The sequence below is a fragment of the Coptis chinensis genome, chromosome 4 (genome assembly GCF_015680905.1).
Source record: "Coptis chinensis isolate HL-2020 chromosome 4, ASM1568090v1, whole genome shotgun sequence".
NCBI lineage: Eukaryota > Viridiplantae > Streptophyta > Magnoliopsida > Ranunculales > Ranunculaceae > Coptis > Coptis chinensis.
This window is the reverse complement of record NC_141459.1, coordinates 23,032,835-23,093,782: the sequence shown is the minus strand read 5'-3', so window position 1 is coordinate 23,093,782 and position 60,948 is coordinate 23,032,835. Positions and strand designations below refer to the sequence as shown.

Here is a 60,948-nt window from a genome sequence, read left to right as displayed (position 1 = left end):
GGAGTGGCTCTATCCCTCCCCTATATATATACTAGATTGATATACGCACATTGTGCGTTTTGCTTGAAACATAGAAGGGTAATATTAAATGAGACTGGAGATGGTGAAGGAGAAGCTAAATCAGAGTCGGTGAGATAAGGACAGAGAATGAGAAGCTAAATCGGAGTCAGTGAAATAGGAAGATGATTATATCCGTAAAAGAGTTTATAAACAGGGTTAATTTATAAAACGGAAGGTTTATAAACAGGATTAATTTACGCAAATAAACGAAAATTACAGGGGGCAAAAACATCATAAAAAATGACAGAGAGAGAGATTTAGAAGTACATAAAAAAAATTATTATTCTACTCTTGCAGGACTGTAGATGGGGGGTAGCGATTTTTAAGATAGTTTAGATAACAATCAAACACAATGTGACAACAAATAATATTCTGCTCGAGGAAAAGTTTGACACTCATTCATTTGCTTCTATGAGATACATTGATTTGCTACAAACAAATGGTATACAAGATACAAGGCTTCAAGTCTGTATCAACTCGTAAGAACCATCTAGAGTACAAAAAATAAGCTTAAAAGTCAGTCACAACAAAACTTCGCTGCAGTTCCCAGCTGTATTCCTTTCTTCTCAAGGAAGCCTTGAGATAAATAATTGGCTTACTGAACTTTGGTGACTTCACTCAATCTCATAAACATCCAAATCCCAAGGTTATGCTTGATTTCTCAGTTTAGATGTGAATAGTTTGACAGGAATATCTAGACGTGGTCAGAAGGGGTATCACAATGCACAATCACTCCTAGCAATGCAATTGTTGTGAGTTGAAGCACTCTCAATACCTCAGGATTGAGTCTTCTCCCTCATTTTCGCTTTGGCAAAGAACACCCCAGCTAGAAGACCTGAAAAATCCAAGTCTTATAAGCTTCCGTCATATCTTTGCACTTATTATCGAAAGAGCAGGTTCATGAGAACTCACCGAAAAGAATGCTTGTAAAGTTCTCCAAACTAGTGGGGACCTTGAAAAGGAGGATCCCAGCAATCGAGAGAGGTATCTTATTCAATGAACCAACAAGACTGCAAAGTCAAACCATCAAAAACTGTCAAGAGTGTCTTAAATGACTGATGTGCTATCTCTATAAATTGCAAGAAAGGCAGTGTTAATTTTTATCTCACTGATAAAGGAAAAGGAATTCCATATTAACTATATCAAATTACAACCCAGATACTGTGGTAAATAGACACAATTTTATGAATCATATCGAACCCTATAATTTTCATAACTGAACGTTCCCAACCATACTTTATTTAATTGTCTGTCAAAAATTTGTTTTTCAGTATCCTACTTCCCATGTAACCTGAAAAATCCAACACTCCAGCTTGTAGAATTCTTATTTTATAGAAAAATCCAAACCAAGACTCTTGCTCGATGTAAATGATAGACTTCCATCACATTCAGAACTACTGAAGAAAATTTCTTCTGATCTAAACACTATAACGTCCATAAGATACAGTTACACGTCCATGAATCTTACATATGAGGTACTACGGACACGTCCAACAAAGACTAAGTAGAATTATACAAGGGCAACAGCAACCATTTTTACTAGCCAAGTGAGATGCAGGGTAGAGTACCTGTATGTAGTAGCACCAGTCTCATGAAGAAACCACATTGACGTAAAGCTAATTGCAAGACCAAGAAATCCACTTGCTGTCATGACCAACCAGAACGTCGGCATCCTAAGAAGTGGCCTGTCAATTCACTTTGGGATGTATCAGTAACAGGAAAAAAAAAAAATAAATAATAATAAAAAATAAAACACATTTTAAGGCCCAGACTCAGTGCCATGTTGGCACTGGAGGTACAGATGACAAAATTGAATGCCATCTAGTTCACAACTACCAAGTGGATGACTGGATGGTTCACCTCTCCAGATGCTGAAGGATCATGAAAGATATGACCTCATTTCCTAATTATGGTATTTCAATCATTCTACCACTTGCCAAATAGTGATGACTTTCACAAAAATTACAATGAAAAAGATTAAAATAAATTACGTTTCGGATAGATAGTTCACTTCATTGAACACAAGTACAAGAAGAATCCCCAAAGGCAACGAAAGAGTGTTGTTGAGCAAGACCATTGAGAACTCGTTTAAATTTCCAGATTTAGTAACTTGCTTTGCTGTATCCATTACTCTTCGTAGTGTCAACTGGATATGAAACAAACATCCATAAGAAGTGACGAATAATTAGAAATACACTTCCAAACAGAAGATTATGATAACAGAGAAGTATAATTAAGAACCTAATAATATTCGGAAAAAGACACCCAACTCAGGCATGAGAGGCTTAGCAAAGCAGAGTATGCTAAATTGATAAGCATTGAACAGACTTGCAGTCATGTTTCAGTATACTGACCGGTATAATAAGGATACACAAACCTTCTTTTCTAAAGAGTGATGTTATGATTTTCAATTTTCATGCACAGTCAAGGGAAAGGAATGATGTACTCAAACCAAAAACCAACAAAATAATCCCATACTGACAATCTGAAACGAAAGAATCAAAAGATTCAAGCGACAAACAGACTAGGTAAGGCAATGAGTTCAAGGAAGTAACACACACACATAACAATGAACAGGGGGTATAAATTACCGAATAAGATGCTGTCAAGAAGCAGTTGATGATCTGCCATGTATAGCCTACTGCATGAAACGACAGATCTGTAACTCCTCCAAAAATCGCCGAAATAATCTGAGACCACAAATTCAACCCTCAAATTTTGTATCTGTAGAGAACTATAACTCGAGGGAATACATCGCTAATTGTGTAAAAGAAAGATAATTTATCATGCTAATCTTTATAGTATAGTTCGAAATTCTCCATCTGAAAGAAATCATTGTAAATGTACAACAAGTTTATATATATATATGGGGAGGGATAGAGCCACTTATGTGTGTTGGAGTGGCTCGGGAGTGGCTCTAATGGGATGAAATTTATATATATGAGATCCTTTTTCGACACCGTAAAGATGTATACGGCTGCAAAGTCTCCAACACCGCAAAATCCAAAAAAAAAAGTGAGGTATATGACCTTTAATATGTCCCTATGTCATATCTGACATATTACATAGAAAAAAAATACGGAGTGCTCATATTACATAGAAAAAAAAATGCATTCAGGACAGAGCAGAACTGTCTTCTTCTAGACTTCTAGAGATCACCAAATAACCAAAACAAATAATTACACATTATTAAAGAAGCCATGGAAGGAAGAAAAATCCTGGGAACATGAAGGTATTGCAAGCATGCAGCAAGTAGCATAGAGTGTCTTTACTAATTTAAATTGCACTGAATACCATTAAGAACAAAGCAGCCCAGACTCTACTTTCGTGGTGCTTGCTAAAAAGGTACATTTCTCCAAGGGCAGTTATCACATTTGTAACGTTCTTCAAGACAGTCACCATAGCAACATTAATGTACTTCAAACTGAAAATAGCAAGGATCACGTTTAGCTTACATGGAAACACTACTTGCACTTCCTAAGATTCAACATATTCATTAGAAAATCTAAATCAAATAAAAAAAGTAGGACCAGCAGCGTATTCCAGTAGCAAAAGTTTTATAATTGTAAAACATGCGAGAGTATTTGAGAGGCAAAGAATGGTTACTCAATTAGTAGTGAACTTTTCCTACTTATATCTAATGAAAATACCCCGGAAACTTGCATATAAACCAATAAATCTAAGACAGGTAACACAATCGATTGGTTTTTTTTACTAATTTCTTTTGCTGCCTCATATGTATGAATAGATTATATCCATTCAATTAATTATACCAATTCTCCTTTATGATTGAAAGAGATATTGAGTCTTTTGAAATAGGGAATTGATACTTCCCGTAAGCATACAGCAGATGCTGGGGTAGGGATGCAATTTTAATCACATAAAGCCGACACCTGTGAGGGCATGTCTAATTACAATTGAAAAGGATAAACAATTTATATGGAATCATATAAGTCATCAAATTGATTCAACGATTCCTTTACATATCATACATAAGGTTCTAGTTTGTTCACTGTCAGAAAAAATGTTCTTGTTCTTTTCTTTTTTGATCGGTAAAAATCTTCTTGTTCTTCTATTATAGGACAGCATAGTTTCCATTCAGAAATGTATGTTTGATATTCAAGTATAGCTTAAATAGTGGCATCTGTTCAGGAGCGAATTGCCATGGCCTTACTTTAAGAATGTCTGCCAGTCTAACTAGAACTATCCGAAGTTGTACGCACTTCAGAAAGACCACTGATGGTTTAAATACCACCTCGCGCTGTTCAAGAGTTAGTGTGGCTCTCCAATGTAATGTCAGAGTAACATCTTCTTGACAAGATGACCTGTCATATTTCCCCCAATACTTAAATAGTTAAATGGACATATCAAATAACATTTTGGTCTTGAGTACTATGTAAACAGAAGATTGATCTGTGCAAAATTCAGTAGAGAGAGCATACAGAAGTATGTAAAAGCATAATGAACAGATTCTTGTAGCACATTTCAAACACAATTTACACAAAACATCAAATAGATGAACTTCACATATAGGAATATTGGTAGAGAGAGGGGTTGTACCTAAACATGCTTGTAATAAGCATGCCAACAAATATAAAGTTCACAGGCAACCAGACCCTTATTAATCTCCATGTTAGTGGCTCTGTTGAGATTACACCAAACAGACTTAATATGGAAACGATTACAACTGAAACAAGATTCTGCACCCAAAAAACAGTATCAAGAATTTTTCAGCTATCTCAAAGTGGTTTGTGAGTAAAGAGATTCAGAACGGCAAATAACAACCTACACTAACACGAGCAATTAAAAAATAGCTAGTGATGGCACACCTGGTAGAGCATCAATGATATCCCAGCATTGAAATTATAGCTGGAAAGGACAAGCTTATTGATAAGTATCATGCTGCAGGAAGAGATGCAGTACGCGAGACCAGACAAAACAGCTTGGTTGCGAACTTTCACTACCCTAGTGCCACGTACTGCTTTATCTATATCTTTTTCCTCCTTACCACCTTCCAAGTCAACATCATCATTGCCAAAAGATTTCACTGCAGATAGTGATCTACAAAATCCAGAAAAAACAAATAAATTTGACAGCCAAATAGCTCTCCACTTTGAATAGGCGGTAGGATGAGCCTAGTTACAATAAGTAAGGTTAACACTGATAAGCACATAAATGCTAAACATTTATGCCCACATTTATATTAAATTGTCCAGTTAATTGATATATTTTCCTTTAATTAGTTTGTTTCTTTGGTTTTACAGAAATCAACATGAATGTGATGAAACTGGCTGAGACTTGAGACTTCACAGGATTAGAAGATAGCCATGGCTTGGTTACAGAGAGGGTACTCGATACAAGCTTGAGAAAAGCATGTAGAGGACATCCTGAGATAGTTGTAAAAGTTTGGAATGGTCTGGCCAAAGTTCAAGGGCGCCTGCCCCCACCCCATTATGCCTTGAATGAAGGGCGCCCGCCCCTCCTCTTTATTTTATTTTTTATTTTTTATTTTTTTAAAAAAGATAAATAATTGAGCAGAAGTAGTGAGAAATTTAGAAATTTAAAGTGTTGTGGTTTACAAAGTGAAGAAATTTTCCAAGAAGGTACAACATATCGTTGCATGGAGAAATATCAACCCCAGTAATCTCGGCAGATGCATATGATGGCATTGTTATCTCTTCATTACATGCTTAATTTGTTAACCTTTTCTTACATAATTTGTAACTATTATGACCATTTATTATGATAATTTTCCTAAAGATACCTGATTGGCGTATTCTTATATTTTTTTTTTATATAAAGGGGACAAGCAGAATATAAAACATGGAAAACAAAGACAAGGAGAAAAGGAAAAACAACAAGAACAAGAACAAGAAAACGGACCTATTAACTATGTCTCTTCTTGCAGGACTTGAGAGCTGGTCTATCACCCCATTCTGCTCACGACTTGTGAATCCCCCTCTTTCCACTATGAGAACTGGATCAGGAGTATCTACAAGAGCACCTTGAGGCATAACCCTTGTATAAACAAAAGGAGATGAGCTTCAAAAATCAATCTTAAGTAGTCCTAGAAAACATTCCATTGAGTACGTAAGACCATTCATACAATGGAGTATTTATCGAATTAACAAAACTACACCAGCCCATTCAAGAAGAAAGAAGTAAACTTTGAACCAACTTAATACAAAAAGCAAAAAAGAAGTAACCTTGAACCCATTTAAAGCTAACAAGTCAACAAGTGTTCATATGTGAAGTAACCCAGAGATGAATTTTAGAGTAAGGAATCTTTTGAATTTTAAACTGTCATGGAAGTGGGTTGTTATTTGTTAATGAACAGGACCAGCATATAAAGAAGACGACTTTTTTTTGCTGAAATTCCATTTGACTTTGATACTTTGAGTATATAGTAGATCCGTAGTGGAAAGTACAAAACAAATACATTGTTCGCATCGAAGTACTGAGTTGTGGATATCTGTTGAAATCTCGGAAAATGTCGTTGATATTTTCTGATTATGCATGTATTCAATTCTACTGGGCTATTTGAATTGGTAGATTACCAATTAAGAAGTTGCAATTGGCCTAACCATATGAAATTAAAATTTTCAGGCCACTAGGCCAGTATGAAAAAGTCCTGCTCCACAGTGGAGGTTCACCGGATTTACATGGTCCAGTCTACCAGAACACTGGAAGTTCAATTGATTATTGGTGGATTGAGTGGAATGATGCATATAAATTCTTCTAAGTATGTGTTGAAAGTTCAAAACCATAATGCGTTCAAACTCTGGATTCTAATTTTATAGGATTTTATATGGACTAGCCTCTTGTGGCCAAGTTACGTTTTTCAAAATTTCTTCAAAACATATATATAGGGGCCACCGATGTAAAAAAACAAAAAAACTATGAATAGTAAATGATAAAATTATGGTTTTGCCCATACAAAATCCAAACAAAAAAAATACTACTTTAAATAGTGAAATTACTAAAAATGTCTTTGGGTAATACACCAATTCTGCTATTCACTATACCCCTACATTTTTATAAGGCTAAGTCCAATGGTTTGGTGTGTCATCGCACCAAACCACAATACAATAGTGTACACGGTTAGTGGGTTAGTGTTTGAAGACCCAATGGTTTTCTCCAATTGCATAAGAAAAAAACCAAAAAAAAAACAATCACACTCTCCAGCCGCCATTAACAATGGCCTCAATGGCGTACATAAAAATAATAATAATAATAATTCACACCTCCCTAGCCGCCACCCCCAAAGGCGTATGCAAAATCATTTTTTCTTTCCTTCCCATTTTGCCCTTTCTCATTATTATACAAATACAAAATAATGGGGATACAAATGTTATTCACCAAAACAAAAGATTTTGAAAATAAATTTGGTCAAACAAATTTTCTAGCCGCCGTTCCTACTGGCGTGCAGACAATACGCTATATCGTTAAAACTGGCGGTATAGATAGGTAAACTTATACTGATAGCGTTGGCGGGTTAGTGTTTTGACGCACCATTGGATCACAATTTTCATTATATTCGGTGTTTTGTCGCATCATTAGACTTAGCCTAAGGGTCCTGTATTGGGCACTCACGAAATTGCATTGGGCAACCTCCGCCCCAAGCCTAACAACTAAGTCCAATAGAAATAGCTCAATACACCCCCCCTCAACACATACCAAAAGTTTTGTTTTGTAACCGCTTGTACCGGTATCATCTCTCTCGCGAGTTCGAGTTTCGCATCCAAGAAATTTGAGTTTGCATCCAAAGAAATTTCGAGTTTGGCTGCCCAATCTAACCACTTTAATACAAAATTTGAGTTCGAGTTTGGGTGGAAGATTGGGTTGATTAAACTTGATGATTTCAAACTCAATACAAAGTATTTTTTTGGATTACTTCAACCCAAATATTACAAACATGATGACTTCATATCAAACTTAATACAAACTTGATGAGTTCGAGTTTGGATGGAAGATTGAGTTGATTAAATTTGATGACTTCAAACTTGATGTTTTTTTGGAGTTTGGGTGGAAGATTGGGTTGATTAAACTTGAGTTCGAGTTTGCCCAAGCTTGATGAAGTCGTTTTCGAGTTTGGGTTAATTAAGTGGAAGTTGATTTTTAAAATGAACTCGTGACAAACAAATCGAATTTCTTAAGTCCAAACGACCTAGCAATGTCGTCCAAGAGAGTCCCCAAACGACCTCGACATGTCGTCCTGGAGATTGCCCAAACGACCCCGCCATATCGTCTAACTAAAAACTCAAGAGTTTTGTCTCAAACGACATGGCGAGACCGTTCGGTGTTCTGTACCTAAAAACGACATGTAAAGACCGTTTGAGTGTATATACTCAAGCGACATGTTTGAACCCGTTTCAGTGTACACTCAAACGATATGGCAAAACCGTTTGAGTGTATACTTAAACGACATGGCGAGACCGTTTCCCGAGGGCTTCGTTATGGCGAGACCAGTTTAATTGTTTGTTGGGCCTGGACTTTGATAGCAAACTTGTAATATATATAATATATATATATATATTATTGGTAAGCCTATTTTAAATGAGATCAGTAACTCTTTGATGCTGGCGGGGTTCAAACCCCAGACCTCTGGTATCATCACCCAAAGGTTTTACCGACTTTGCTAGTCGGCACCTACCCAATCCAATTTGATGAGTGCCCAATTAAATCGATCACATTTTCTAATACCAACATGATACACGTGCTATGCACCTGTGGGTTAAACACTTCCCTCATAGATTTAAATATTTAATGATCAATCAATAGAGGGGCAAACGCAATCATAAAAAAGCTATTGTAGGTCAGTAGGTGGGAGACAGATTTATTAAAATAGTTAAGATTAAGATAAGTACTATCGCAGTACTAGTAATGTAGGTGGGCGCTGGATTTTTTTTAAGCAGTTAAGATAGGGGTGTAATACGGGGCCGGTCGGGTCATCCACAGTCAAATAGTGATGGGTCGGGGCGGGGTAGGTATAGGGGATACAAATCCAATGGTCCCTGACGGGGCGGGTTGAAGTGTCATGTTTTAGTACCATCACCCAACCTGTTGGGTCAACTTACGGGACTGGTCATCCGGGTCGGGTGGAAATTATCATTTTTATCCAATTTCACCAAAAAAAAAACTTTCTAATTCTGCAAGTAATATATTTCCAATTCACAACATAGAGAAAAAAAAAATCAATCAATAAAAAAAAAAAAAAAAAAAAAAAAAAAAAAAAAAAAAAAACTTGAACCCAAAACTATATATGCAAATTTGAAACTTATTTCTCGTGATTTACCATTTGTAAATTGATTATTTTACATAGCATGATAAAATGAAGATGGGAGCGAGGATCTATGGTACAAAACAATAAAATATAAACTAAAAGAATTCAAAATTAATACAAGGATGAATGATTCATCTTCTCCAAAATTCGAAAGTTGAATTTGAACTTTTAATATTTGCCCAATGTTCAAATTTGAATATTTGAAATTGATGTTGAACTCATAAGTTTGTGTTCATATCTCCCAAATTCCAATAAAAGTTAAAAGAAAATATAAACAAATACAAAAAAATTAGAGTTAGAGTCTTGAAATTGTGCGGGTCAACGAAGTTGGGTCAACGGCTTTTGACATGGTGCGGGTCGGGCGGCTTGATGGGTTGGGTTTGAGCATAGAACCTACACCCATATCCCGACCGTGTAAAAATAGTGGCAGGACGGGGTGGGTCTGTTTTCGGGTCGGTGCAGGTTTGGGTGGCGGGTGAAGATTGGGTACCCTACTGGATGATGGGTCAACGGTTTTTTTTACACTCCTAAGTTAAGATGATGCAGAGATGAACAAGTCAACAAGGCACATGTTGGTTTATAAATTCAAGAAATGCTTATAAACCTTTTATTCTTGGCTTGGGCTACCACAATAATATCCTCATAGGGATGAGGGTTCCGAGACCATTGGATGTGTGATCCAACCGTCCGAAATTCAAGTTGAATTGGGTTTGCTAGCATCTGTACAACTTTACCCTATCTAACATTTCAACATTTTTAGTCCCCACTTCGTAAATATCCTCTTGCCATATGCTAAACAAGTAAGTGGGCTGAGAGCCCAAACTTTTTTTTAAACAAAAAAAAAAATCGTCCTGAGGCCACTTGAATTTTAATTTCATCCTAAGTCCAAAAACATGGACTAACATCAACAAGTAAATTTAAATTTTCACTATATAAAGTTAAATTTTCATATGTAAATTGAAAATTTTATATGTAAAAATACTATGTAAATTTACATAGGTACAAAAAATTTACATTTTTATATGAAAATTTAAATTTACATAGATAAAGAAAACTGTGTAAATTTGAATTTACATATGATGACATCAGCCCGATTTGTCCTTGAACCAAAATTATTAATGAAAAAATGGCATTGAGCTGAAATTATAATTAAAAAATAATGACGTCAGACCAATTTTGGACTTATGGCAAAATTAAAATTGAAGTGGACTTATGGCGAAATTATTATTGGGCTTTTGTCCTTGGGCTGTAATCTCTAGCCATTAACATCTTTTCAAAAATATAATAATGTCCCCCCCCCCCCCTATGTATTTATAATTGGGAATTAGACATACCCCCACTCTAATTTTCTTTAAACATGTCCCCTTATGCACTTTAATGCTTAATGCCGATCAACTAGATTTGACTCTCATTAGCCGTTAGTCTAGATTTTCTATTTTCTTCCAATAATAATAATAAAAAAAATCTAAAACTCCCATAATAAAATGCCAAATATGCCCTCAATAATTTATAATTCGTATGTAATTTGCTATTTAAAATCAAGTCTTTCTATTTTACTATTTAACTATCATAAACCCAATACCCTCAACGGATGCTTAGAGTTTTAATTTATGTATTTGATGGTCATTGAGAGCATATTCGGTATTTTATTATTGGAGTTTTAGATTATTATTATTATTATTTTATTTGACAAAAATAGAAAATCTAGACTAACGGTCAATGAGAATCAAATCTAGTTGACCGACATCAAACATGAGGGGATATCTAAAAAACCATTTTTTTTTCCTTCGATTTTGCCCAAAACGTTCCCCAAGAAAAGAAAATATAATTATTGGTTGACCAAGCATAATCTGGTGTAAACATGGTTGTATGGGCACATTGGCACCACTATGTAGAATCACTAAAACCTCGGATAACTTCACAAACTAAACAGACCCCTGTTCTACTCCACTGTTATTAAACGACGCATCAATCTCTTGAGTATTTAACACTAGTGAGTGCCCGTGCCTTCAGCACGGATTGTTCTAGAATTGCGTTGACGTGAAAATAGTAGTATGAATTTTAATCAATTTTTATTAGTCTTCTCTTAAGAGAGAAGTTTTGATCACATCGATATCTACCTAATAAATAAATAAAAAACCAAAAACAAAAAAATCAACTGCCAAAGGAGTTATTTCAAAAGTGGTGCAGAGTCTGATTTTATGCACACTGATTCATTGAAGAGAATCCCCTGGAAATTATTTGTTGATGGAAGAATGGATCACTTGCCGTACTGATTTACCCACCCACATCACAATATCGTCAATAAAATAGAATACATGGCCATGAAACATAAACTAAGAACAAACTAATAAAGCGATAGTAACATATAAACCCTCCTTCGAGAAAATGTGCTCTATCTATGCAGTTGACACTGTCATGAAATATAAAACAGAAAACATTGATTAAAACACACACACGCACAATGGTGGTTAAGGGATATATTATTTACTTAAAATCAACAAAAAAATTGTTTCAATACATAAACATGAAATACAATTGGCTTATTTCCAGCACGTACTAACAGAACAACATTTAGCAATATACAACCTCCTAACACGTTCCAATGCTAATTTTACTCACACGTTCGATTAGGGAATTAAAGAAAAAAAAAAAAATAATCAGACTCTAGTACACACAAATGCTCATTTTAAACCCATCCCTGGCAGCCCATAGATCTGCCATAGAGTTAGTGGCATTCCCAATACTTTGCCTTGCTCCTTGCAGTCTCATCAACATCTCAAATGGGGATGTAATCATTAGTAATCATTAATGTAGCATTAGTAATCATTTCCCCAAATGGGGAATCCATATGAGATGGATTGATTCATTATGGGTACTGAAGCACTTATTTGACTTACAAAGATACTATTAGTATTAACAATTGCATAACAACAAATATAGTTGAATGAACTGAAATTCAACAGCGAAGTTTACTATTCTTAATCTACACCTATAACATACTATAAAGACAACTTAAAAGAGTATGTAAATCCATCTACATATATTTCTACATATAAATGCAAATAATTAGCTGAATCGAAAATAAAAAGTGGTGAATGAAGAAACTCGGATCCTTTAAGGAATGTACCTAGACGTAACGGAGTTCTTAACTTGATATAATGTTTTATCCTTCATTATATCATTATCATGATGTTTTGTTGCACGAAAATCTAAGAACACCTATTTCGTAGTAACAACATATGTCAACATAAGGCATATGAATTATTGTAAAAAAGCTAACCAAACCTTCAAAAGTATTCTTATGACCTATAACAAAAATATAGTGAGAGATATCTTGTTAATGCATTAAGCTAGGGCAAGTCACCCATGATTAATGTCAAGTCGCACTCATTATTATTTTTATCTATTTTTTATTTATTTTTTTATTTTTCAATTTTTTAATTTACAAACTAATTAACATATACAGAGGCCAAGAGAGGGATCTTGTTATACCTTAGCTCTCATATGGGACCAGCAAATTGGGACTTCACCAAACCCTTGATTTCCCACCTGCAAGGTGAGGATCCACATGATGATGCAAAAGTACAAACAACAATGGACTTCACCTAGCCCTTGATTTTCCATATGCCGTCAAGTAGGAATGTAGGACCCTAGTAATATGTGATTACACAGAATTTGATGAGTGGTAATATTGCCGCCACAAAGAAAATTAGATAAATAGTATTTACACATTATTCAGGCCAACTTTTTACAAAACAACAAACAATCACTACATTTTAGTTTTTCTTCCAGATGCAATAGCAGATACCATATAAATATACAATCAATAAGTACATGAATAAAAAAAAAAAAACATTGCAAAGGCTTGCTGAATAAGAAGCATACCACTAAATAATAAAACATCTTAAATTTGTGGCTTCTCGTACCACAACACTTATTAACTGAGATTAGTAAACAAATTCAAAATACCTAGTCTTTTTAGGATAAAAATATACATCCTAAGCATTTTTCTTTAAATCCATCTCTTACGCCAAATTGATTAGCACTAATATCCATCCATAAATTTATAAAGAGGAAAAGTGACAATGTAGACGGTTCCCTAAATTTCTTGCATCAAGTTTTCTGTATATATGCTAGTGTAAGATATAAAAGCCATTGGGGGGGGGGGGGATCTACAATGACAATAATCCCAAAAAAAACAAAACAACTATACCAAATGTGACCAAATTAAAATGCATTATTTCATAACAATTCAAGGGAACCCATTTAGTCTGTTACCCCACCCCGCTTCTCTCTTGATAGAAAGGAAAAATGTGGGCATTCTTTGTCCATTGAAACAATTCAATGAGATATAAGAAATTTTGCGTTCTCGTTAGGAAGACCTCGTACAATGCAGGGGAAAGGATTTATTATACATTCTTTGATACCTTTTCAATACAGTTAAAGGATTGGAATAAGAAATCGTAATAGCGCATCAAAGAGCTTAGAACATGATGTACCTGAAAGATTAGATTAAAAGGAGCTCGGAATGGCATAGCGAATTGGGTGATTAATAGTAGAAGGCAACCGGCTAATAAAGGTAGGAGTTACCACATAGAATCCATTTCAATAAACAACAACTTTTTAATTCAATAGAATAGAAGGTCGAATAGAGTTTAAATAAAGGTTAGTACAAAAGACTTCATTTCTAAATGAAAACTATTTCTAAATGAATGCAATGTACGAAAAGGAATGACATGTATAAAAACTAAGTCAAATTCTAGAAAAAGCAGTTGACGATTTGAGCATGCAGAAAATCCACATAGACTACTACACAAAATTCATTTGATTGCTTGGTAATACCTGCAATATGAGCATTTGAAAAACATATTAGATATATCAAACAAATTATCCCATATCCACAGTTAAATAATGACCAAATACCACTCCGCATACAGACAATAGTGCTTACTTTTCACTACATGCATATGCCTTAACTTTCTAATATATACACCTCTGGATGTGGAGACCAACACTTTGAAGGGAGCTCTAACAAAGAAGTGCAACGCTCAAGCAAGCCAAACGACAATGGATCATCACATTTGAAATATATGATTGAGTGCAAGAACAAAATGCAGTTTTCTTTTAATGCAATCAGTATTTGTGCTGAAAAAGGAAAAATTAGATAAATACTATCACAATTCTAAGCAACTGGCTATTATTGTACATTGTAATAACTAATAAGCAATTGGTTAACTACGTGGCATCAATTAAAAAGCCACATTAATATTTACAACAATTTAAAATTGGTTACTTACGTTACACGAAATACCCAAAAAGAATGCCCATTCTGCAATTTGTTCTCTACTTCTTTGTCGATCAAGAAGAATGACCCATTTCTATTTTATAAAGATGGAGTTTCAGTAAACCAATTAAAATTTTCGCATCCCTATTAAATTAAACATGTAGACATTCAAGAAGTAATCCTAAAATTTCCTCAAATTTAAATACCCAAGTTTTAAAAGGATAAGTTATACCTCAATTATAAGCCAATAGAAATATTGAGAACTGGTGATGGATGGAAAGAGAGTTTGTAGATTAAAAGTCCAGCGAGAGTAACAGGTTAGAAGAGTTGAGATTATAGGGAACAAAAAGGGGGAAATCAATAAATTTTCCTCATTTGGTTCATAGTACATAATCCATATAGGCAAAGAAATATGTTAAAGGCAGAGAAATAAATCCATTGAGGATGCTGAAGGGCAAAAGTCTCATAGCAATCTCTATAATTTAGAACACCATGGCAATGATTTTTTCGATTATTATCAGTGTAAGCAACAAAAGTAGGGTATTTTAATCAATATGAGATAAAAAGAAGAAGAAGAAGAAGAAGATGTTGAATAGTGAAGATTGCTTACCAGCACGAATTTCTGGCGACACTACTGATCAATGGTGAAAGAGTATAAAGAGAGACCCACACATTTTAAGAAATCTAACAACCAAAATAGGGTGGAAGAAAAAAAAAGTAGTGAATCGCTAATTGTGTGAATAAAGGATAGGTTGTTGTGTTTTTTCCCTCAATCAAACGACAACTTTCTCAGAGCTTCTTTGAACACTTCGACATAGTATTGTCTTTCTATTAAATAGTATATAGACTATATAAGACGATTGTATTAGATGGTTTACTTATTATGTTGTATTGTTCAATATATAGATGATATAAACAAATCAAATTGATATTAATCTTGATTCAACAATGACCAAAAAAAAAAAAAAACTGCATCAACTAATTATAACTCATAGCTTAAAAAGTATCAAAGAAATAACTTTAAAAAAAAAATATTTTGATTCAGTTAAATGAAGTTCAGGTGATAGAATATGGAGGTGTACAAACCTTCCTTCCGTGATTCGTGTTTGCCAATCTACTGCTTCCGTTGCTCAACTACAACGAAAAATAGAACAATAAATCCCAAATTATGAAACCGACAACACATTTTTTAGCAGTCAGCAAAAATAGAAAAAAGCGACAGTCTTCAAGGAAGAATGCAAAATAAACAAACAAAAGAGGGAGAAAAAATGAACACGAAAGACCAATAATTCTCCACACCGTACCATTTATTCTTTCTCTCAATACGTCAAAACTGAAATAGATTATTGATAGAGGGGTGGGAGAAGAAGAAAAACGGAGAAAATAATACCAATTGTGACTAAAGAACATGGTAAAAAAACTACAGATACCGGCGTTCAATTTGTTGAAGAAGATGACACCTTGTCCCTATTAAGATTAGAATTGGGTTATCTTGGAGGCGTGAGAGAGAGAAGAAAAGAGAACAGTTTTTTGTTCAATGGTTTGTCATTTCTAATCGCAGTCACGCTATAATCAAGGAAGAAGAAGAAGTAGGAGGCGAAAGAAGAACATATTGGTTTCTTCTTCGCTTCGTTTCGATGAGAACGGATATGTTTCTTCTAATAAAGGTTTTCACTATTAATATTCCATGATTAATATCCCATTTATTTTCTAATCCAACTCACACGCTTTGGTGACACTATTGTAACCCTTGATTCTATTGGCTTGGGGAATTTTAAATACGGTGAACAAATTCATGGCCATTTGATGAAAACGGGATTCTTTCAGTATGTTCAAGTGGGAAATGCTCTTATTAATATGTACACCAAATTAGGCACTCTTGAAGACTCTGAGATTGTTTATGAGAACATGGAAGAGCTGGATGTGATTTCATGGAATTCCATTATCACTGCAAATGCTCAAAATGGATATAGGGATCGAGTGCTAATACTTTTCGTTGAAATGCAGCAAAAAGGTTTTCAGCCGGACAAATATGTTTATGGGAGTGTTCTTGGATCATGTGGACATAACAGCAAGGCACTTCATGCTCAAATATATAAAAGTGGATGTAGCATGAATGTTTATGTCATGATTGCTCTTTTAGATGCATATGCAAGTACTGGGAATCTCAACGATGCATATACCTTGTTTTCAGTAGGATGTCTGAGAGGAACATTGTTGCTTGGAACACCATGATATCTGCATATATAGAGAACCAATGCATAAAAGAGGGGACTGCAGTTCTTTATGCAAACGGGTGAGAATGGAATTTCACCAGATGAGTACACCATAGCCATCATGATCAAAGCAATGATAGTTCAATCAGAAATAGCAGAGTGCAAACAGTTTCATGCCATTGCTGTTAAATCCAGATACTACACAGATGCGTCAATTGGAAATGCCCTGATCACCATGTACTCTAAACATGGAAAAGTTAGCTACTCTTTGCAGGCTCTCAAAATATTTCAAAACCTGATCTTATCTCTTGGAATGCCATGATTCAATCCTATGCCTAGAATAGAAGATATGTCGAAGCTTTGGCTTTGTTTCTAGATATGAAACTTTCAGGAATCAAGCCAGATGTCTTCATCTTCATTGGAATCTTAACCACTTGCACAAATATTGGTTGGCTGAGAATTGGGAAAATAGTACATGGAAATCTGATTAAATCAGTCCTTGTGGTAGATGCTAGATATGATTAACATAATCACGAAAAGATTGTGTTTGTCTTGGCAATTCGGCACATGACTGAAATATTTGGACAGTAAAATTCTTCCTTTACCTTGATTGAATGGATAGAATTTGTTCTAATGAGAGAACTCAATTTGGAGAGAGAGAGAACGATGTTGATTTTATTTTATTGTTTTGAGGGGGAGACGTAAAGTGGAGAATTGAGAGGGCAAAGGAAGTTTGGAGGAGACGAAGGGTTCTTTTGTTTAATTTCATAATTACTACTCTAATTAATTTCTAATCCACCTCACTCTGTCATCGTGGCACTCGTCTGAACCGTCGATTTATACCCCTTGAAACTAAATCCCAGCCGTTGGTCATAAAACTTCCTTCCCTTGTTATATTGATAGTAACATACCAAACCGCAGAACCTCTTCATGGATACTCTTTTTACCATGCCTAATCACGTGGTTACACACTTATTATACATCATCTAAAATGACCAAAATCTTCGACACAATCCACAAAACAGACCGCCCCTGTCCTTCTCCTAGATCAATGCACATCAGATTTTGGGTTTAATCTCCCTAGTTGATACATAACTAGCATAAAAACCCCTCATTACGTACTAACCCATAAAACCCTTCTATTTTTCTAAAATACCCAAACTGACTAAAATACCCCCCACACATAAAACCCTAGATCTCAAATTTATCTTCTCTCTTTCTTCTCGCCGCATCCTCTATTCTTGTAAACCCTAGATATCCTGCAAAACCAAATTAAGATGACAAAACAACCGAAAAATAAGAGAGAAACACCCACCAAAACAAAAAAAATCAAAAGTTTCCATGTCACAAACAAAAAGGAAAGCAACTACTGATAAAAAGATGAAAGCGAAGGTAAAAATCATTTTTTTTTTTAATTTTGTTTGTAAATAAACAAAATCTAAGGTGAGAATCATATTTTTTCATGTTTTTTTAAAAAAAAAATTGTTTTAAATACAAATTTTTTATGAGAATTTATATTTTTATATATGCAAATGCCTAATTTATATATGTATGAATTTGTAAATTACATATATAGTTTCGTATGTAAATTCGTATTTAAGCATATTTTAAGTTGTCTGAAATTGATATTAGTTGACACTCTGTAGTTGATATGAAGTTCACACTCTGTAGTTGATATGAAGATTTGAATTTGTATCATATTTACATAGCCTGTGCAAATTTGAATGTAAATTCATATTTCTATATGAATGTAAATTTATATATGTATGCTTGCTTTCATCAGTACTGTTTTGGTTACAATAATAACTATGTAAATTTATATTTTCGAATGTTTACTTGCATAGCTGAATTTGCCGTGTAAATTTGTATTTTCATATATGTGAAAGTAAATTTTGAAATGTCAGTTTAACAGACTTATTTATTATTTTCCCCTTTATTGCAACAGGAGGTAAAACCTACTAGCTCTACCAAGGTGTTTTGTTATACTGTTTTGCCTATGATAACACTTTTTCAAGAGTTCAAATGAAGAATTAGAGATGTTCAGATCGCCAAGGCAAAAGAAACTCTTTTTGGACAAATTTTTTATAGTTTTTGTTGAAGGACATTGAGAGACTGAGTTGAATGGGGAGGAAGAGGCAAATTGAATGGGAAAACCTAATTCGATGTACAACTTAAAGGAAAGGAATATGATACATAAAACATCTGATATCTATGTGGTGAAAACTAAGAAAACATTTCAAAGAAAGAATATCATGAAATGATGTGTTGTGTTTTATTGGTAGTCTGGTGGATCACTTTGGGATACTAATTTTGTTTGAATTAAGGACGTAAATCTTTGATCTTTTATGCAATGTCAGTTTGTCTTTGAATTCTGAATGTAACTTTTGGATACTAATTTTGTTTGAATTCTTGATCTTTGAATTCTGGATGTAATGGAAAAAATGAGCCTGATGCATTTGTCAGATTTCCATAGCCATGTTAGAAAAAAGTTTATCATAATTCATATTTGCATATGTAAGTTCAGATTTGCATAGACTGTGTCGCCTGTTAGATGACAAAAAAAAATGTTTGTGAAAATCCATGTGTATATGTAAATTCATATTTTCATATATGTATTCATATTTACATAACTTGTGTCACCTGTCAGATGTCATAAAAATATATATGAAATTTCATATTTGCATATGTAAATTCATATTGGCATATGAAAATATGAATTTTCATTGCATAGCCTGTGTCACCTTTCAGAACTCAGATGTTAGAAAAAACGTCTATGAAAATTCAGTGATATTGCTATGTAGTTTTAAGTTTGCATAATACAAGGTCATCACATACAAAAAAAATGCAAGGGCTTGAGCATTTGGTTTGGGTGAAAGTTGTATGATTACAATGGTGATTCATGAGTCGTATTTGTTATTCATCTTTGTGGAAATAAATGTAGTCCAATGTCAGAAAGAAAATGTTATTGTAAACCGTACTTTTTTCATTTTTTCAATAGCCATTATCCATCTTGAACAAAAAGAACTCCTACATCACATCTTATGCGGGTTAAAATTTTCATAGGTTAATCTTTTGTGTAATTAAGATTTTCATGGCATACGTCCGATATTAGAATTGTTTTATTTTAGTAATCTACTATGAAAATCTAAATTTTTATATATAAATACAATTTTGCATAGGTTAAACAACTATGAAAATTCATAGGTTATCTAAGTTTTTACCGACATGTTTAGTTTCAAAAACTAATATGTAAAAATATATTTCCATACGTGTTTTCATTAGGCTTGTTTTGTTTCACAAATAATTCTACTATGTAAACTTAAAATTTCATATGTAAATTCAACTTTTCATATATCAAACTACTCTGTAAAATTAAATTTGCATATGTAAATTCAAATTGTCATATGTCACACTACTATGTAAATTTAAATTTCCACATGAAAATTAGAAGTCGAGCTTGTTCGGATTTTAAAGTTGGTACGGTGTAAATGGCTAGTTCATTCTTGGAATTGAAAACATCTTGTGTTTTAGAAATGGAAAGTATCCACCAATGAACAAATTGAATATGGCAGTAGTAGGTTCATGGCCCCTTCCAATCACAATGTCCTTCATCCATCAACCCTTGTCTCGCCCAAAGCAATTAATGAAAATAGTATAATAGTTGGTACATCTTTATGATTCTTTCACTAATAATAGTTGGTACATCTTTATGATTCTTTCACCAATACAACCAAAAATCATAATGTTACACACATGTGGTATCAAAGAAACGTCGAGTAGAGAAATGTATAGACAAATGATTGTGGTTCATGCAATTGTATTTCCCGTGGGCATTTCCACAAATACACTACCAGCAATAAGTAGATTCAACTTCTCCCCCAGTCCCCCACTCAATTTTGTATCTATAAACCCATTTTTTGTCACAATGAAATTGGTGTTCTTTTTTAGTTTAAGGATGAAGAATCTTTGTTGTTTGTCTGCTTTTATTGGAAAGGTGTTCTTCAGTGTAAGGATCTTCAGTTAATTTAAGGGTTTGATTTAATGAAAATGGTAGAATGGGAAACAGAAAATTTCAAGGGATAAGAATTAGACCACAAATTGCTCATAATCTGAAAAGCAGGGAGATTAATTAGCAAGGTGTAAATAATAGAGAGGTTATATGGGTATGTTCGTGAGGGAGGAGTTTACATATAACCATATTGGATTGAGAGGGCTGAGGTGTTTGAAAATAATAAGAAAATGGGTCGGATATGGATTATCCATTTTAATGGGTTTTATGGTTCGATCCTCCTAGATCCGGGAGGAAAATTTTTGTTAATATATCTTCCAAATAATAACCATTGTTGGGTGATTGAGTGGTTAGGGCTGAGGCCCATGGTTCTATGGTATGCAATCCATTCGGTCATGGATCCGGATCTGGTTTTGTATTGAAAAAAATGGATATGGGCATGGATATAGTCTGACCAAAATTTCTCAATACTAGACCAAAATATCATACTGAACAAAATATCGATATTCTGAAAAACCTATACTGATGTTTTCCAAAAAAACATAGAAGTTGATATTTCGTAGTCCTCTTGCCTACATGAATTATATATCAGGGTTTGAGGACTGGACTTCCTGCCTGGTGACCATCAGACTGTGTGTGGATATTCACTGTTGTTGCCAAGGCCTCATTTTGGTGGTAAGTTCTATTTCACTCACTCCTTCTTTCCAGTGCATAATGTATACATATCTATAAATCCATTATTCTTCTTCAATGAACAAACTAATCACAGCCAAAAAAGATACCGTTTTGCGCAAGTTGTCAACTTTTGGTGAACAAACTAAGATACCCAGTAAACTAAGAACCTTACTTTCTTCATTACAAGCTTGTGCTCATCAAAAGAATGTGTTAAAAGGGAAAGAAATTCATGCTACAATACTTTTAAATGATTTTATGGACTACCCTTTTTCTGTAACTGCCTTGATTAACCTTTACTCAAAATGCAATCGACCCGATGATGCTTTTGCCATTTTTAAGAATGCCCCTGAACGGAATTTGTTTATATGGAATGCTATTATTGCTGGGTCAGTTGGAAATGGTCTTTCAAGAGATGGGTTTGAATTATATCAAGAAATGCGACGCCACGATAATGTAGTTCCTGATAAGTATACGTACCCTTGTGTTATTAAGGCTTGTTGTGATTTAGGAAAAGTAGGGGAAGTTAGGGGAATTCATGGGGAAGTGTTGAAAAGTGGATTTGATAATGATTCGTTTATTGTTAGTTCTTTGATTAATTTTTATTTGAAGTTTAGTTGCATGGTTGAGGCACAACATTTGTTTGAACAGTTGAGTAAAGGGGAAAAGGATGTTGTTTTATGGAATTCACTGATTAATGGGTATGCACAGATTAGGCAGTTTACTGAGGCTTTGGATGTTTTTGGTAAAATGATGGAAGAAGGGGTGACCCCTACTAAGTTTACATTGACTGGTATTTTATCCGTTTTTACAATGACTAAAGATTTAAAGAATGGGAGAATAATTCATGGTTATGTGAAGAGAACTGGGTATGAATCAGATATTTCTGTTTCCAATGCGTTGATAGATATGTATGGGAAATGCAAATCTGTTGCTGCCGCGGATAATTTTTTTGAAAATATGTCTGAACGGGATTTGTTCTCTTGGAACTCGATTATTTCAGTTCATGAACAATCTGCAGATTATAATGGAACTTTGATGCTTTTCCATAGGATGCAAGGTGCTGGTGTTCAACCGGATATTGTCACAATCACCACTGTCCTCCCGGCATGCTCCCATTTGTCCGCATTTATGCGTGGTAGAGAAATTCATGGTTACATGATTGTAAATGGTATGACAAAGGATTGTTACATTAAAGACGTTAAGTGTGTACATGTAGAAAACGCTGTTATGGACATGTATGCGAAATGTGGTAGTCTGGAGGATGCACAGTTAGTTTTTGATAAGATGAGAAATAGAGATGTGGCTTCATGGAACATCATGACTATGGGCTATGGCATGCATGGGTATGCTGATAAGGCATTAGACATGTTCTCGCGCATGTGTGAGAAAGGTGTTAGGCCGGATGAGGTTACATTCGTCACTATCTTGTCCGCCTGTAGCCATGCAGGCCTAGTAGAAAGTGGACGTAATTTTCTGGCCAAGATGGAGTTGGATTATGGGGTGATTCCGACCATTGAGCATTATGCTTGTGTGGTCGACATGCTTGGTCGAGCGGGGCATCTAAATGAGGCTTATCAGTTGGCACTCACAATTCCAGTTGAAACCAACGCAGTGCTCTGGAGAGCATTTCTAGCTGCATGTCGACTCCATCGAAATGCACCTTTGGCTAACATTGCAGCACAAAAGGTATTTGAGCTCGAGCCAGACCATTGTGGGAGCTATGTGTTGATCTCAAACGTCTATGGTTCCACTGGAAGATATGAGGATGTTTCAGAAATGCGGCAAACCATGAGGAATACCAACATACATAAGACTCCGGGATGCAGTTGGGTTGAGCTAAAGAGTGGTGTACATAGATTTGGGATGGAGGATCGTACTCATCCTGCATCTAATCATCTTTATAGCGAGTTAGACGCCCTTACGGGAAATCTCTTTGCATATGGTTATACACCAGATGTTGAGAACATTTGTGCCATGTAAAGTAAAACATTCTTTTTCACCGGGCAAATAATGAGGATGATCTAGCTGAGATGGTATTAATTCATCTCATATGGATCTTCATGTGGTTTTGAGGTGTAAACTGACCAAATTACTGCTGTCCATTTGTCTGAGATGTCAAGATAATAAGTCAGATTCCCCTTTCTCATTCTTTTTGGGCATCTTAGACGCCCTCATTCCCTCTCCTATCCCCTTTCCCTCCCACCACCATTGTACAACACCGTCTTGCTCCACCCCAAATCACCGACATGTCTTATATTTCCATCATATACCTTGCTGTGGAAATGATAGAAGGAGCAGATAAAGAAAAACAGAAAGGGGCTCGTGGGAATGGGAGAATGTAATAGTCACTTCTTTTGTCTTTGAAAGTGGTGGGTGCCACTCGCTTAGGATTGTTCTAGCATTTCTGTGCAAGGATTTTCTTCTTGCACAGTCACTATTCTCAGCTTCTCAATCAGGTCTTTTGAGTCGGTTTGAATTTCACCAATTGTGATCCAGCTAGTTATTTGGTATTACAGGTAATAAGTTCATTCGTTAATTCAATGAGCCACTCTGCTCTAATGAGAGCCTCTGCTTACTTTTCTCCTCTCCATGCAGCTGCACCAACAAGGTTTGAGCTCTAACTACATTCTTGGTTTTAACTCATGTTTCCAATGTTCTTACGGGGTTCCTTTTATTTGTAGCAATGTTGTAACTGAGAATCTCGCCATTGAAGGGAGAAATTTGAGTTATACAGTCAAGACAAAAACTGGGAAGTGTGTCCCAATTCTCAAAGACTGTTCACTTCACATTCCTTCAGGACAGTTATGGATGCTTCTTGGACCCAACGGTTGCGGAAAATCTACCCTTTTAAAGGTACTTAATGGTTTTCTTTGTTGATTGTATCGTCCGCCTAACCAGTTCATACTTTATCCTGATATAAACCTACAAATAACTTAGTTTGGTGTCTGAATCACTAAAGCTCTGGCTGTCATACAGGTGTTGGCTGGCCTTTTGAAACCTACTCATGGGACTCTATATGTCAAGAGACCTAGAAGCTTTGTTTTTCAAAACCCTGACCATCAGGTGGGTTCATGTATGTTATCGGTGCTTTTGTTGCATAGCATTTGGATATCTCTTTAGTCACAGGGCTTTTATGGTGTGAGTAGGGGTATCTGTTCATGGGTATTTCCCATTAGCAGAGCTTCTGGCTCGACATTCTTAAAACATTAAGTACCAACAAAACATAAAATAATATTAGAAATAAAAAGTTTGCAAAAAAACCTTGTTTATATTTTTCAATAATGCAAAAAAAGCTTGTTGAGTATGTTTGTGGTAGCTGTCCTCCCCACACAAACAAAAAGAAGCGGAAGAGAGAGATATAGTAAGTGAGACTTGACTTGTAGAGCATCTCTTGTACGATGAGAATGGTAAGGAGTTACCCCTGTTAATGACAAGACTTTTGAGAATATCCTTGCATTGGGAATCTGTATAGGACTATTTTCTTGAAAGGCACAAATATCATGTCGACTACAGGTGTAGCCGTGTGCTTTTCCTTTTAGGGTTAACTCCCATTTCTCATGACTTGACATCATTAGAATGCGATTATGGATAAGCACAAGGAATTTGTGAAGCAACCACTTGTATTGGATTCGTGCAGGTAGTGCTGCCTACAGTAGAAGCTGATGTTGCATTTGGTCTTGGGAAGGTCAATTTGACGCAGGATGAGGTTAAGGCAAGAGTTGCAAAAGCACTAGATGCTGTGGGCATGTCTGACTATTTGCAAGTAGGTTGTGGACGTCTAGACATAATTACACTACACAAAGTTTGTCGTATTGAAGGATATTTTTTTGTTTACTGTTATCTTCCTGCGTTTGTTACTTCCTAGAGGCCAGTTCAAACTCTTAGTGGTGGTCAGAAACAAAGAGTGGCAATTGCTGGGGCCTTAGCTGAAGCGTGCAAAGTGTTGTTACTTGATGAACTCACAACATTTTTAGATGAAAGTGATCAGGTATTACATGTCATCTCATATTTTTCTCAAGATACTTTCCACAATTATTGTTGTTATTACTTTTAGTGTAAGTTATGCCCCCAAGACTCTTAATGCCCTCGCTAGGAGCCTAGGATCCAAATTTAACCTAGCCAATTCATTTGGGACCCTGCAGATCCATTTTTCTCCCTATTGGGTTTGTTGGACTGTAGCCACAATCCAAAAGGGCACACTGTTTCTACTTGAACAAAGCTCGTGGTACAGTCTCGCGTTTGATAATGCTTTTTAGATTACATTTTGGAAGGCCTTATGCATACCCGATTTTTCTTTTGTTGTTAGATTCTGAGTAGAAGAGTTGAGATTTGTATCAATTCATCAACAATAAGCTTTTTATTGTTTACCAGATTGGGGTGATAAAGGCAGTTAAGAACTCCTTAAGTGGTTTAGAAGAAGTTACGGCATTGTGGGTGACACACCGCTTGGAAGAGCTAGAATATGCAGATGGTGCTGTTTATATGGAAGATGGGAAGGTCATTATGCACAGTGATGCTTCAAGTATCAGGGGTTTCTTAAAAGAGAGGATTTCTTCTTATACTGATAAAATTAAGGGTTAACGAGTATTACCTCCCCCCCTAGATAGGAAATTAGGGTCTACCCCCCCACCAAATGTACACAAAAATAACACGGTCAACCCAAAGGACTTTTTTTTTGTGTATTTGGGGGGGGGGGAGGGGATTTTTAGTAAGTTATTTTCAACCCGCCCTGTAGCATTCGTACTTGGGTGCAAAATTGAAGTTCTCATCTATAGCAAGTCGAACTCGTAAATTTGCATTTCTGCTTTCATTGTTTGTAGTTGTAGCCTTGTAGGAGCCATCAGCCATTAAGCTGCCTAACTCCAGGAGTTAAGATATGTATAATTATTCACTATAATTGGTGGAAGTATTGCAACTTTTGCAAGGTAATCACGTCTAAAACGCTTGGCTTACTATGTCCATAGGTTGCTGGTATCCGTGGAGCCTAAACAATATTCATCATTTTATCATGAATCGTGATGTTAAAATAAGTATTTCTGTCGAATATTGGCACGCCGCCGGATACAGAAATACGTTTTTGTTAACAGATATCTTTATAATCACATCGTAGATTCATAGGTCATTCTACCTGATGGCGTGAAGGTCAAGCAGCCTCTGGAATTGCTAATGTATAAAGGATGTTCTGCCAAACGGCACAAGACACTCTAACTCAACAACTTCCACTATCTCATGCTGCTTGACCACCAAAGGTAGTAAACACGATATTGTGTTGCTTACTAGATACGCTGCCCACAAAGCTCCTCGTCCAAGCACCAAAAATTCCTATTCTTTGGTCCATGTTTTTGGGGGCTGCATTTAAATATACCAGGCCCTGTTCTTTCGGGTCTATGTTGTCTTCCAACTTGTAAGATCAAAAGTGAAAACTACAAATGCTTAAAAACAGTGCAATAGGCAAGTATTGGTTACCTAAAACCTTCATTTGTACATCTGCAAGACTACAACAAAATAATGATGCTTGATTAAGACTTTGACCATCTAAATATGTCCAAACAGTTTGCTACTGCCTACTGGATGTTTCGCCGAGGCCAGAGTAGTTCATAGTATCAGTATTTAACTATTAATTCACATCATTGATATTACAAAACTCTGGAAAAAGGTTTTGGCAACCAATCCGACATCATTGATATGGCCAAGAGCGGCAACCAATCCGACATCATTGATATGGCCAAGAGCCAGTCAAAGTTTTCCTTAGTTAGTTCAACAGCTGATGTATTTTTTTGATGCTGCGATAGTTTAATCTAAACAGAAACAAATATCACTTTCGGTCCCCAGTCAACAAGTGCTAGTTTAAGGCGGGAAATACCGACTGAAGTTGAGGCACTTTTATGGAAGGTTATACTGGAAGTCTATAAAAGACAGTTTTCCTTGAATTTGGGTGTCAAAGTCAGGTGCACTACATGTATTAAAACTTTAGAAGTACCTATATATCCAGCGACCCCTATGGCTATCCGGCTATCCATCTGCTTCTTTTTTCCATTAAAAGTTGCAGCCAGTTAATTTGAAAACTAAGTAGCACAGGTCATTAACTGACTATAGTTTGTAACAGCCAGTTAATTTGAAAACTAAGTAGGTTATATGTTTTTGCTAGTTATAGCCTACTACATGAATGATGTGCGATTTATTTTTTCCTTTTTGTATTACTAATTTGGTGTACTTCTTCCAACACAATCCCTCAATTTATGGTTTTCCATCATGAATCATGATGTTATACTAATTTCTTTGTTACTTTAAAATTGATTTTCATCATTATAATTAGGTGGGTTCAAACGTCAAAAGCATTATAATGTTGTTCAAATAATGGTAGGTGGGTCACTTTGACTGTCTAGTGCAAGAAAAATCTACCTCTACATCCTATGGTTTTCTACAATTATTATTTCACCTTATTTGTTGCTGCTCACATGGATAAGGACCATCATGCTGTCTTTGGTGTTTGTAAGTGGTGCTCAAGTGGTTCTCAACTCATTTCTCCAACTAAGATACATTTTATTCTACTTTTTTTAAATCTGTTTTGACTGTATGTCTCTCTCGAGTGTTCTCATCCAATGGCTTTCTTCTTGGCTTGCATTTGTCTTTAAAACAGCCAAGTCTTCAGTCCTTCTGTTTTCTTGAATACCCTTTGTATGTTTTCCATCTTTTTTTCTTATTAACTTAGTTTAGTTTCATCAGATTCTCCTATTTTTGTTGATTTTAGAACTTCTGGCGTTGTTGCATTGATGAACCATATCTTGCATTATTTGCTTCGTGACATTCCTCTTTCTTTTAATGATGTCAGTGATGAAAGATGATCAGATGAACATCCCTCACTTGTTTAAGTGTCCAATTAGTCTAGACTTGTTTAAAGATCCAGTCACTCTATGTACTGGCCAAACTTATGATAGATCAAGCATAGAGAAATGGCTTGCAGGTGGGAATCTAACATGCCCAGTTACAATGCAGAAGCTTCATGATCTATCCCTTGTTCCGAATCATACACTTCAACATCTTATTCACCATTGGCTATGCATGGACAACAGGTTCAACCCCGAACACTCTTTACCATTTAATCCTAACCACTCTTTGGCTGTATTGAAACACAATATTGAGTCCCAGGACTCCACCTTCACAACAAAGCTTGAAACACTAGGTAAAATCAGAATTATTTCTGAAGAGGTGAAGTGGAGAAGATCTTACTTGATTCAGTTAGGTTTTTTCCCAGAGCTACTTCAACTTTTATTTAAAAACTTAGGTCTTAAAGAAGCAATTCTGTCCCAAGAAGATTCCGAACTTGCAGAACTGGCCCTACATTGTGTTCTAAACTTGTTACCTGATAGTGATACTGGTTCTCTACATATTCTTGGAGAAACCTCCTATTTAGCATCATTCCTTATCTTGTTGGAGCAGGGGAGTACTAAGATCAAGATGAAATTGTGTTATCTAGTTGAAGCAATTGCTGCATCTTCGAATACAAGACAACTTTGTTTGGTGCTAGGACAAACCAAACGCCTCTTGCGAGAGCTGATTGATCTTCTACGCGAAAATTCTGAGGCTTCCGAAGCTGCAAATAAAGCCATACTTGCCCTTTGCTCATTAAAATCGAATCGGGAATGTTTCATTCAAGAAGGTGGAGTAAATGGCCTTTTATCATACCTATCGACCCCCAACAGACGATGTGAAGCCTCAAGAGCGTTAGCCACACTTGAACTTCTACTAGAATCGGACCGTGGAAAAGACGCATTAGTCAACAATCCAAATGGCATTCCTATTCTTGTTAAGAAGATATTTGAAGCGTCTTTTGATCCTGAAAGGAGTGAGACTGCTGTTAACTCTCTCTTGACTATTTGTTATGAGTCGGTAAAGGTAAGAGAAGAAGCTATTTGTGCAGGAGTCCTGACACAGCTTCTACTACTACTTCAGAGCCAATGCGGTTCCAGTGCCAAGAACAAAGCCAGAATGTTGCTTAAGCTACTTAGATCCTTATAAACACAAGATCAAAACAAATGTGCTTTCCATTGTGATCTTGTTTATTACTAAGTGAGTTCTGTGGTTCACTTTGAAGCAATTCTGTACAGAAACGTCATAAGAATCACTCCAACGTTGGGTGTGTTGTGCTTGGTTTTTCAACGTTCAATGTGTTTTTGTTGTCCAGAAGAGGGTCTTACACTATTACTATGTAAGTATGTATACAGATCAATTTGCAGCTCCACAGTGTCAGAATTGAAAATTTTGTGAACCCTCTCTTCTTACTTAAAATGATTTAGTCATTTGTAGCTTTTAGATAACAACTCTCATTTTGCATCTTTCAATCTCTGCCCAAACTAATCATAGGTTTTAGATGCGAACTCTCAACTATCATGTTACTACAACTGTACTCCCATTTTAGGAACACAGCAAAAAAGAACTGGTTAAAATGGTGTAGCGGTCATTTATTGCTGTTTATTATCCCCTGAAAATGTTAGGTATGAGAAGTGTAGAAAGTACTGTGTCCTTAAGACCTCTCCGACTCTCCCTGTCTATTGGTTCCTTTGAACACCACCACATATTTGCTGCTTTGCTAGAAGAATCCCACTACCTTGAACAGCGTGCACATAAAGTACTTGAATTTTCCCCACTGCAGAATGCAAATTTTGTTGTACAAGTTTCCTTTTCCCTTGGTAATTTAAAATGTTCGTAGTACCAATATGAAAGCCACAAAAACTAAAACTGCTAAGCAGTGGGGGTGAGCGGAGTGGGAGAGGAAGATGGAAGAGTGGAGATGGAGAAGGAGGAGTGGAGATTTAGAGATGTCCGGAGAGGGAGAGGAAAAGGGAGAGTGAGAGTGAGAGAGACAAAGAGAAAAAACAGAAGGGAAGAGATGAGGACAGACAGACAGAAACCAACCAAGTTGGTTTTTGTCCGCATAACCCCTCCTTCTTCCAAAATGTTCGCTCCGCTCACGGATAAAATCTATATATTTAAAAAAAAAATGGATTAATTACGAACAATACACAAATCCTACATCCTAAGGTTGAACGTCCACACTGGATCAATTTCAAACCAAGAAAATCGTAAGGCCTCACAGTAAATACAGCTAAACAAGTTAGATTATTATCCTAAAATACCGATGGCACAAGATATGGATGAGGACTCAGAAGAAAGTTGCCAATATCATAGTAATTGGTTTTATAGCATGTTTGACAAAAGTGAAAATTTGAAAAGTTACTATTTGAGGAATTTACAGATTTTCAACCAAACATGTATTACATTTAAATGACCGTTGGATCAGAATGAAACCAACATCGTGAATCCAGTTCGGGGCTAATATGCAAGAGACCTGAGATATAAATCAGTCAACAACAGCCACTAGTTGATGCATCGGTTTCTGGAGGCTTTTGATTGAAGATGTTCTTTTTCACACCCTTTGAGCCCTCCGCCAGGAGGCTGGGAGTATCCAAAATCTGCAAGTAATCATTAAATAAAAGAAAACATAACCATGCATATCAACAAGAAGATAAAAATACATTGTGGCAACTGTACTCTTTATATGCAAGTCGTAGCATTCTTTTTTATTTTACATTGTAGCATATCAACTCAAAATAAAAAGGTATAGTTTACCAAAATCCGTACCTTCAAAACAAGTTCTTCGAAGCATTGCTCTACATTAACTTGAGTTTTTGCACTACATTCAAGAAAAAGGCATCCATATTGCCTTGCAAAGTCGATTCCCTCTTTCTTTGTGACCACTCTTTCACTATCCTGTAGAAACAAATAATCCAGATTCATATCAAACATTTTTTTAAACAGAGTGCAACATATATTTCAAACTTTCGAGAAATGAACATTTAAAACAATATAACAAAATAAACTTCAAGACACTACGTGAGATTATTTATGTTCAGAACAATGTGCTAAGTCACGAGTCCAAACCCATGAAAGTTAAGCTTCGAATTCCAACAATCTGCAAAACCGCAATTTTCACCAAAACTCCCAACTTTGAGGAAAATAAAGTCCCAGAATTTTCTACCAGTTTCATGCCAAATTGCTTGAAAATGAAAATTTCATGTTTTCCGGCAATTGAAGTCTACTGCCGGAGTCACAGAATCAGAGAAGAAAATTTTAAGTGTTCCTCTTTCCACTATTCTGAAGTACGTAATCAATTTTTTCTTTGTTAGATAAAATGAAGAATTTTATGAGAAAACAAAGAAGGAGATCAAGAGAACCTACAATTACAACAAAAGAAAAAAAGAGGAAAAAACATATATAGATATATATACATCCTCAAAGTACCTTGTCAACTTTGTTCCCCACAAGCATCTTGATACAATCTTGATTAGTTGAATAGAGGTCGACTTCCTTTGCCCAGATATCAGAAAGATTTGTAAATGTTTCTCGCCGAGTTACATCATAAACTGCAGAAATTCCAGGAAAAAACGAACCAAAGGTTAACATACACTTCTAGTCCACTGATTGAGTCTAATTTTTCATCTCATCTAACCATATACAGATAAATATTTAGAATCTTAACTTATTAAGTTTACCAAATTAAAAATGATATATAAGTTAAACAGCTATGAAAATAAGTAAAATATCACATTTATAAAAACAAAAAAGCTCTTCATAAAGACAGAAAATAATAAAGTGGGAAAACAGAATCACACCCATGATGACCCCTTGTGCTCCTCTATAGTATGAACTCGTCAGTGTTCTAAATCTCTCCTGTCCAGCTGCATTCAAAAGAAAATGCAGTTAGGAAAAAATGTCAATTCTATTTTTGTTCAGTAAAGTGAATTTTAAAAAAGCAGAAATTAAATTTCTCATTGGAATTAACTACAAAGACCAATATTTTAATACATCCAAGCAATAAATGTCATGTCTAATCAAATATTCTAGCCCACATATATTACTTAATAATAGAACGAATGTTAAGGAAGCAGCATGCTGATAGCTCAAATGAGATGAATACATTCTTCTGAATATTATAATATCGTCAATGACAGATAAAATTAACATGACAACTAGATGTATGGCAAAGAGCAAGTTAGAGTTCTTCTTATTTATGGGATATTTCCCGAGGGCGATCCTTAAACAAGCCAAGCTAAACCAACTCTGCTAAAGATCGATGTCAACAGCTACACAGTCGAGACAAACTCATCTTCTTTCACTGAAGCAATACTATAACCACCCAATCCCTCTAAGGATATTGATTCTGCTAATGTATATTACGTTTGGAATTGGGTCATTGTCTCCTTGGTTGTCGCAACGGAGATAAGCAAATGCGACTCCTATTTTATAAAAGTAATGAAGCTAGGTTATCATTTGTAAAATGAGTTAATGGTACAAGTTAGACAGGTATCTCAATTTTATACCATTAATGTAACACATTGATCGTCAAGAATAACAGATGCTAGTTAAGGTAGATTTACCTGTGTCCCATATTGCAAGCTTCAACTTCTTTCCCCCGAGATTAACTAGTTTTACCTTGAAGTCCACACCTACACAGCAAATAATAACCTTTATAATATTAGATCCATCTGAATTGAAACAATTTGATCCAATAGAAAAAACATACCAATAGTGGGGGAAAGATCGTCGAAAGTTTCAGAAGTGAATCTCAAAAGAAGACTACTCTTTCCAACACCAGAATCTCCAATCAATAATAACTTGAACAAATAATCAAATTCTGGTTGACTGTCCATCAAATCAAATACTGTTACATCACAAACAAAACCCAATTCTTAAAATTATCCACATAATAAAAACCTAGACATATTTAAAAATCAAAATTTGTTACCTGGAGAAAATAATAATGTGAGATTTTAGGTTGTGTGAGTAATTTGATTAGATGTGGGACGAATGAGGAAGGTGATGGAAAATGGCAAGGTTTCTTTATGCTAAAGCTTCCTACTCCTTTTTTTTTTTTTTTTTCTTTTTGTGGAATAAAATATATGTCGGTATGCCACGACTCACTTTTGTGAAAAGCCCATCCATTTTCTAAATGGAGGCCCAATATATTCACTATGTCCAACATTGTTGATCAAGGAGGAGATTTGAGATTTTACCAATTTTTAGCAAAAGAGAGCAAGAGGGAAGAAGTTGGGACCATAGTACAAAATATTGGGATATGGATATTTATCGTGAATATATTTTTCTCTTTGGAGATATTTTACATTATTTTACATGTAAATATTGTGGATATTATAAATATTTCACGATATATTTTTTGTATTTGAAATATGATGGTAAATATTAAATAAAATTGTTACTTAAACAAAATATCTCTAAATATCACAATATATCTCCAAATACTATAAATACTGTTGAAATATCACCGATATTTACAATCTCATATATCACGATATTTTCGTATCTATTACTAAAATCTTGATAAATATCGCGATATTTTTTACTATGGTTGGGACACCCTTTAGTGGTTCAGTTACCAAAAAAAAAAAAAAAAAACTATATATAGTGGTTCTAACTTCCATGTGTTTGGTTCAACTTCTGCAAAGCTAACTTTGACCAATAAAAAATAGAAGGGCTAAGGCTGAGTCCAATGGCTCCCTATCCCTTTAAAAGTAGAGCTAAAGTCAACATATTTTACTCTCTATTATTAATTTCCTCTTTATATATATGAAAGGATTCTCTACTCTATTTTATTTTATTTATATATCTATTTTTACTCTATATATAGAGAGTAAAATATAGATGAGTAGAATCCTTTCTTTCAGATATATACATACAAAAAAATAATGATAGAGAAAAAATATGCTGACTTTTAAATTTCTATTTTTTTGACTTTTAGGCTTAAATTTACTTTATCGACTTTTAACACTACTTTTTTTCAAAGATAGAGAGCCAGCCATCGACTCGACCTAACAAGTAACAAATTAAAAATTTAAGAGCCTAGCTCCAAGAGGGTCAACATTAAACAAATGGAACTATCGAAGCAAAATTTTTATAGGAAATGAAAACGGTCCGGGTCTCTACAAATAGGCCCATAGTAAACACGTGAAGATGGATCCTTCTTTGGATAATGGACTATTCACAATGGGCTAGAGGCTCGGATAACTTTACTGCTACGTCCAGATAAACTGACAAATGGAGAAGCTAATAAATGAGCAGAGAGTTCTAGGAACATATCTTATCTTAACACGTAAACAAACTCAAATTTGTTAAGGCATTTCTAAGTTTTAGACTAGGCTAATTTTTTGTAGATATGATTTTCTAACTATTCTAAATATTTTCACAAATAATCAAAAATTTCTAAACTTGCCAAATATAATATAAAAAATGGTGAAAATAAACGGTCTACAATTAGTCAAATTTTGTAAATTGTTAACTGTATTTGACAAATTTAGAATTTTTAATTTTTTAATTATTTGTGACAATATTTAGAATAGTTATGAGATCATATCTACAAAAAATTAGCCTAATCCAAAACTTATAAATATCCTAATAATTTTGAATATTAGTCAAATTTAGAATTTTTTAATTTTTTAAATTATTTGTGACAATATTTAGAATAGTTATGAGATCATATCTACAAAAAATTAGTCTAACAAATAACTATATATAGTGGTTCTAACTTCCATGTGTTTGGTTCAACTTCTGCAAAGCTAACTTTGACCAATAAAAAATGGAAGGGCTAACAAGTAACAAAGTCAGAGCCTAGCTCCAAGGTCGACATAAACAAATGGAACTATCGAAGCAAGCATAGGAAATGAAAACGGTCTGGGCCCTACAAACATGCCCATAGTAAACACGTGAAGATGGATCCTTCTTTGGATAATGGACTATTCACAATGGGCTAGAGGCTCGGATAACTTTACTGCTACGTCCAGATAAACTGACAAATGGAGAAGCTAATAAATGAGCAGAGAGTTCTAGGAACATATCTTATCTTAACACGTAAACAAACTCAAAATTGTTAAGGCATTTATAAGTTTTAGACTAGGCTAATTTTTTGTAGATATGATTTTCTAACTATTCTAAATATTGTCACAAATAATCAAAAATTTCTAAACTTGCCAAATATAGTATAAAAAATGGTGAAAATGAACGGTCTACAATTAGTCAAATTTTGTAAATTGTTAACTATATTTGACAAATTTAGAATTTTTTAATTTTTTTTAATTATTTGTGACAATATTTAGAATAGTTATGAGATCATATCTACAAAAAATTAGTCTAATCCAAAACTTATAAATATCTTAATAATTTTGAATTTATTTACGTATTAAGATAAAATATGTCTTTAAAACCCTAACAATTTTGAGTTTATTTATGTATTAAGATAAAATGTCTTTAGAACCCCTCATGTTCCATAAATAAATAACAACTTTGTTTTCATGTGTTTTGGCCTTTTGGTCAACTGGAAAATGAGCAGGGGACAAGACGACAACAACTAAGGTTCTTCGTACAACCATAAAAAGTACCCGTGAAGAGCGGGGAATAGTTCCTTACACTGGCACGAGTGTCGTCAAACTGATTTTAGATACGCTACACACAGCATAGCCTTGGAAATTCTGACTAGGAGGAGATAAGAATACGACACGTCAATCCAACATTGCCGTCAAAGGTAAGACAGTACGAAGACAACGTGATTTAGGATATTACCCTTTGGTGTATTGTATCACAAATATGGAAAGTCCTTACTTGTGAGTCTTACGGACTTTCCAACCGAAAAAAGACGGATCACGGCTTTCTACAGATGTCTATTAAAATCAACCTTGTGCTCCCGGGACTTGAGTTTAGCACCTTTTTCTACTACACGAGTTTCAACACAATATTTCGACACCAATTATTCTTTGCAGATTTTACGGAATTGAAAACCATTTGGAAAAGTAAGAGATTCATATGATGGAGAACTTGGTAGTTGTATACCATTGGGTCATCCCAAGATGTGTGGCTAAAAAAAATAAAGGAGGTGCAAGAGACATAAGTCTTGTCATAGTTGTTCATGGATGAGATTTCATCAGACTAGATTCTGGCACACCTTTCTTTTTTATCATAATATCTTGTCCATTTGGGATAATAATTCTTTAAACTAGAAATTTTGGTTTTAAATGATGCTTTCAAGTTCCAACTCTTTAAAACTCTTTAAATCTGCATAATCATTGTGGTGTGGACATTAACAGACAACCATTATTTCGAATAATCATGGCTAAAACTTCTTAATATTGAAAATTGTACACGTAGAAAAGTATGTGACATAATAATCTATATTTCGATGACACATATATTTGACATTCCAACACCTTAGACATGATTCGAGTCCCGGGATCACGATTCTAAACACAAGTCTCTCATAAACACGAGCATGCAAAATCCCGCAACTCACGAGTCCAAAACCTTCCAGCTAAGGCCGTAATGCTTAGGTACCTCGTCAAATAACCTTCCTAAAGAAAAGCAAATTTTGATCAATCCTCCTTTCTCTTCTTTCATTCATTCTTGTTTCTCTTTATGGATTCATCACAAAAACCTTTTCTCATAACAAACTTCAAAAGACCATCAAGGGCAGTTATACTTTTAATACTTACAGTTATTACCGTTTCTTTGATACAAATATCAAGCAAAACGGTTTTTCCGATATGGGTAGTTTTTGGAAAAAACAGTTTTGTTACAAAACAAGAAGAGAAAAGTAGAGCTAGTTGTTCTGGGTTTTATCGTAAAGGGTTGACGAGAAAAGTAGTGATGTCAATAAAAGATTTTGGAGGGGTAAGTGATGGAAAAACTTGTAATACTTTAGCATTTCGGAAAGCGATGCAGCATTTGAAAAGTTTCGGCGATAAAGGTGGATCACAACTTAATGTTCCTAAGGGAAGATGGGTAACTGGTAGTTTTAATCTTACCAGTAACTTTACTCTCTTTTTGGAATTTGGTGCTGTTTTACTTGGTTCTCAGGTGTGTCTTCATTTCTTTGATGTTGGATGCTTTCTGTTTATTATGTTTTCCTGCTAAAATGTCAATTAGTTATTTGAGTCATGACTCGTGTATCCACTAGAGCATTGGTCATCTAGTACTTCGAGGTGAAAAGTGATAGAGCCCAGTGTCGCAGTAGGCACGTCACCTTGGACATGTAGAGTATGGACGAGGGGGCTCTTTCACTTTTAGGAAGTATTTTGCTGATACAACACAGTACCAGATGAGGGAGGCCCCACGTATATGTATGAGTGGATTGGTATCATATACAAAGGTGGGATACCATGAGCCTTTGAAACCCTCCATAGTGGTCCAGCCCTGGGCAAGGGGTTGATTGCTTATTATCTCAGCTCATCAGAGTAGTGACAAACTTCTTCCAATTTGAAGTTGCTTTCTAGTTCAGCTTTTCTGTAAAAACAAAAATGCAAAGGTCATTTTCTATTCTTCTATGTGATGTTTTCTTGGGAATACGTTTTGTTTGGTTTTCAGTACTGGTTGTTAGCTTAACTCTTTTAGTTGACATAAATAGTTGGTAGGTGTAAGCCTGTTATTACTTTGAAATTTATAAGAGTACACTGATTTTGTGGTGTGCTGGAGAACAGAATCCACAAGAGTGGCCTATAATAGAGCCATTGCCGTCGTATGGGAGAGGCAGAGAACGACTGGGAGGGAGACACATAAGTCTTATTCATGGTGATGGTCTGTACGATGTTGTCATTACAGGTAGCCTCACTAATTATTCATTCAATTTATATTATATTTGATTGTATGGTAAAGAAGTTACTAATATTTTTATCGAAAAAAAAAAAAACGTTACGAATATCCATGGAGTTCAAAATTAGGAAGCTTAATCATTCTCTTACCAAATATTGTAGGAACCGTTTAATTCTTTCTACGAAAGTACAAACTATGACTCCTTAACTTCTTTTGAAAACTAATTGATTTGTGCTTACAGGAGAGAATGGGACAATTGATGGCCAGGGGAAGATGTGGTGGGACCTCTGGTGGAACAGAACACTGGAGCATACAAGGGGACACCTTGTTGAGCTTATGAACTCTCAAAACATTCTTATTTCCAACCTCACCTTCCTTAATTCTCCCTTCTGGACCATTCATCCTGTTTATTGCAGGTATTACGAGACTACTACTTAAACTGTTATTGCTGATTAGTTCCTTCCTTTTCTACTAGGATGTTATCTATCATCACAGAACATGCTTTTATTTGAAATTCTAAATGTAGTTCTGAATTACTTTTATACTTATTACTTGCACCATTATGTATGCTATTGCGAGCATATATATGGAGCTACTTTCAGTTTTATTAAAAAAATGAAGGGTTGTTTGAGTGCTTAACTAGTGGCTTTGCCTAAAGTCACCGACGTCGGTGTTCTTTTGCTTCTACTTTCTTTCGTCAATGCATTGTGTGCTTGTGTCTGCTTTTTCTGCCTTCCACATATACCATTGTTTTTAAATTTTGATATGATGGCCTAGACGGTTATGAAACTGAGGGGGTGTTCTTGCAACTTGTTTTCAGTAACGTTGTAGTCAAAGGAATGACGATTCTTTCCCCTCTCAACTCTCCCAATACAGATGGTATAGATCCAGGTATGCAAGACTTCTATCTGATTCTATCCCATACCCCCAACATTGGTAGTTCTATGCTAAAAACTAGTCTTCGTTTTGTGCTCCTTGTCTCTAACTCAGATTCAAGCACACATGTTTGCATAGAGGACTGTTACATAGAGAGTGGAGATGATTTAGTTGCAGTAAAGAGTGGATGGGACCATTATGGAATCAAAATGGCTCGTCCAAGCTCAGACATCATGGTGAGAAACGTGTCTGGTACAACTCCAACATGCTCTGGAGTTGGAATTGGAAGCGAAATGTCTGGTGGAATATTTGATGTGGTTATTGAGAATTTACACATCATAAATTCAGCAGCTGGAGTACGCATAAAGACTGACATTGGTAGAGGTGGTTACATAACCAATATCACCATCAGTAACGTAACGTTGGACAGGGTGAAGATACCCATAAGGTTTAGTAGAGGCTCTAATGACCACCCTGATGAAGGATGGAATCCCAAAGCCCTGCCATCGGTGAAGGGTATATACATAAGAAATGTCATCAGTATCAACACTGGAAAGGCGCCGGTATTAGAGGGTATAAAGGATGCACCCTTTGAAGAAATTTGTTTGACTAATATTAGCATACTCGGGTTATCTCCATCAGCTAGATGGCAGTGCGAATTTATCTCAGGTATGACTGTAGGAGTATTGCCATTGCCTTGTTCGCAGCTTCAGTCTAACAGTTCATCCTGGTGTCAACTGTATGAGAACTCTCTGGTTCAAGACAAGATACTATGAAATACTTGAAGTTCCTCTGCACCCCACATTGCCCTAACAACGTTTGCAGCACATCGGTGCACTGTCCAAAGAATGAAAGGCATCTTTAACAACAGCGTAAATGGATTGGATCGGTTCTATAATATGAACAGCACATGCAACACCCCTGATGACTGATGTAATATGAACAGCACATGCAGGTGTAGTATTGACAGGTTTGTGATTTAGTGTTTAAATGCATTTACACTCCGGTCTCTGGGTATACCATTATACCAATACATAACCCTATAGATTTTTCTCCCTGATTAAACAAAAGAACTGTAGGAAATGTATAATCTGAACTCTCACTGAAATATAGTAATGAGCTATTCTTTTTCTTACTTTGCCAAGTGTACATGGTTCGCATATAGGTTCAAAAACTCGTTACTTTTGTTGTTGTTTGTTTCTAAATTTTTGTAGTTCTAGAATTAGATGGTTAGAGACTTAGAGTATCTTCCTACAATTGAAAATCTGACAGTGAGACTAATAGTAATTAACAATCTTAGTTTGACGGTGACAATATTTACAACCATATAGATATAGTCCTTCCAGTTAAGTAGTTTTCAATGCATAGAGAAATCGTGTACATACAACATTAGCTTTCCTTGTATACAAGGATAATAATAGAACAATTCCGTAAGGATAAATGTCCAACGAAAGATTGAATTGTGAAATTTACTGTAATTGTAATTTCTGTACAAGATGTTGTTGCATTCTGAAGTTCAAAAATCTAAACATAGTAAAAAATGCAAAAAGAAACTAGAGGGAGTGTTGCTCCAATGGATACATTTGAAACGCTCAATCTTAAACGTGAAACTACATTGTTCATCTTCTATGTTATAGTTTGTTGCTCGTCATTACAGGACTGCTGAGATTAATGTCCGGTTGAAAAACAATAGTAGCAGTATTACTGTCTTTAACACTGTTGTTGTTGGTGTCGTTGTTGTGGTCGTTATTGTCGTTGCTGCTGCTATTCATAGAAGTGATAATGACTTTGATAGCCTCTGTTGATGGTCTTGAGCTCGTCCATAGTGTCATTCTCTTCATTTCCTTGGATTTACCCCACAGCACCATATATAATCCACTTACTATCAAAGCGGCGCCCAATATACTGTTACATGTAAACATCAAACGGGAAATGTGTATTAGTCTGAATCAAATATATCTGAATTGGGGACCCTAATTTCCCATTTAGTGGGAGAAATCCTAATTGGCTCATCTAATAGGGGTAATATTTGTTAACTTTTTTCTTTTTTATGGAATTTACCTCTATAACTCCTGCAATTTGTAGCTACACTCGCCTTCTTTTTTCTTTTGCCTTCTTTTTTCTTTTTTTCTTTTTTTTTCTCGATAATTTTTTTGTAGCTACTTTCACATTAGAGCAGAAGTAGACCTCTATAAACATTGATCAAAATTATCCAACTCACAAGTTAGAGTGTCAGGGCATCACCAATACAGAGCTTTAAAATCCAGATCCACGTCATCTTTTTAGAGGGCCATGTCAGTTTTTGGAGGGCAATAAAGAGTAGAGAAAATTCTATCTTAATGGCTGTTCCAACAGAGAAGATAACCCCTCTTTAGGGCATCTCCAATGGAGGGTATAAAATTACACCTCCACCTAGGTGCCATTAGGATTTTACAACTCCAATTGTAAATTATTGTATAGTTCATAAATATCCACTCTCTATTGTTCCCAATAGAGAAGTGTAAAAAAGTTCAATTTTAAACTCGGACGACACTTGAAGTGTTAAAGAGGGACATCACTTCAAGTGTCGTCCGAGTTTAAAATTTTCAAATTATGACTTTAGAAATAGATAGGGATGACACTCCAAGTGACGTTCGAACATTTTTTTTGTTCAGACGTGTATTCAAGTGTCGTCCGGGCTATTTATCAACTGATAGCGAGATGGGAAATTCCCCACCCCCTCTATTAACTAATAGTCTATTATCTACGGTTAAGCACCCCCATTGGATAGAGTTTTTTGACACTTGGGATGTAAACTTTTCATTCTATACGGTTTACACCCTTCATTGGAGATGCTCTTATAACATGTGAAATTAGACCAGAAAAAACGCAAGTGAAGTCACGTGGCCACTTAAGTCAAGTCACGTGCACAATTTCTACTAAAGACTTGGGCTTCGGGCCCTTTAAAACATCTTTAAGAATGGGGACAATTATCAAGGATGATAAATATGGAGGCCCATTTAGAGGCTACGCTGGAAGCTGTTTTCTTTTTAGGTCCGTTAAATTTGAAGAAAAATGTCTATATCCAGGCCCCATTGGTGATGCCCTTAGACCAGTCTCTCTCCATGCATAGGGTGAAGATAACCGACTGGACTGATCCCATTATACATGTGATGGACTAATATACACAACCAATGTATATTATATACGTGTCCAACACCACTTATCAAAAGAACACTCCCCCCTCATGATAGCTCGTTTCACAGTGAACCAGCAGTATCACTTCTCCTAAACGACCTCATTCACTCACCCCACGAGCTCGCTCCCAAGTGACTCAAGTTGGGTGAACGACCTCGTCCGAGAACGACCCACATAGTGCTCGCTCACCCCGTTTCATAACGACGTGTAACGTATGTTTTTACTGTTGCCTTCAAGACCAAAGCTTCAGTCACGCACCTCATTAAATCTCCATAACTCACCATCATGGCTCACAAATGATCTGGAGACCCAATCCTAACCTGAAGCTGAAGAGAGGAAGGACCGCCAGGATTTTCTATATAAAGGGGATAGGAACTACGTCTAACTTGATTCTGGCTCCCCCAGAGAGAGCTAGATACGTAGGCAGTTCATCCAGAATGAGCTCAGTCAAATCCACATTCTCCACCAATCTCCCCCATATTTTCCGATTACCAATAATTGTAAGGTCAAACCAAATTATACATTTACACTGGCGCCATCTGCGGGTCAATTCCCTCGAGAAAACAACACGATTAACTTGTTATTCTCAGGCCCACGAAGCATGGAAAAAGTCATGCAACTTGTATCTGCCGTGAGCACAATACAACAAACCATCTCAAACTTAGAATAAGATAATCGAAACCTCGGGAGAATGACACTCCTAACCGGACGCTCTACATCTGGCATTAACGCCCTCAACACCAACTTACACATAGGCGAACCACTTCAACCGGCATATTACTCACAACACCGAACCAACACAGCCACACGAAGCATCATATGTTCCAGTTCCATTTGTACCAAAAAACCACCGCAACCATAGCGACAGGTACAACACGGTGAATATAATATTTAAGCCTGAAGCAGCCTTAAACCACCAGGACAAAAGAAGACCACCAAAGAAGCGATTGTTCGCCAAGCTCTCCAAACCACTGGAAGAAATCCTTGACGAAATCAAGTATGCGCCATTTTTTCAATCCATTTCCAGGACGTCATAAAACATCCCTGAGATACCAAATAAAAACTTCTGCCAATACCACCAACTCCGCAATCACCACACCAATAACTGTGGGAGCCTGAAACACTACATTCAAAACCTTATCAAATATGGTTACTTAAAGAGGTACCTAGTGCTTCCAGAAAGCGACCTGGTTACCTCTCATGGCTCAAGCCAATTCTCGAAACTCTCCAGATCGCTAAGTCACATTCTTAACAGCATTAAAAACGCTCCACTTTTCAAACATGTCATCAGACAAATACAGAACGTAACCAGTCAACTTTTCTGCCAGTTTCACAACGTCCACTGTCATCACATCGACAATTGTGAAAGCTTGAGGTATTACATACAATACTTGATCAACAAAGGACTTTTGAAGAAATACATAGACAACAACCTGCAACACTCTAGAAGAGATCCTGAACAGCGGGACTACGCACCCAAAAATGACGAATCACAAAAGCAAAAGATACATCCCAACAGTCAAGACCCGGCCAGAACATGACTCCCCCCATACCGCACTCTCAGGTTGCAAATGGACCCACCCAGATCAGCCAACTTCATCGACCTCCCACCAGGTCGCTGCAAACAACGAAGAATTATGGCAGCACTCATAAGCTAATACAGCACAATACACGCAATTCGAATAGAACCGGCATACTCTGAGCAAAGGATTATCTATGCTTTCACAAAGGTCAATTCAACAAGGTTTTTATTTTACAATGCCTTCCATTCCTCTTCATCAATAAAATTATCTTGTACATGTTTTTCTTCGTATTTACAATTCAGCGTAGAAAAACACCTAGTTCACAATGTCAAACTAGTTTGCTGTCACACGACCTTTATAACGACTACCGAACTGCAGTAACCAAAAAAAAAACCACACTTCGACTCCCGCATAACACAGGAGACGAACGTTACACCAGGGCCATGTACCTAGGAAACTCTGTCCATATGAACAACGTAGTCACCAACTCAAAACTCACTCCTACTCAAGAATGTTGTTACATTGTTACCAAACCACATAGGACGGAGCGTACTAGATCAACTGTCATTAGTACACTCTTATATGCTCAGAGCAAATCGATACGTGTCATACGAACAAAATGAGCTCAATTCCCAATCATAAACGCATAGTGCGGACCCTACACTGGGGGCTTCACCAAAAAAACAAAAGCTCCGGCATGAACACCTCACTAATCTGGACACACCTTCTACTGTTAGTCTGTATTAACAACAACGTGCTAGTTCGCATTTTTTCAGGTCAACCAAAACGCCATGCTGACGACCTATGAAAGATCTAATCAACTTCAATGGTCGTCACATCAACGCTGGAACGGCCACTCAATCTATTGAAAAGCCACCCAACCTACTTAGCTCGCCGAGTTGTCACCATAGTCTCGCCAACTGAGGACCTATACTTCAAGGATCAATTATGGGTAGAGCTATCATACTAATGAAGAGCGAAAACAAGGAGCAACTCAACGCTGGAACAACCACTCAGTCTACTGAAACGCCACCCAACCTATTAAAAGGTTAGTCAGCTCGTCGAGTTGTCACCGTAATCTCGCCAACTGAGGACCTATACTTCTAGGATCAGTTATGGGTAGAGCTATCATACCTAGGAGTGTAAAAAAAAACCGTTGACCTATCATCCGGTAGGGTACCCAGTCTTCACCCACCACTCAAACCCGCACCGACCCGAAAACAGACCCGCCCCTCCCTGCCACCGTTTTTACGCGGTCCGGCTATGGGTGTAGGTTCTATGCTCAAACCCGACTTGTCAAGCCACCCGACCCGTACCGTGTCAAAAACCGTTGACCCAACCCCATTGACCCGCACAATTTCAAGACTCTAATTCTAATATTTTTGTATTTTGTTTATATTTTATTTTAACTTTTGTAGGAATTTGAGAAATATGAATACAAACTTATGAGTTCAACATCAATTTCACATATTCAAGTTTGAATATTGGGCAAATATCAAAAGTTCAAATTCAACTTTCGAATTTTGGAGAAGATGAATTATTCATTCTTGTATTAATTTTGAATTCTTTTAGTTTATATTTTATTGTTTTGTACCATAGATCCTCGCTCACATCTTTATTTTATCATGCTATGAGAAATAATCAATTTACAAATGGTAAATCACGAGAAAAAAATTTCAAATTTACAGATATGGTTTTGCGTTCAAATTCAAGTTTTTTTTTTTTTTTTTTTATTTATTTATTTATTTATTTATTTATTTATAATTGATTGATTCCATTTTTTTTTCTCTATGTTGTGAATTGAAAATATATTACTTGCAGAATTAGAAAAAAAATTTGGGTGAAATTGGGTTAAAATGATAATTTCTACCCGACCCGTCCAAAACCCGCCCAGTAAGCTGACCCAACAGGCCAGGTGATGGTACTAAGACATGACATTTCAACCCACCCCGCCCCGCTCCATTGGGGACTACTAGATTTGTATCCCCTAGACCCACCTCGCCCCGACCCATCACTATTTGACCCGCGGTTGACCTGGTACTCCCCGTATTACACCCCTAATCATACCAATAAAAAGTGAAAGCAAGGAGCAACTTAACGCTGGAACGACCTTAACGCTGGAACGACTACTTAGTCTACTGAAATGCCACCCAACCTACTAAAAGGTTACTTAGTTCGTCGAGTGATCAACTCTCAAATGTGTGTTTTATTACCCGTATATTGCTGCATTATAGTCCCTCTTACACTTAACGAAAAGACAACTCATAGCTTTTACTGTTCTTTTCAGGTTAAAGAGTATTTCAGACCACTTATTATAAAAGCTGCGTCTTAGCACCAAAAGGAGCCTAAATCACGCTTATTATGAAAACCAGTAGCTGCTATGGAAAAGTGTTGAAAAAAGTCAAAGTCAACAATCAAAGTCAAAAGTCAAAGCCGTCAAATGAGAAGACTAGAGATGGAGGTCTTTATCTCAAAATATGATGACTTTCTCCCTAAACCTATCTTGGTCAAGAAGCTCCAAAAAACAAAAACAAAAGTGAAGTGTGAGGTGTCTAGTTTGTAATGGAGAAGGGCAAATATGTAAAAGGTAAAAGTAAGGGTATATAATTAAAAAGTAAGGGAGAGAGAAACCATCCATTGTCTTAAGATCCAAACCATTTGGTTTGTTTAATTTCTTGTCTTGCTTTTCAATTCATATTTTTTACTTTATTGTTGTTTTTATTTCCTTTCAATCAATCTTATTTACTTGTTTTTATTTCATTTTAATCAATCTTGTTTGCTTGTTCTTATTTCAAGTTTTAATCAATCTTCCTTCCATGTTTTCAAGTCATTTCAATACAAACAATCAAAGCTTTCAAGTTTTCATTAGCTTTCAAGTTTTAATCCATACAAGAGTTTACTTTTCTTCTTCACATCTCCCCCACTCAAACTCTAAACAATTTAGGATGAACCTCACTTCTAAAAACTAACTCTTTTGAAGTTACTACTATTATTTAAACCTTCACCGAGTTGTCACCATAGTCTCGCCAACTGAGGACCTATACTTCTAGGATCAGTTATGGGTAGAGCTATCATACCAATGAAGAGTGAAAACAAGGAGCAACTCAACATTGGAATGACCACTCAGTTTACTGAAACGTCACTCATCCTATAGATCGGTCACTCATATGCAGGACGATTGGAAAGCCAGGAACGATTCAAAATTCACAACGGCCACTCAGTTTACTGAAATGCCACTCATCATACAGGATCGGTCACTCGTGTGGTAGGACGATCTAAAGCTAAGAGCGATCTAACACAAAACTACCAGCTGCGGAGCTATACTTCTAAGATCATAGCTCCCATAAGCAGAGTCTTACTACAATAAATACAAAGGAGCATTCAAACCAAAGAGTATCAACGCTATTCAAAAGAACTGTCCGAGTCACCTCAGGAAACCAATTCGCAAAAGCGACATCAAGCAACGACCTGGTAAAACCAGTCCAAAAATTAAACAGTTTCCCGTCACTCCAACATAACAGAAAAAGTTTAACATTATATTACTCAAACTACGGGGACATACCCCCAACATCCATAATTCCATCAATAGAGTCGGATAGGATAGCATGGCGATCTCCACAAAGCATAGCAAGAACATCCTCCATTAGATCAGCACCACTACCACCGCGAGGTATGAGTTTAACACTAGCTCCAGAAGCATCATGCACACATTGCAACTTCAAGTCTTCATATTTTCCCTTCAGTTCTAAAAAGTCTTTAGAATGTACATACTTACCACTTTCCACCTCACTAAACAAAGTCTCATAAAGATTCTTAGTCAGTTTTGCTGCCGACTTGCACCTATTCGTAAAATCCACAACTTTCCCCGGCTTAGTTCGCTCCACCTCGAGCTAACACACCAGATCACTATTTTCAGAAGCCAAACCAACCTTCTCCGCAACCAGGTCGTCAAATTTCTTTTTCAACGCGTCGTAGTCATCTTTCTCCAGCTTCAGAACAAAACACACATTCACCAGCTCCTCATTAGTCCTCTCTAGCTCTGCATGAACTACATCCAAATTCCTCTTATAGGAATCACCAACCGAAGCTAATCGTTTCAGTTTTTGGTAACCGGCAAGCAGCTCAAAAAAAAAAACAAAGTCTTCATAACAAAAAAAAAAAAAATCAAAACACCACAAGGGCCACAAACAACAAAGTACTTACATAACATTGGCTAACATCCATGGATCTCAAATTATCCCTAACTCTTTGCCTTCATCCAAATCCTTCATGGCCCCATCTAAAACAATACTGTTCAACAAGCAACTCGCCACCGCAAGCAACCTGAAACTACAATCAGATCACTTCACCAACTGGCTTCTTCCCGTCTTCAGATGTACATACGATAGACACCTATCAAGCTCAGCACTTTTGCTCCGTGTTTGCACCCCCTTAACACAATCCCTCACATCACTTTTCTACTTCACAGTAGGAGAAGAAACGGTTGTTTCACCATCGACTTCCTTATCAAAAACATCCAACTCAAACTCACTAAGGTCAATAGTTTTTTAGAGAGATGGACCATCCATTGCCACCTTCCCATCACCAGTTCCTACAGTCCCCACACTAGTAGCAACATCACCCACACCGACCTTCCTTTTCAGCGACAAATTAGGCGGTCGAACTGCCACAGTCACCTCCTCCAGATCAAAGAAAGAACCCTTTTGGCGAAGAAGACGTTCCCGGTCATTATCACTTACAAGACGCTTGCTAACATAATGCATCATCACATTATTTCCAGCATTCGAACTGCCTCCAAGGCTACCACTAGTCCTCATACAAGCTGAAAGACACACCACTCTGTTCGTTCACAACACCTTCAGTTGACTCATTCTCCATGACAAAGTCCAAATCTAATCCCGAACTACTCACAGATGGAGGACGATGCCTCTTACTCCTTCTTCCCTTATTGATTCCTTTAACTCTCCTTGAAGAGAAGAAGCTCAATACCACAAAAAGCTTCTTCCTTTTCTCACCACGACTCAAACTCGCAAAGCCTTCAATCACCCTTCGTTCCGTCCGCATAGGGACAAAGATCTCTGCAAAAATAAAAATAAAAACATTTCATTGTCACCCAATATCAGAACAAATCAAGACTAGTTCAACAAATAAAAACCTACCATCAAAGTTACAAATCTTAGTCTTCAAAGGGCAATCAAGAGCACAATAGTCTCCAACGACTGGAAACGGCTTCCTCTCCCACAATTTATCATACATCCCCTCCAAGACCAGCGACCTCTCCGACATGGTCTGTAAACCATAAATTTTTCGACCTTGACTTCTTCACAGCAAAGTGTTCTAGTATATCAACAATAGTTATACAATACTCCCCTGTCAAGTTTAGCAAGTCGAAGACTTTAAACAACCTCCAACTATTACTTACGAACTAGCAAGGGGCTTTGTTACAAAAATTCAAGAAATCTACAGTTAGTTTTGAAAAAGGCAATTGTAAGTTTGTAACCCAACCTCCAGCTGACCATAGCAAACCACTATCTCCTCATTCTTGGGAACGTATTCACTATTAAAAGCAGTATCAACATCATCCAACTCATAAATATCCAAACCAGGCAGATCAATTCCGAACTCCTTTATATCGATAACACACTCCTCCCTTAGACCAAAAGGATTACCTACAATTTTTTCACCTACAGCCCTAGGTGACAACACGTTAGAACAAGAGGAATTTCCAGACACACTGACGACAGTTTTTGGACCAGCAGTCGCATAATTATCAAAAACATAAAAAACCCCTAGCTTCTTTCCAAAAGAATCACCAGGTCGAACATCATTTAAACTCGACAGCACCCAAGATCCAAACTACCAAATACGCAGTTAAAGGAAAGAGCATAACCAAACCAAAATATGTCAAAAAGAGAACTCACCTCCAAGATGACCTCCCTACTGAGAGTGTTGTGGATAACCCAATCTCTCACAAGCCTCAAGTTTTATGACCAAACACGCACCAAGGAAAAACAAACCCTGAGACTAGTACTCACCACGACATGTCCCACATCATACACACCTCGTTTTAGCCAAAACTTTGTCAACATGTCTCTTACATGTTTAAGGTTTCGCACAAAAACCAAGAACTGCCCCAGAGGATAGAAGAAAACTTGTTTATTCAACTCACACTCCACATAACTCCTCTGAACCTCCAGTCATTACCTTTTCTGCTTCCCATGTGTGGACCTACTCTCTCATCAGATCGCCCCAATGAACATGAACGAACTAATTATAAGGGGCTGTGTGAGGGACTAATATACACAACTAATGTATATTATACACGTGTCCAGCACCACTCATCAAGAGAACACTCCCCCTTCATGACAACTCGTTTCACAGTGAACTAGCAGTATCACTTCCCCTAAACGACCTCATTCACTCGCCCCACGAGCTCACTCCCAAGTGACTCAAGTTGGGTGAACGACCTCGTCCAAGAACGACCCACATAGTGCTCGCTCACCCTGTTCCATAACGACATGTAACATATGTCTTTACTGTTGCCTTCAAGACCGAAGCTTCAGTCACACACCTCATTAAATCTCCATAACTCGCCATCATGGCTCACAAATGATTTGGACACCCGATCCTGACCTGACACTGAAGAAGAGGAAGGACTGCTAGGATTTTCTATATAAAAGGGACAGGAACTACGTCTGACTTGATTCTGGCTCCCCCAGAAAGAGCTAGATACGTAGGCAGTTCGTCCAGAATGAATTCAGTCAAATCCACATTCTCCACCAATCTCCCCCGTCTTTTCCGATTACCAATAATTGTAAGTTCAGACCAAATCATACCTTTACCATACACATCAAGGTTGTGCTAAAAAAAGGACATGGATACTTCTCACTCATCTTGGCCGAGCGTGTATTGAATTGGCAATTGATTACAAATGTGTATATGAGGGTATATGCTTATATATCTCATGTAAATTTACCTGAATTATCAACCATAGTGCATATTAAAAAGAACTGCCTACAGCCATTAATGCCCATTACATGATTACCGGACTTTACACGAGCCACTTTCCTTCCTGTTTGACCATGTGGGTGTACAAGGTTTGTTGACCAAAAGTTGATCTCCATGCCTTTGTAAAAGGTAAGAAGCATTGCACCACCAATACTTTTGAGTGTTCCTAATACCTTAGGAGTGTGTTTGGCAACTGAGATTGGAAACTAATTAGGAATAGAATGGAGTAGGAAACCATTGGAATGGAATCTATTAGAATAGAATTTGATTCCAACTTACAAAATGTGTATTTGGCAAACGTTTAGAAATCATCGGAATTCAATTCCTACTTCAATTAATGTGTTTGGTTGCCGTATAGAATCCTCTAACAGACTCCAATTTTTAGTTTATTTCCCCATTTTGGATTAGAAATAAAAACCGATTCCCATAGTCTAGGACTCCTTTGGATTAACAGGGGTCTGTCAAAGACTTAATAAAAGGAATTGGAGTCCGTTTAGAATCCAATTCTATTGGATTCTATGTCTCCAAATAGGCCAAAAGTGAGTGGTCCACCAAGGATTCCAGTTAATTCCACTCCTCAAGTATGATTCCTGGTAAACAAACGCACCCTAGCTTTTCCCCCAAGAGTTCTAAATATATGGTAAATCACATAAATCTAATTTCTTGACTCCATAGTAGTTTAAACTTTAAACTTTAAAGAACTGATCGGAGGACGTAATATTCCCAGGATATGATATCAAATTACGAAGTTACCCAAAACCAATAGCAATGACAAAGGTAATAGCTGGAATGAGGTTAGCCATGGCAGAAGCAAGCGTAGCTGAGGTTAATCTCAAGCTTGTCACATATAAATTCTGACCCAAAGAACACCTAATAAGTTCAATAAAGAGAAAACAAAGTTATTAAAGTTTACCATATTTTACTTAAAATCTCCTATTTTACTCACTTGGAAGAAATTTAGAATTTTTCAGTATAATATGTTCTTGATGAAGCGATGCTAAAGTGTGAGGCAGTGCAGGTCAATGTCACAATGTGTAATTGGTGACATTGAGCCTTTGGAACATATTGGGAAGCAATATAAATTTTAGCATCAACTTGGCGGCTTGGTGCAGCTCGAGTTGTTGTCATCTCTAAAACATGGACCTACCTACTAAAGAGTTGTGTTCGCGTCGGATGCGGACACGAACTCAGTATAGACGTGCGTCCGACGCGGTCAACTAAACCAGACACAAATCAAGACGCAATCAGGACGCGGATTTTGACTAAAAAAATATAAAATAAATCAAAATAATATTAAAAAACTTAATTTTTTTCCGTTTTTATTTTGGTAAGACTTAATGTTTTTAAAATTTGATTAGAAAATAATGAAATATTAGACTTAATCTTGTGGCTATTTATCTCGAATAGTTTTGAATTTATAAATATTAATATATTTAATTTAATTTTTAATGTTCTATTTATATAAAATAAAATTATAAATATTAATTAATTTATACGTCTTTTGCCTGCTGCTTTTACACGTTTTATTTTTTGAGATATAACCGAGTCTCGTATGTGCAGCATATAAGAGGGCATATTGGCATGTGTCTTCGAAAAAGCTAAAGACTTCTACTGTCCCTGTCGTGCATGCTTCTAGAGTTTTAGCTCAAACTCTCAATCCTCAAACCATGACTATGTGTGCCTAGTGGTGTCAAATGGCCAGCCCGGCCTTCAAATAATGAATTCTTCATGCTTTGAGGGCCGGGCTAGCCCTACCCTCATTTACTTCGAGGGCCGGGTTGGGTCGGATCGGGCCAATGCTTAAATCTCGAAGCCTTTATCTGCCCCTCAACCCTCTCGAGAGGGCTTGACGGGCCGGGCTTGAGGGCCAAACGTGAAGGCCGGATACTATGTTATACATTTGATATCTATTGTGACCTCTTCTTGTTTGCCAAAATTTACCTGACTTGATCCATGTATAGTGTTCAGGAATCTCCCTATATAAATACTGCCTTGCTTGCTGGTCGACATTGTTCAATTTGAAGAACTCAGTTAACATTGAACGCGATGCACTACTGTCAGTTAACAGCTCATTAACATGTTGACCTGCACGAAATGTAACTTGATGCATATTTTTTAGGTGAATTTGCAAAGCATAAACTGATGGGTACATTCTATTCAGTGGGAATTTGAAGATTCTCCAAGCTGCCTCTTGAGGACAAATCCAACGTCCATCAACAAATTGCTTGATCTCATCTTCATTAGCTGCTCCACTCGATGAAACCTGTAAAGAGACTCGGTCGACACCTTTGTAGACATACTTATATAAATACTTGACGGATTTGATGCTTGAACAGATTTCTACATTGATATGACAATCATACTTCTTGAGGAGCCATGGGTTATAGGGAACAACCCATTCGTCGTTGACATGAAAATCGTCTTTGATGTTGTGAATCAAATATTGATTTATATTTCTTCTCATGTATATTGGGTAGGAGTCATCACCTTGAAGAGTAGAAGATGAGAATGGCTTGGGGAAACTCTTCTTACATTTGTTGTTCTTCATGCAGACACAAGTTGGGTTGAGAGCTCCGCATGGCCCATGTATCATGTGGCGCAACACAACTCTATGCAGCTCCGGTTCTAGAAGGGGATTTGGAATCTCTGCTCGAACTACTTGGTCATAATGTTCTGGACTCCGTAATTTATCACTCTGATCTAGTATTAGCAGAAAATGAGCATGTGGTAGTCCTCGCTTTTGGAATTCAATTACATGAACATAAGCAAGCACTTTTCCTAAGACATGCTTCTTGAATAAGTCCTTTTTTAACTCTTCACACTTTGAATGGAAAATTCTTGTAGTTAACTCAGGTCTGTCACTTGCAACTTGTCCAGGTAATAGTTCTCTTCTGATTTCAGGCCAGTTTGGATTGCATGTTATTGTTATAAATAAATCTGGCTTACCAAATTTTTGCACAATAGCTATTGCATCTTAATATCTCTCATGCATGTCACGCGGGCTACCAGTGTAAGAGGTAGGCAAAACAATCCTCCTTCCAATGTTACCTGTAAGTAAGTCAAGATTGTAAAGATAAAAAATTGACAACCATGTAAATTGATATAGTGTGACAATAATAATGTAAGCATTATTTGATTATATATATATACCTGCATCTGTTTGTCCTATATTGAATGAATCTTGTAAACCTTGATACAGGTCTGCTCGTATATCATCTTGGTGGTCTCTTAGGTACCTTAGCTGTTAGGTAGAAATTTTTACGTAGTTGTCGACAACATATTGCTGCAGCAGGCGTCCAGCACAAAGCAACAATGATTCATACGTGTCACGAATCTGTGAGAAATGTTAATTTTGGAATAGGTTATTTAGAAAATAGGAGACTATTGATATTATTTAAAAAAGAAGAAAGAGTTATTACCTGAAGCATGTAGGAATAAAAAGCTCGACAACTCACTCGGCGCAGATTTCCACCAAAAACATTTAAGTCCCAGCCAAATGTTTCGTAAGGGAATAGCAAAGGGTATTGTAAGGGGTCATAGAAGCCAGCAGTGTCTGGAACATGCAATAAGCGGCCATGTCCTGTCTCAATGATAATATCTCACTCATTTCTATCAAAAGGGTCCTTTGCTCCAACCAAAATTGCTGCAACCTGTGATGTTGTTGGCTGGCTATATTGGTGCAGGTCATTCGGATGGTCCTTTATATGCAACCTGACATTATGGAGGTCATCACGTCGAGCTATCTGCCGTAAGATACCAACAAAAGGATTGCATGAATCCAATGTTCTTTTTAAGATGGCTAGAACTTGTCGGTGTAATGAATTATTTTCAGCTAGCCGGTTATCTAGCTCGTGGTCAGTGTCATAGACATACATCTGAAGGTATCTTGGCCTCTTGCCAGCTTCTGGTAGGAGGTCTCCAATTCTATGATATATGGATCCTTAAGCACGATAAGTGTACACTCCATTTCGACCACTGGCCAAGTTTTCGTCTATATGCACACCAATAGAAGTGAAAGAATGTACATGGTTATATGAGCGAATGTTTTCTCTAAAATGAACTCCTTCTTCTGAGCTTGTTGTGAATATATTCAACAAATCCTGGGGAATAGGTGGTACTGGCAGTGAAACTTGACCATTCAGACAGCATAGTTCTTCAGTTTCATGAGCAAACAATCTGGCATTGCAATGACGGCAAGATCTTGCATTTGGTAGCTCAAAGGGCAGCAATATAGATGAATCAATATAATTTCTTGCACAGTTGTGATAAGCACGATGTCGATTAGATGTGGCAGTCCCACGATATAAAACTTGTTCAGGAATTTATGTTTTTACCATAAAAAAGGGATTAGTCTATAAGACATAATGTTGTAATGGAAGATCAATGTCAATACAAATTTTTTAAGTATAGCATAATAATTAGTATGATAGGAAAAAAAAATAAAGTGTGAAACAATCAAATGAAATGAAATGGCAATAGAAATGGGAAGTCTATAGTACAACTACTACAACTTACAATTAAAAAAAAAAAAAAAAAAATGTTACAGAATGTATATACCTCTTTACTTATGCACATAATTAAAATTGTATACCTTGTCCATGCCAATTCAATGTTGTTAGGGAGTCTATAACACCATTCAAAAGAGCATCAGGAGATTCGGTTTGTGGCATAGCTATATTAAGAGGGTCATGATCAGTGACATTGTCTTGGAAGCTCAGATTAGTACTTGTGCCTATTAACATGAGGAAAAATGAAATATCTATACATGCAAAAACGGAAATCGTCGCCATACATATTAAAGTGGTATACCTTGTGTACCATGAGAGAACGTTGATGGGGAGTCTATAGTAGAATTAATAAGGCTATTGTGAGGTTCGTTATCACTGCAAGTCTCGTCATGACTATCATGTGTGACATTGAGATCATCTTCAACATTTAATTCCATGTGAGCCCCTTAAAGGAGATATGAATGATCAGAGGTAAGGTAAAGAAATATCTAGTGAATTACCAAACATAAAAGAAATAGAAACATGAGAATACCAGATGAGCTAGCAAGAGTAACTTGTAAGGTGTTGGTGTTAATATCTAGAGAGGCTCCAATACTATGACCAGTGAGTCTTGATACTTCTGATTGCAAGTGCTGCTGCATAACTGTAAGGAAGGGGTCTTCAATTGTATCGTCAGTGGTAAGTGTGGAAGTATCCCTTGCTGGTTCAGTCTGTTCAACTACATAAGTAATACTTATATAAAAAAATGTTAACATAACTAATGATTATATCAGCATTGAAAACCTTAGTAGGAAGAAAGTAATTTTTTTTTTCAGAGAACCTGTTCTTGTAATGTTGGATGAAAGAGGACAGTCAATTACGGGTACTGTTGGTGGAACGATGGCAGCAGTTGGTGGGTCAGTGGTGTCAACTACATTACATATAAGTAATAATTATATCATAATTATCAACAATTGGTATACCAGCTCTAGAAACTTTAGTAGAAAAACACACCTGCTATCGTATTGAATGGAAGAGGACAGTCTGATGAAGCAATCACGTTCCCTAGATACCGAGCGTTGTTCATCAGACATATTCAGTCGACGCTGTCGCATTCGAAGACGGTCGTATTCTCGATGTGCAATTCTCTGTTCAGTAGTCATATTGTCAATGTGACTTCTATAACGACGACGGCGTTGTTGTTGTTGTTGCGTGAGTTCAGACATGTTGCAGGAGATGGAACGAATGATAGAGCAGTTGAAGAAGGAACTGAATGAAATTTGAAGCTCCAACAATCAAAGGTAGCTTGAGCATCAAGCAACAACAAAATCAATTGACGAAAATAAATTGACTACCAATTCAGCACCAACTGGGAATGGCTAACACTGAAGTAGACTTACTTTAGTTGAAAGTGGAAAAACAGACGAACCGAAAGTTTGTTACAGGTAATTCAAGACCAAAGCGAAATACTTTAGCTGAAAGTGAAAAAACAAAGGAACCGAAAGTTTATTTAAGGTAATTCAGTAGCAAAGCGAAAAAACAAATGAAGGTAATTCAGCAGCAAAGTGAAAAAATTAAACAAACAAACTGAACAGGTAATACAACAAACATCTGACCCGAAAGTTGATTACAGATGAACTGCAAAAGATTCGAAAAAGAACAGCTGAACTGCAGGGAAGAGACGGAAGTGGGGCAGAACAGGTTAGGTGTTTGAGGCGATGAAAGCTGAGCATGAAAGCTGAACTACAAGGAAGAGACGGAAGTCATAGAATCAACTGGTAGACAAAAGGAGGGATGGTTATAACCGAGAGACAGCTAACTATTAAGCTAATTCGTTACACGTGTAAGAAAAGCAGGGTTGGGCAGAACCGAGTTACAGCTTATTCGGCTAACTCAATCACGCCACTTATAAGTAGTAGAGATATAAAATTATAAATCAACCAAATCTCAAGAAAGTTACAGAAGTTACACATACTAAAGTACACACTACAAGGGATCGGAAAAGCAATACAACATATATAAGATATTTATTCTGACTTCTTTCTCATATTTTTTTCATGAGCAGGCAAATGCCCACAGTTATAGTATATTGAATTTGCATTCAAAAGGGATAAAATTTTAAGAAGTATTAGCTTGGTAAACCTTCTCAATTCCCTATCTGCAATCCACCCTGCAAAGTTAGATGCGAAAATTAACCCGACGACACGCAACCTTCTCTCCTTAATATATCCTTTTAATGCTTCCGTGCTAATTTTTCCATTCCGGAGGTAGGAGCTTCCAATATGACGACCAAGGACAAGTGCATCTTCCAGCGATGAGCAACCTCCTTGCGCAAGATCAGGTGTCATAGGGTGCATTGTGTCGCCTGCAATAGTGATGTTTTCTTTGTACATGTCACTTAATAAAAGGTCCCATGGAACCCGATACGGCAAGGGAGACCGTGACTGAGATTGTAAATCAGATTTTTGTACCATATCCAAAACAATTGGTGGGAAATCAGCCAGTTTTTGCAGTAGAAGATTTTGTATCAACTCCTGACTTTTCTTCCTGTGTTGGTCTGTGAATAATGAGGATTGAGAGTTAGGATTAGCCAATTAGGATTTGATAGAACACCTGAACAATGTGGCACTTTGCATAGGGTTGGACAAAGCTTCACACGAGGGTCAAAATGACGAACACTCATTATCTAATCATTAATTCTTTAGGGATTTTTCTGAGTATTCTACTATCCTCAACTAAATCGTGTGATGCAAGATTGGGGAACTGTGGTGAAGATGGGAATGGGATGATAGTGTGATCAGGGTTGAACCGGATGCGTCTGCCTAGGTATCTCCTTGTTGCTAGAAGAATTAAACCCTATTTCGGGTAGTTTATAGGACTTTGTTTTCCTATTAGGAGTCCACTCTCTTTAGAAGTCTGAATCTAGATCGCCATCTTATTCGGTTTCAGTTTTCTCTTTGGTTATGATAACCCTTCTCATAGGTGAAGGCTATCACTAAGAGGTAACTTCAAAGATATGTTAACCGTCCTTTTGTGTTTCCTTATGTTCCTAACGACTTGGAGAACACTCCTGCTCGAGATACTACTAAAGTCATGTGATGACAAGCATGAGCTTACTTATCCTCATAACTGATCCGATAGTCCTCGTCCTAAAGCTATTGCCAAACCATCTATTCCGGCACCGACCAACAATCGCTACATCCTCTTTGATATCCATATCTTCTTCTTTTCTCCTTTTACGTGTTTGGCTTTGGCACTCAATATAGTGGGACTGACAATAATTGATGAAAGAATCTCTTCTACTCTCGTGTTTATATAATGAGAAGTAGTCGTATTGTATGTGTATAATTAAGTACATTTTATTCCATGATCCGAATTGTATTAGATCGATGAGAGGCAGGCTGTGCCACATATATCTACTATCTATATACTAAAGCAGAGACCTCTACGAGAGATTTTTCTCTCTCCTAGGTGGCACTATAATATGAGAGATAACATTTTATCTCTCCTACGTGGCTTTCTACAATGCTTTCTACCATGCCATGTGAACTCTTTAGAGAGTTTGATTCAATTTTCACTTTCCAAAAGAGTGCTTGCACATAGATCTACTTACAATTAATAGATTTTTCTCTCTCTTAGGTGACACTCTAATATGAGAGATAACATTTTCTCTATCCTACGTGGCTTTCTACAATGCTTTATACCATGCCACATGGACTCTTTAGAGAGTTTGATTCAATTTCCATTTTCCAAAAGAGTGATTGCACATGGATCTACTTACGATTAATATAACTTTACCACATGGTTTTCTATTTTAGTATAACTCTCCCAACTTAAGTGCAATTCAAATTAGTATGTACAATTATTTCCTAAAACATAATTATTTTTAACTAGCTATTATTTCCTCAAAAATATAAAAGAAATTGCCCCGCAAATTCTGCACGTATAAAGAATATATCAATTATTTCCTAAAAAATAAGAAATATGATCTTATTACCCCCACAAATTATGTATTTTTCTTTAATGTTGGAATTAAGGATCAACATAAGCCATTTAATAAGACGTAAATCTGAAGCTCTCTTTTAAAAATCTTAAAAATAATTGGAAGTTTCGGAGTAACAAAATAATCCAGGGATTACGCCCAAGCACAAAGCTAGCCTAATAATAGTTTTGCCCCAAGTCCACCCTAAATTTTAATTACGAATTTAAGGAAAACCGGCAACAATCTTCATTAATAATTTTGATTTTAGGACAAATCTTCATTAATCATTTCGACTCAAGGGCAAACCGGGATTTACATATGACAATATAAAATTACAAGAAATTGGTCCCAAGACCTCATTTTCGGGTGAAAATCACTCTCAAAGCCAGTGTTGAAAATACAAATTGACCGGAAACTAGCATAACACGATGATCATGAAAAGAACAATGTTAAATATGTCTTGATTTCCATTCTCAACAACATAAATGGACTTCATATTATTATTCTAAAACTATTTATTTGTAGCATAAACCGCATGTATACAGACTTGTCACATACGCATTATCTTACCCCCAATGGTATTATCAATTTAGCTATAGGTAAAAACACACAATTTGGGTGAGAGGATGTCGTCATAAAATTGTAGGCATTAACACCACCAAAATAAATGTGCATAATGAGACTAGAAATGAAACGCACTCATTAAATTCAAAGTTGTACTGTAAAAGAATGACCATTGTATTGAATTAAGCAAGACTTGGCACCAAGACATCTCCACCCTTATGAATAGATTTTGATCTTTCATGTTGGAATTAAAGAAAAGAAGATCATTATTGTTGTGGCCAAGTAACCCTATTGCCAGTTAAGTAATCTTTTGATCGGAACCAAAAATTAAGCAAACGAAGTTGCGCTGCCTAGCGTATGAGTGGAAAACACAAAACGAGACTCAATTAGAGATATTATGTGTTTGTTAAAAAATCATGAAAAAAGTCTAGAAACTATGTTCAGTACGTGTCTAGGTTCCATCTTAACATAAAATCTATTTGACATAACATCACAAAAACCTTGACTGGAAATGGGGCTTTTGCTTGGACTTAGCTTCAAAGGGGTTTGGGGAATGGGACGTATGGGATAGACTGATGATAGATGCTATTGAGCATAGAACACACTTGGTCCAAATAAATACCTATTTTGAAGTATTGACAGATGGCCAGAATACCACTAGGGATGAGATCGACCAACTGTAACTTGGAAAAAGACCATAATTTATTCAAAATCTATAAGAAGGAAATAAATAAAAAGATAAATTGAGTAGGGAAAATACACAATGAGACTCTTAATTGTTGAGATGGCCAAAAGTTTTTGAATTAAGCTATCAAGTTTAATATTAATTAAGGGGACTAGGGGAGATAAAAAGACTTGAATATTTTGTACTTATAACTTATAACTTATAGCTTATAAGTTTTTACTACTATAAGCGTTTGCTACAGTTTGTACCTACATAGATTAATTGTGATTAATTAGTTGTGGTGTTCATGTGTGGTACGTGTCAGCAGTTGCTACCAAATGCGTAGTTAAATCATTTTGTATATTGGAGGATTTAACTAAAGCATCATATTTTGTGCTTGAATTAGATCGTAAAATTTTTAAATGTAAAATCTATCAAAATGAAACATTAATGGTTAGGAAACTCTCGATCTATATGGGAAGTTTAA

General features: G+C 36.3%; 7 protein-coding genes across 18 annotated transcripts; 4 read left to right on the top strand and 3 right to left on the bottom strand.

Annotated features, from left to right (window-relative positions):
• Positions 1–430: 430 nt before the first annotated feature.
• GONST1 (golgi nucleotide sugar transporter 1) lies at positions 431–6,465 on the bottom strand. 2 transcript variants are annotated; one of them, XR_015221779.1, is made up of 10 exons: positions 6,267–6,431; positions 5,944–6,078; positions 4,890–5,121; positions 4,621–4,760; positions 3,355–3,484; positions 2,652–2,750; positions 2,052–2,206; positions 1,629–1,756; positions 973–1,070; positions 431–895 (listed from the first exon to the last, which is right to left on the bottom strand). XR_015221779.1 is itself a non-coding variant. In XM_086607552.1 (10 exons), the coding sequence occupies exons 1-10, from the start codon at positions 6,275–6,277 to the stop codon at positions 837–839; spliced, it is 1,176 nt and encodes a 391-aa protein (XP_086463678.1). In that variant the 5' UTR covers positions 6,278–6,465; the 3' UTR covers positions 431–836. The 2 variants fall into 2 exon arrangements, 1 of the variants encoding a protein (XP_086463678.1); XM_086607552.1 differs by having other exon boundaries at positions 1,629–1,745; positions 6,267–6,465.
• Positions 6,466–21,304: 14,839 nt separating this feature from the next.
• On the top strand, positions 21,305–26,459 carry LOC147502704 (ABC transporter I family member 10-like). The gene is made up of 7 exons (XM_086607551.1): positions 21,305–21,530; positions 24,047–24,138; positions 24,212–24,383; positions 24,507–24,593; positions 25,168–25,293; positions 25,396–25,518; positions 25,902–26,459. The coding sequence occupies exons 1-7, from the start codon at positions 21,432–21,434 to the stop codon at positions 26,109–26,111; spliced, it is 909 nt and encodes a 302-aa protein (XP_086463677.1). The 5' UTR covers positions 21,305–21,431; the 3' UTR covers positions 26,112–26,459.
• Positions 21,537–23,608, top strand: LOC147502705 (Pentatricopeptide repeat (PPR) superfamily protein). The gene has a single exon (XM_086607548.1). The coding sequence runs from the start codon at positions 21,606–21,608 to the stop codon at positions 23,508–23,510; it is 1,905 nt and encodes a 634-aa protein (XP_086463674.1). The 5' UTR covers positions 21,537–21,605; the 3' UTR covers positions 23,511–23,608.
• A 1,575-nt stretch (positions 26,460–28,034) lies between the features above and the next one.
• LOC147502703 (U-box domain-containing protein 26-like) lies at positions 28,035–29,801 on the top strand. Its single transcript, XM_086607550.1, has one exon. It carries the CDS (start codon positions 28,353–28,355, stop codon positions 29,547–29,549), a length of 1,197 nt encoding a protein of 398 aa, XP_086463676.1. The 5' UTR covers positions 28,035–28,352; the 3' UTR covers positions 29,550–29,801.
• An 887-nt stretch (positions 29,802–30,688) lies between these two features.
• Positions 30,689–33,527, bottom strand: RAB18 (RAB GTPASE HOMOLOG B18). The gene is made up of 7 exons (XM_086607547.1): positions 33,337–33,527; positions 33,115–33,252; positions 32,969–33,037; positions 32,204–32,269; positions 31,833–31,954; positions 31,173–31,301; positions 30,689–31,003 (listed from the first exon to the last, which is right to left on the bottom strand). Exons 2-7 carry the CDS (start codon positions 33,239–33,241, stop codon positions 30,896–30,898), a joined length of 621 nt encoding a protein of 206 aa, XP_086463673.1. The 5' UTR covers positions 33,242–33,252; positions 33,337–33,527; the 3' UTR covers positions 30,689–30,895.
• A 3,328-nt stretch (positions 33,528–36,855) lies between these two features.
• LOC147502701 (Pectin lyase-like superfamily protein) lies at positions 36,856–40,191 on the top strand. Its single transcript, XM_086607531.1, has 5 exons — positions 36,856–37,448; positions 38,069–38,189; positions 38,422–38,596; positions 39,001–39,071; positions 39,171–40,191. The coding sequence occupies exons 1-5, from the start codon at positions 37,008–37,010 to the stop codon at positions 39,830–39,832; spliced, it is 1,470 nt and encodes a 489-aa protein (XP_086463657.1). The 5' UTR covers positions 36,856–37,007; the 3' UTR covers positions 39,833–40,191.
• Positions 40,192–52,824: 12,633 nt separating this feature from the next.
• On the bottom strand, positions 52,825–57,105 carry LOC147502700 (uncharacterized). 11 transcript variants are annotated; one of them, XM_086607538.1, is made up of 10 exons: positions 56,868–57,095; positions 56,652–56,726; positions 56,266–56,556; positions 56,093–56,182; positions 55,805–55,990; positions 55,574–55,717; positions 55,356–55,496; positions 54,184–54,978; positions 53,915–54,098; positions 52,825–53,812 (listed from the first exon to the last, which is right to left on the bottom strand). In XM_086607538.1, the coding sequence occupies exons 3-8, from the start codon at positions 56,336–56,338 to the stop codon at positions 54,926–54,928; spliced, it is 687 nt and encodes a 228-aa protein (XP_086463664.1). In that variant the 5' UTR covers positions 56,339–56,556; positions 56,652–56,726; positions 56,868–57,095; the 3' UTR covers positions 52,825–53,812; positions 53,915–54,098; positions 54,184–54,925. The 11 variants fall into 11 exon arrangements, with proteins under 11 accessions (XP_086463664.1, XP_086463666.1, XP_086463663.1 ...); XM_086607540.1 differs by having other exon boundaries at positions 56,266–56,520; XM_086607537.1 differs by having other exon boundaries at positions 56,652–57,095.
• Between the last annotated feature and the right edge of the window lie 3,843 nt (positions 57,106–60,948).

Coding starts and splice junctions, on each gene's coding strand:
- GONST1 (XM_086607552.1), bottom strand. Junction 4,761..4,889: donor TATCATTGATGCTCTACCAG/GTGTGCCATCAC, acceptor TTTTGGGTGCAG/AATCTTGTTTCAGTTGTAAT. Junction 1,746..2,051: donor GTGAACTATCTATCCGAAAC/GTAATTTATTTT, acceptor GTGAATTGACAG/GCCACTTCTTAGGATGCCGA.
- LOC147502704 (XM_086607551.1), top strand. CDS start 21,432: ATGAATTATATATCAGGGTTTGAGGACTGGACTTCCTGCCTGGTGACC. Junction 24,139..24,211: donor CATGCAGCTGCACCAACAAG/GTTTGAGCTCTA, acceptor TTTTATTTGTAG/CAATGTTGTAACTGAGAATC. Junction 25,294..25,395: donor GCATGTCTGACTATTTGCAA/GTAGGTTGTGGA, acceptor GTTACTTCCTAG/AGGCCAGTTCAAACTCTTAG.
- LOC147502705 (XM_086607548.1), top strand. CDS start 21,606: ATGAACAAACTAATCACAGCCAAAAAAGATACCGTTTTGCGCAAGTTG.
- LOC147502703 (XM_086607550.1), top strand. CDS start 28,353: ATGATGTCAGTGATGAAAGATGATCAGATGAACATCCCTCACTTGTTT.
- RAB18 (XM_086607547.1), bottom strand. CDS start 33,241: ATGGACAGTCAACCAGAATTTGATTATTTGTTCAAGTTATTATTGATT. Junction 32,270..32,968: donor GCTTGCAATATGGGACACAG/GTAAATCTACCT, acceptor TTTTGAATGCAG/CTGGACAGGAGAGATTTAGA. Junction 31,302..31,832: donor TGGGGAACAAAGTTGACAAG/GTACTTTGAGGA, acceptor TTGTTTCTACAG/GATAGTGAAAGAGTGGTCAC.
- LOC147502701 (XM_086607531.1), top strand. CDS start 37,008: ATGGATTCATCACAAAAACCTTTTCTCATAACAAACTTCAAAAGACCA. Junction 38,190..38,421: donor GTACGATGTTGTCATTACAG/GTAGCCTCACTA, acceptor TTGTGCTTACAG/GAGAGAATGGGACAATTGAT. Junction 39,072..39,170: donor TACAGATGGTATAGATCCAG/GTATGCAAGACT, acceptor TCTCTAACTCAG/ATTCAAGCACACATGTTTGC.
- LOC147502700 (XM_086607535.1), bottom strand. CDS start 56,338: ATGAACAACGCTCGGTATCTAGGGAACGTGATTGCTTCATCAGACTGT. Junction 55,718..55,804: donor TACTCTTGCTAGCTCATCTG/GTATTCTCATGT, acceptor ATCTCCTTTAAG/GGGCTCACATGGAATTAAAT. Junction 54,979..55,355: donor ATTGAATTGGCATGGACAAG/GTATACAATTTT, acceptor CTGCCCTTTGAG/CTACCAAATGCAAGATCTTG.